This window comes from Triticum urartu, chromosome 7A (genome assembly GCF_056163025.1).
Source record: "Triticum urartu cultivar PI428250 chromosome 7A, HENAU_Tu73, whole genome shotgun sequence".
Taxonomy (NCBI): Eukaryota; Viridiplantae; Streptophyta; class Magnoliopsida; order Poales; family Poaceae; genus Triticum; species Triticum urartu.
The window spans coordinates 28609517-28680666 of record NC_141879.1 but is presented as its reverse complement, the minus strand read 5'-3'; the positions used below and the strand labels follow the sequence as shown (position 1 = coordinate 28680666).

Sequence of the window (71150 nt, the reverse complement as noted above, 5' to 3'; positions counted from 1 at the left end):
ATGAATCACAAAGTAACACATGGTGACATCAAGTTATTATTGATTAATAAACAACTATTAATCATCACACCTCCTAATTTATGCAAACATATATTACTACTATAGTTTCTCAATCCATAGTTGCATTACTGGGTTGCAGCTGGGCGGCAGGAGCCTTTTACTTCGGTTGTGATGACTTCAGAGGTTTGACAGTATGTGTCCTTATCAATGGGTTCACAAAGCCTCAGTGACCATGACGGAGCTTCTGTACAGTACATACATATAGAGAATAGGAAATTGTTGTATGTTGAGCTTGAGCCCTATTTCTATCGGCGCTCCGGTAAATGGAGCCCAACCAGCAGGTACCCTATCGAGTCCATTTTATACCCCATCCGATCCTTTTTACCTATATAAGATTTGTCTAGCTAAAGTCAAACTTGTAAAGTTTGATCATGTTTATATGAATAAATACCAACGTCTGCAACACATCGAATGATTTTGATTTGGTATGGTGATTGTTAATACTTCTTTTCTATAAAGTTGTTCAAATTTAATGATATTTGACTTCAAACAAATCTTATATGCGGAATAAAAAGGATCGGAGAGAGTATTACGTAAAAGAAAATTCAAAATAGCAGCCGACAGCGTGGGGATAGCAGAGCAGAGCCGAGCCATGGTCAGAGCGGAGGAGAAGGAGCGCACTGCCGGATCACTCTACAAGGTCCGAGCCGTTCCCCTGCAACCTCGCCTGCTAGTATATTCCGCTCCCTCTTAGGCCTTGTTCGTTTAATCCTCCTCCCAAGGGGATTGGAGAGGATTGGAGAGGATTTTGGCTTGTAGGGGATCTAATCCCCCTCAAACCCTGCCATTCTCCTTGAAAAACCACCTTAACTGAACAAGGCCTTAATTCATTTTATCCATCCGGAATTGCTCCACACACGACACACTATGGCCGATCTATGCACGACCAGCAATCCAACGGACGTTGCATGGCTATGGACGAGATTCACTGGCTGGATTTCAATGTCGTGCGCCGGTCGTCCAACCTTAGTCGTCCGCCTAGCACTGCTCTTATCCATCATCCTCTGTTTGGTACTCTGCGAGAATTGGCAAGTGTTATATGTTGAGCTCGAGCTCCATTGGTACGAAACAACCCGGTAAATTGAGCCCAAGCAGTATGTACCTCATCCAGAGGCACCATCGCCGGGGCATTATGCTAGTGTTTTTTTAGAGCGTTTTTTGGGGTGCATTGTGCTAGTTACATGCGTACACCTTTTGCTCACGTCGTTGGCTGGACTCTTGTGAGATGTGAGGCATGCATCCAAGCATATCTAGAGCAGGTCGTAGCGGTGGCCGCTGGTTCAGTGTGGTGCTGGAAGCATACGCGACACCGACGGCAAGATGTGGAGCGATTCACGCTAGGTGTCATGCATACGAGCGATGCTCGTGTGTGAGCTAGCGTGCTTCTTTGTTGTGTCATGGCAACCGAACACGATAAATTCTTTGTTGTGTGTGAGCTCAACGGCAATGCAGTATAGCGTCTGCAACTCCACCATGAAAGGCTGGCCAGTGTCGCCGCTTTTTCCGTGCGTTCTTCTCTTCCTGACGTTCTTGTTCGCTTCGTCTGTCGCGGAGCCGGTGGCCATGCGCGCCGATCTTACACACGTGGACAGCGGCCGCGGCTTCACCAAGCACGAGCTCCTCAGCCGGATGGCCGCCCGGTCCAAGGCCCGCATGGCGACCCTACGCTCGTCGGGCAGCGCCCCGGCGGTGACCGTGCCAGTAGCCCGGGGCGGCTTGGACGTGGGTTTTTCCGAGTACCTCGTCCACTTGGGCGTCGGCACGCCGCGCCCGCAGCGCGTGGCGCTGACGCTGGACACCGGCAGCGACCTCGTCTGGACGCAGTGCGCTTGCGCGGCCTGCTTCGACCAGCCGTTCCCGGTCCTCCGCGCCTCCGCCTCCAGCACCTTTCGCCGCGTCCCGTGCTCCGACCCTCTCTGCGGTCACGCCGTGTACCTCCCGGTCTCCGGGTGCGCCGCCAGAGACAGGTCCTGCTTATACGCCTACGGCTACGGCGACAATTCGGTCACCACTGGCAAGGTCGTCGAGGACACTTTCACATTCAATGCTCTCGGGGGCAAGAAGCACGCCGCCGTGGCCGTGCCCAACCTCCGGTTTGGCTGCGGCATGCTCAACGTCGGCCACTTCAAGTCGAACGAGTCCGGCATCGCCGGCTTCGGGCGCGGCCCGTTGTCGCTGCCGTCGCAGCTCAAGGTCGGCAGGTTCTCCTACTGCTTCACGGCCATCATAGAGTCGAGGACCAGCCCGGTGTTCCTTGGCGGCGGGCCGGACAACCTTGAAGCTCATGCCACGGGGCCCATTCAGTCCACCCCGTTCGCCCCAGGCCCTGCGGGTGCGCCTGTGGGTAGCTCGCCATTCTACTACCTTTCCCTCAGAGGAGTCACCGTCGGCAAGACGCGGCTGCCGTTCAACGCGTCGGCGTTCGCGCTCAAGGGCGATGGCTCCGGCGGGACGATCATCGACTCCGGCACGGCCATCACGACCTTCCCGCAGGCCGTGTTCCAGAGCCTCCGTGAAGCGTTCGTGGGGCAAGTACCGCTACCTGTCGCCAACGGCTCCACCGACGCCGACGGCAGGCTGTGCTTCTCCCTCCCGGCGATGAAGAAGGCGCCCGCCGTGCCGAAGCTGATCCTCCACCTGGAGGGTGCAGACTGGGACCTTCCACGGGACAACTACGTGCTGGATAACGACGACGACGGCACCGGCGCGGGCAGGGAGCTGTGCGTGGTGATATCTTCGGCGGGCAAGAGCGACCAGACAACCATCGGCAACTTCCAGCAACAGAACACGCACATCGTCTACGACCTGGAGAGCAACAAGATGGTCTTTGCGCCTGCGCGCTGCGACAAGCTCTGAGTTATACTATAAGTGTGTGACCAGACCATATCGAGCGTGCGCCTGCATGTAATTGTATGCGACCGCAATACATGTATCGTGTTCTGCTGGCGATTCTTCTGGTACTAGCACTAAGTAAAGAACGTGTTCGCTAATCTCAGGTGGGGTCGCTGACAGGGCATTAATTTCTTTTTCCCCGGAAAAACCCGGAGCCCCCGTGCGAGGCGACTAGGGTTTTGAGGGTGGATACGGCGGCGCCCGTTGTGACCGATCAGCGGGGCGAGTGGAAAACTGATCGGAGGATGGCCTCATCCGCCGATCGAGGCAAGGATCAAACGCCTCTGTCGCCGGAGGCGGCTAGGGCGAAGTTAGCGGAAGCCTTGGGAAAATTGGAAATCTCGACAGAGGAGGCCACGCCGCTGGTGCTAGATGATCGGGAAGAGGAAGAGAAGGAGAAGTGGATGGTGGCTGGCAAGGTTCTTCATCGGAATATTATGCACATCCAAACCATCACTAGTGCCCTTCGGCCAGCATGGGGTAACCCAAAAGGTCTCTTTTTCCGACCGGCGGGAGATAATATGTTTGTGGCTGAATTTGCTACAAAGAGAGATAGAGATCGTGTGTGGGAGGGATCCCCATGGCATGTGAGCAAGAACGCTGTGGTTCTGTCTGAGTTTGATGAGTGTATGAAGCCGTCAGAGCTGCGGTTTGATAAGATCCAGATGTGGGTAAGGGTTGTGAACCTTCCTTTTCATCTGAGGGATGACAAGTGGGGAAAAGCAATCGCAGCGCAGATTGATAAGAATGCAAAGTTTGTGCAATTTGATTATGCGGCGGGTTATCTAAGGGCAAGAGTCACCGTTGATGTGGAAAGCCCTTTGAGAAGATGGATTTGGATTGAATCAAAGAGGAGGCAGTGCACAGATAGGTACGACATTGAATATGAAAATGTCCCTCACTTTTGTTTTTCATGTGGCCGCTTAGGCCACTCGGATCTGTATTGCCCAACGCCAGGAACAAGAGATGAGCATGGCGATTTGCCGTTTGGGAAAGGTTTGCGAGCTCCTGAAGAGCGTCGTAAGGCTACATCGTATGACAGTTCGTCGAAGGAGCATCAGGGGACACAAAATAGTAAAAATGATACCCACAACTCGACGACGGCTGCTGATACAGGTGGTGAGGTGAACTCCCCATCCAAGTCGAAGGTCTTCCAGAATAAGAGAAAGGGGGGACCTCAGGGTCCGAAACAGGTTTATCGCAGAGTTGAGCTGCCTCTTCTGACGGACGTCGCACATACAGATGCTATATCAGGCACAAAAGAGGGAGAGGTAGGCGCAGACACAAGTTCAGGACAGGGGGATGAGGAAGTCAGAGAACCTAAGAAGAAGAAACTGACTCCCACGAGCTCAGAAAATTCGGCAGCGGCTGTGAGTCAGCCCTGCCAGGGCAAATGAGTTATCTAAGCTGGAACTGCCGGGGGCTTGGGAACCCCGGGGAAGTTCGAGAGCTTCGCAGTATTGTGAAGCAAGAAGCGCCCGGTCTCCTGTTTGTCATGGAGACAAAGATTGCAGCGGTGAGAGTGGAGAATTTACGGACATCGTTGGGTTTTGAGGGATGTGTTGCTGTTAACAGTGTGGGTCTCAGTGGTGGGATTGGTATGTTCTGGTCTCATGAATTTGACGTAGAGTTAAAGAGTTACAGTGCCGGCCATATTGATGTCATGGTGCGGAGGAAAGGTGATGATGGAAGAAAATGGCGAGTGGCTGGTTTCTATGGAGCTCCAAGGGCTGAAGATAGACATCATAGTTGGAGATTCATGAGAACTTTGTTTGCAATCCAACATGAGGCTTGGATGTGTATTGGTGATTTTAACGAAACTTTGGTAGGATCGGAACACTTTTCACGGTCCTCACGTCCGGAATGGCAAATGCGAGCATTCCGTAAAGTTATGGATGAGTGTTCCCTAGTTGATCTTGGCTACTCTGGAACGACATATACCTGGGATAATAGACAGCCAGGAGGATCAAATGTTAAAGCAAGGCTTGACAAGGCATTTGGGAATGAGGCTTTTATGAACATGTTTGAACATATCAAAGTCCGTCATATTGTTGCTACGGAATCAGACCACTATTTTGTGTGTGCAGAGGTCCGGGAGCGCGCTAGTTCAGGGGGTCCGAGGGGACCTAAGCAATTTCGGTATGAAGATGTCTGGCAAACGCACGTCGACTATGGCAAATTAATTATTGATAACTGGCAGCGAGGTGCAGGTCGTCGGGGTCTTCAAGGTGTTACTCAAGCCCTTACTGCATTGCAAGGCAATCTGGTAGTGTGGGGGGCAAAGGAGTTCGGTTCTCTCACACGCAAAGTTCGCCGGTTGCGCGATAAACTTGCACGGTTGAGGATGTCAGCAGTAGGGAGGGGACCAACAGAAGAGGAGAACACAATTACCAAACAACTGAGGTTGGCTCTCAAACAAGAGGAAATCTGGGTCCGTCAAAGGTCTCGTGTGTCATGGCTTCGGGAGGGGGACAGAAACACGGGCTATTTTCTTGCCCAAGCTGCCCAGCGAAAGCGCATGAATAAGATTGAAGGACTGGAGCGGTCTGATGGCTCTGTGTGTGCAAATGGGGATGAGGATCGGGTAGAAGTTCAGGCCTTCTATCAAGCATTATACACGTCCAAGGGCTTTCACCAGATGGACGAGCTACTACAAGTAGTACCTCCTCAGGTCACGGGTGCGATGAATATTGAGCTACAGAAGCCATACACCGAAGAGGAGGTCCGGCGAGCTCTTTTTCAGATGGCCCCGTCGAAGGCACCGGGTGTGGATGGTTTTACAGCTGGATTCTATCAAAGACACTGGAAAATTTTGAAAGATGATATTGTCCCGGCTGTATTGGACTTTCTAAATGGGGGTGAACTGCCATTGGGTCTAAATGACACTTCCATTACTTTGATTCCCAAGGTGAGGTTCCCTCAAAAGATCTCACAGTATCGTCCGATATCCCTATGTCCAGTTCTATACAAAATTGCCTCTAAAGCCATTGCAAATCGGGCTAGGGAGTGTCTGGATGAAATCATAGGGGAAGAACGAAGTGCTTTTGTCCCTGGACGTTTGATCACTGACAATGTTTTAATTGCGCATGAATGTGTGCATGCCATGAAGAAGAGGAAGAAGGGGGGCAAAGCGGTATGTGCAGTCAAACTTGACATGATGAAGGCATATGACAAAGTGGAATGGCATTATCTTGAGGCGATTATGTTAAGGATTGGTTTTGGGGCAGAATTTGTCCGTTTGGTAATGAAGTGTGTGACTTCAGTACGTTTCTCGGTGCGCGTCAACGGAGAGTTGCTGCCATTCTTCACCCCGTCGTGTGGCTTGCGACAAGGTGATCCAATTTCGCCATATCTCTTCTTGATATGTGCGGAAGGTTTTACATCCCTTTTAAATATGTATGGTGGTGCATATGTTGACAAGGGAATTCGGGTAAGCGCTCGTCCGCCTTGGATAAATCACTTGCTATTCGCAGATGATAGTCTGATCTTTATGCAGTCTAGAGCTCAATCTGCCCATCGATTGAATGAGATTTTGCGAATATATGAAGAATGTTCGGGTCAGACAGTGAACAAGGAAAAGAGCTCTGTTTATTTCAGTCCAAATACAGCAGCTCCACTTCGACATGAGCTTAAACAAACTCTGAATATTAATGTTGAAGCGTTTACTGAATGATATCTTGGTCTACCTACGGCAGTGGGTAGGATTACAAGCGGTACTTTTGATCACATTGGGGAAAGAATCCGTAGCAAACTCCAAGGTGGATCAGAGAGGATGATATCTTGTGCCGGCAGAGAAGTGAGGTTGAAAACAATTGCTATGGCGATTCCAACTTTCAGCACGTCGTGTTTCAAGTTGACCAAGAAAGTGTGCAAAAGTTTGGTCTCATACATGGCCAAGTACTGGTGGAGCAGCTCCCTTGACCGACGCTCTATGCACTGGTTGTCGTGGGAGGCGCTAGCACAGCCGAAGGCAAAGGGAGGGATGGGATTCCGGGATTTGGAGATGTTTAATACTGCTCTTCTTGGCAAGCACGGATGGAGATTAATAACGAATCCCGATACTCTTTGCGCACGGGTACTAAAAGGAAAATATTATCCTTCATGCGAGTTTCTGCAAGCTACTATTCCGAAACATGCTTCTGTCACTTGGCGAGCGATAATGCATGGAAGGAAAGCTTTGAACTCCGGCCTGATCAAACGTATTGAAAATGGCACAACGGTTAATATATGGACGGACAAGTGGATTCCGAATACCATCAGGATGTCTTCTGTTTTGAGGCTTGGAAACGCCCAGATTAACACAATTGGACTTGGAAATCTGAAGTGGTCAGGGAAACTTTCATACCCCCCGATGCGGATGCAATTCTTAATATCCCCTTGAGAAGGGGAGGGGGTGATGATTATATGGCTTGGGCTCTAGAAAGGAACGGGATTTATACTGTAAAATCAGCGTATCGGTCTCTAATGATTCAGAACGAGCAGTCTGCTCTGGAAGAAGGGACGATCACGGAAACTTCAGAGACAGAAAAACAGTTATGGTCTCGGCTCTGGAAGCTGAAAGTCTTGCCCAGAGTACGTGTATTTTGGTGGCGAGTAATGCGAGGAATCCTCCCAGTGGAAAGTACATTGACGTTTCGTCATATCTCAACGACTAGCAAGTGCAAAATCTGTCTTGGTGAGGAGGATCTGATGCATGCCCTGTTAAACTGCAGCCAGGAGTTTCTGGACTGCAGCACGGATTTGTTGGGTGTTAAACGCCCAGATTTACATCCACATACTTGGAGAAAGGATATACTGTGTGATCCTAGATTTTCAGAGGCTGATAAGGCAAGGTTGGTATCTATTATGTGGTCCATTTGGACCTCCAGGAATAATCTTACTCATGACAAGGGTACTCTTGACCCAGTTCAGTCCATGAAAATCATTCGGGAGTCTTTGGCAGTGTTGGAATTGCCAAAGGAGCATGCCCGAACGCTTTCAGGGCATGGCTGGCGTCCACCTGATGATGGGTGGATAAAAATCAACACTGACGGAAGCATTGCTATGGAAGCGCGGCGAGGTGGAGTTGGAGGCGTGGCTAGATCTTCCACGGCCCTGAGAGCTGCCTGGTGTAAACCGTATTCAGGTATTATAGACCCTCTCGTAGCTGAAGCACTTGCAGTTCGTGATGGAGTTATCTTTGCAAAGCTTCGGGGCTACGACAAAGTTGTCATTGAAACAGACTGTATGAAGATAGTTGATCTCTGGAACTCGCGTCAGGCTCATCGAGCAGTGGTGGCGCCTATCTTGTTCAAGATTGGGGAGCATGCTTGTAGTTTTTCTTCTTTCCTTGTTCAACATGTGTGTAGATCAGCAAACTTTTCTGCCCACCTTTGTGCCAAGCAGGCTAGCACTTTGGAGGTTACAGATTGCTGGTTAGACGTTATTCCGAGTTTTCTTGTAACTAGCCTCCCGGCGGATGATGCTGGGGCGGTTGATGTTGAATAAAGCTGCCCAAATTTCCCCGCAAAAAAAAATCTCAGGTGGGGTCCATGTGGCGAGTGATAGCGGCGAGCTTCGACCATGGCAAGGCCGGGCCGACTTCGCAAGAGACGGGGACGGCGCTGTGAGCCCTAGCTCGTGCGACCTGCATGCATCCACTAACAAACCACTACATGCACATCCATATCCCTAGCTCGTGCAGCCCGCTAACAAACCAACGTATGCGGCCGATTTTGTAGCTGCTGGACGTAGCGTCCAAGCGAGCCTCCGCTGCGCACGCATCCCTCGGACTCACGCGCCATCCCCGGCACACACGCACGCATGCATGCGACCCTAGCTCACACGCCATGACATACTCGTGGTTTATCTCCTAACATGGTTTGAGGGGTGTGGGTTCGCCGGATAATCTGTTGGCCGGTGGGGATGTCTAGGTGGTGGGAGCATGACAGCGGGCGGAGTTGAGGGGAGGGCGGGCAGTAAGGCGTGTGTGGGAGTGCTGCTGGCCGAGACTGGTGGTTTCAAACGGCCCGACCGGCATGGTAAGGAGATTGGAGTTGGATCAAGGTTGGATAGTGACTAGAGGAAGGACACCGTTGGGACGAAGAGGAAAGGACATGAGCCATTGGATGCTGATTAGATGGATGAGAAAAAAGAGAGCGACCCCCAAAAAAATATTGAGGCACCTATTGAATATGCACTCCCAATATAGTATTCCAGGGTTGCACCAGCGAGACCTCGATGCAATTTTCTCTGAAATGGACGACTGCTCCCACAGCACAGAGGTCTCCAACTTCAACGATAGGAACGACGAGGGCGACAATGTTATCTTCATTTCCTATGGTAAGCAGGAGTAGGTGGTGCAGCCTCGTCTGGCTCTACTGATGTTGTATTGCAAGAGCCCGGAACCATGGGGAGGAAGGTGCAGCTGCTCGTGTAACTGGCAGCCTTGGACAGTTCTTGAGCTGGGTGATAATGGAGACCCACCCAACACCCATTGGAGGCCGTCTAAGTGTATCCTACCACGCTCTGTGTTGATGGCTAGTGATCGTTGGTGGGAGTGGTACCGAGAACCATAGTTTGCTGCAACACCAGCGCCTGGTAAAAGATACCCCTTGCAATAGAGAGCAGATACCTATGTGTTGCCGTTGTAGCTTGGGTAGGAGATGAGTACTGAATGTTTCAATGTAAGTTTGTCCTTGAGTTCTTAGAACATGGTAAAGCGATGTTTGGCTTCGGCATTTAGCTTTCAAAGTTGTGTTCTTCAATCTTGCTCCTTACTGGGAGTAGAAAAGCCGATCTCTGTTGTGAAAAGGAGCTAGAACGCAATTACCTGTTTGGACCAGAGAAGAAAATGTTTCTGTGGATGTTTAACTTCCATTTTACAATAAAATGAAGCGGGAATGGTCACTGTTTGAACTGTATTTAAGAATCACCAAAAAGCCAGTGAATTGGCATGTCCTTCTTTCCAGGGCTCACTTTGTTCTAAAAGAGCACGAAGAATGTCAGCGTGGTAGGACTGATCAGAAGTGTAGGCAATGGTTGATGCCTGGATTCCTAAGAATCACCTAAAAGAATGTTCCTGAATCACGGTTGGTGGATTCTCAACAAAAAAAAGAGGATCAGAATTGGTTTTAGTAACTGAAAGTGTGGCCTTGCCAATATATGCACATTAGTGTGCTTGGATCTGACAGTCATACATGCAGTATTTAGTGCTAGTGATCAGACAAGTGCAAGTACGTAGGCATTCTTAATTAGCGTATGCATGGTTGTAATACACCATGTGAGGCCGGGGGTCTTCCTCCTTTTCTAAAAAAAAATACACCATGTGAGGGTAAAGCTGGATCTGCAGGCTAGGTTATGATGAGTTATTTTCATTGCCAGGAGAGCTTTGTCTTGAGTCCTGACTGTTCTCTACAGCCTTGAGTGGACAAATAATTGAGAGGATTTGTGGTATGGTCTTGTCGCTAACAAAGATGCTTGTTTCACTACTAAACCAACAGTGGGGTAGTGCCGTGGTGGTGCAGTTGGCTAGCGCATAGATCTCATAGCTGCAACGTGAGTGATCCTGAGGTCGAGAATTCTAGCCTCTCTCACCCCAATTAGGAAGAAACAGACCATTTGTGATGATGAAATGCTCTGTGACAACTTGGGTCGTCACATGTACACCTGAATTATTAGGTGAGCTGAGCTACTCTGAACCCTGATCTCTCTTTACTTTTTTATCGTGGTATTTATTTTGATGAATAATCCATGACAGCATGAATTTGGTATGGCTCCATTGCCATGGTTTGCTAGTAACATTCCCCTTAGGCCTTGTACAATGGGAGGTGCTTAGGGGAGGTGCTTAGAGAAATAAACCAGGCTTTCTTTAAGCATCGGTGCTTATTTGTACAGGATAGACGCTTAACTAAGTGTATCTCCTGTAGAAATAGGCACCGATGCTTCAGAAAAATTCGGTTTATTTTTCTAAGCATCTTTCTAAGCACCTCCCATTATACAAGGCCTTAGGGTTGCTCATATTTAGATGTGCCATGCATGCTACAGACGTCAAGGGCTACACCACTTTCTGTAAAATTAAAGGACCACAACCGTTCCCAAGTGCTGTTTGGTGAAGCAATTATGATATCTTGGCCACACAAAACATTGGTCTCTAGCTGACCTCCTATAAATAGCTCGCATACTTGTCATGTACCAGGCCACACTTCAGTTTGTAGAGGGCTAAAGGAGGATGAAATTGTGCGGAGGAGAGATAACAAGTGATGAGCGAGGTGAACTACCCCGATGGTCACATAGCACGATCTAACGGGGAATGTGATGCATTGGTAATTTGAATCGGGAACAATAGTAGAAACATAGTTCATGTACGGATAATAAAGCTAGTGAGTGTAAAACCAATGACACTTCTTTATTACTTGTAGGAGAATACACCACAACTCTCTGTTGTCCTGTCGGTGTTACTCTACCTAGATTGTCAAGTCGTGTAGTTCATCACTAGAGTGGCATATGGGTAGTTCTAAACAGGGGCGTAGTTCTAGCAGGGCCATGGCCTGCCGCGTGGCTGTATAATCCTTCGTTCGTTGTAGCTTCTTTTACCACTGTACTCCCTCCTTTCCGGTTTATAAGGCTCAATTCAAAAATCTCACCAACTAAGGTAGATGATGAGTGGTGGAATATTTTTTATAGTTTGCAAAAATACCCAATTAATGCTCTTGTTTTCCTCAAAAAATTATGTTTACGAATGCATTAATTGCAATGCATGCATGCATAAAGTGCATGCATTGGTCAGTTTTCTCTTAATACTTGCATGCAATGATTTAATGCATCTTGAAGTCTGAACATGTGATGGGGAACAACCAAATTGAGCCTTATAAAATGGAAAAACTAAAATTTTAAGATAACCCCTATAAATCGGAAAGGAGGGAGTAGCTATTAAAGGTGTTGTAGTTGTGAGAGATGGCCCGGGGCGTAGCCCAGCCTTGGCTACGCCGCAGGATCTAAATATGTCTCGGTCTCCTCCGCCAGTGCGCACATATAATATTTCAACTATTTACACATTAAATGAATGAGGCGGCGGGAGAGGGAGGATGAGGCGGTGGTTGCCTTGAACAAGATGGAGCCCAATCGATAAGGGTCATCCAAGTTTGTGGAGCCCAAGCAGCAAGCGGCCTGTGTACGCCATTTTTTCCCGAAGAGAAGATTAACATTTTTTTTGCGATGGAAATAGGGTGTTTTATTTCAAACTCACAGAATTACAATCCTTAGCAACAAATTCAGAAATAAAAGGAGGGGGTTGGTTAAGCCAGCACGCAGTGCTATCCCCAGATCTACCATAATTTGCTAAGCAATGTGCAACTTTGTTTTGATCACGAGAAACTTTAACACGAACAAACACCCTATTCTCCAGTAAACCTTTGATTTCTGCCAAGAGATGACCATATGCTGATCTGTCCAGTGAATCATTAGATAGTGCTGACAAAGCTGCCAAACAATCAGATTGTAGCTGAACTGGTCGATTCGACCGTTGAATTGTGAGACTTACTCCTTCCATAATCGCATGTAACTCCGCTTCCAGCGCCTCATTACAATGATAAATGCGTCGGTAAGCCGCAAAAATAACACCACTCTTGTCATCACGTAAAACCATACCTGATCCTGCAGCTCCGTCTTCCGCACAATAAGAACCATCAACAGAGAGAGCTACCCAGCCCGGCGGAGGAGCCGGCCAAGGAAGGCATGGCAATGATGACCAAGTTTTTTCAATCACTGGTTCCATCAAGATTGGAGCTTTACCTTTGATCACCTCTTCCACACCCATACAGCCTAATTGTAGCAAAGAGTTAAGATAGCTGCATAGATAATCACAAGACACCTCCGTCGGTGGAATAGGTTTGGCATGCATGACTTCATTACGTAAATGCCAAACCCTCCAGAGCACCATAATGATCATGTCCTGGACATTGCTCTGCTGACCAGCAAGCAAGTGAAGAAACCATTCATCACCCGTACATGCAATATCATACCTGTTTGGCAATGGCCAACGGTCCTTCATTGCGTCCCATAAGCTTGCCGCGTTGGGACAGACTAGTAAAGCATGAAATGACGATTCATCTTCTCGCCCACACATTCCGCATGTTGCCCTTGTACCAATATGATGCCGATTCCTCTCTAAGTTAGTTGCTAGTGTACCAGTAATTACCTTCCATGAAAAAACTTTCATCTTAGGAGGAACCAAGGCACGCCATACAATATTCCACATACCACGTTCACCACCAGGACATGTGCTGCTTGCTCCTTGCGAGAAACGGTCCATGTGCTCACCCATAGCTAAATGATAGGCGCTCCTAACTGTGAAAGATCCCGACTTCTCAAAAGGCCAAGCAATAAAATCTTTCCGCTGTCTTGGCGACGTATGAATTTTCAAAATAACTTCAACATCAACATGACAGAAAAATTGTTCCAATAAATTTACCTTCCATGCACCATTAGCATCCAGAAAATCAGCAACTTTATTTAGACGACAATTTCTTTTAGGGGAAATAGGCGTAAAAGGCATACCCCTAGGAATCCAAGGATCTCGCCAAGTTCGAATAAGATTACCATTGCCGACTCGCCAGATCATACCTTTTTTCACCAAGTTCAATCCATGTTCGATACCCTTCCAAACTGCTGACGGGTTACTCGAAAAAACTGTATCCAGTAGATTCCCATTTGGATAATATTTAGCCCGTAGTAGTCTTGCACAAAGCGATTCAGGTGCAACAAGGAGTCGCCGGGCTTGTTTAGCAAGCAAAGCTTGATTAAACGCCCTCATATCCCGGAACCCCATCCCTCCTTTGGATTTAGGTAGAACCAATTTATCCCATGCCATTCAAGCCATCTTTTTCTTACCATTTTGCACGCCCCACCAGTAATGTCTCATCAACTTGGACAAATCATCACATACCGAGAAAGGAAGTTTGAAAACACTCATTACATAGGTGGGGATGGCCTGGGCTACAGATTTGATCAAAACTTCTTTACTCGCCGAAGATGAGTATCTTTCACTCCAATCCACAAGTCTCTTGCTCATACGTGATTGTAAGAATTCAAACCTCCCTTTATGCATTCGCCCGTCTGGTATAGGGAGACCCAAATATTTTGCATCAAAAATTTCCTGAGTCACACCAAGAAACCTTTTGATCTCCACAGAAACCGTATCAGGACAATCATCATTAAATAAGATGGAACACTTGGATGGGTTAATAAGTTGACCCGTAGCTGTAGCATAAGTGCTCAAAACATCTTTGAAAATTGCCGCTTGATCTGGCTCCGCACGGAAAAATAATAGTGAATCATCCGCAAACAAAAGATGAGAAATTGGAGGAGCTCTTCGACAAATCTTAATAGCTTGTAAACCCTTCTCTTGTACAGCATCATGTAATAAAGCAGATAGAGCATCAGCAACAAAGAGAAATAAGAACGGTGATAAAGGATCACCTTGACGAAGACCCCGGGTAGGAGAAAACTGTTGAAGTAATCTTCCATTAAACTTTACTGAATACTTGACAGAGCGAACACACTCCATTACCCACGAGATCCAAAGATTAGAGAAACCCCACTTAATAAGAGCTCCCTCCAAGAAATCCCAGTCAACATGATCATAAGCTTTAGATAAATCCAACTTATATGCACAAAAGGAATTACCTCCACTATTCCCTTGCTGGATATGATGAATACATTCGAAGGCGATGATAGAATTATCAAAAATAAGCCGTCCGGGAATGAATGCACTTTGATTTTCTAAAATTAAATCCGTAAGTAGCGGCCGCAAACGATTCACCATACACTTCGAGACTATTTTATAAATTACATTACACAAAGATATAGGCCTGAAATCCTTCAAAGATATCGGATGAGCTATTTTTGGGATCAAAACAATAGCTGTATCATTCACCCCACTTGGCATAAATCCTGTCGCAAAAAATAACTTGACACCGTCAATAATCTCGACTTTTAAACAGGACCAATTCCTCTGAGAAAATCTCGATGGAAAACCATCCGGGCCTGGAGCTTTTAGAGGTCCTATTTGAAATAATGCATCTGAAATTTCCTCCGCGGAGAAGGGTGCATTCAGCCTTTCATTCATAGCATCTGTAACCTTCGGAACAATTAGTTCCAGCACATCATTAGCTAACAAGGTTGGGTCTTTAGTATACACTTCCTGGAAATAAGACTGGGTCATCCTCTCCATCTCAGACGGTACATTGCACCAAGACCCATCAACCTTTTGCAGCCTTCTTATATTATTTCTCCGGGCACGCCATACAGCCTGCTTATGGAAATATTGTGTGTTGCGGTCCCCCTCTTTCAACCACATAATTCTACTCCGCTGCAACCACATCATCTCTTCCCTATACAAAAGCTCATCAAGTCTCTCCATCTTCTGGCGAATAAGAAGACGATCACTATTACTTTGATGAAGGTCCTCAAGCTCTTGCCGAAGGGAAGAAATCTCTCGTTCAACATGACCAAAATGCTCTTTGCTCCACTTCCGAAGTTCTGACATAACAGAGTTCAAAGACTTTGCCACGTTACCTAGGTCACCCGTCGGTCGAGAACAGTCCCAAGCCTTACTGATAATTGTTGGAAGTCGCGGATCCCGTTCCCACATGATCTCGTAACGTGGGCTACTCTTTCGTCGCCGATCTTCAGATTCCTCGACATGTAATAGTATAGGACAGTGATCTGACCTTGGCGACACTAGATGTTTCACCCATGCAAACGGAAACAATTCTTTCCATGATTCAACCCCACAGGCTCGATCTAGCCGGACACGTACATTACTTTGGCCTCGGTGGCCATTATCATATGTATAGGGAGCACCGGAGAAGCCTAGATCAACCAACTCACAGTCAATAAGAACATCTCTAAACGCCTCCATCTGACATTCTCCCCTCAAGGACCGAGAAAAATGCTCGTGTTGCCACATTGCTTCATTGAAATCACCACACACCACCCAAGGAAGATCAGAACAACCTTTGAGTCTTGACAGGTGCTCCCACATCCGATAACGGTTCTCAACACGTGGTTCTCCATAAACAAAGGTACTTCTCCAAGACTTATCTGCATCATGATCATACACACTGACATCAATATATCGCTTGCACACATCCATAACTGTGACCTGGAGAGTATCATCCCAGAACAAGGCTAGACCCCCTCCCCGGCCATCACAGTCCACACCACAAAAGCCTTTTAGGCCTAATCTCCACTTCAATCTCTCCATATTAATAGAAGTTTGTCTTGTTTCTGACAGGAAGACAAACTTTGGGGAATTGGCTTTTGTAAGAGCCACAACTTCACGAACTGTCCGGCGGTTCCCCGCCCCCCGGCAGTTCCAAAATAGTAGACTCACTGATCCTGGAGGCGCTCCTGATTGGAGCCCGCCGATTTGTTCTCTGAACTCTCTTCAACATCAGCCAACTTAGCCTTCTTACTACTTAGACTACTCGTTGGTGCGTCATGGTCACCATCACCACCTATAGTTCCATCAGTTATTTGCAAAAGAGGAAGCGAATTGTTTGGTAGAATATCCGCCTGAGCACCTACCGGGACAACATCCACTGACAATCTTTTACGAGCCAATTTTTCAGATCAACCATGACCACGTCCTTGGATTTCTCTAGGATAGTGCCAGGATCCTTAGCGACATCTTCCTTCTCATTTTTCTGTTGTGTGCACGACAATGGAACAACAGCATTAGAGCTGCGGCAAGCATCAAACCCAGGTCGGTTTCCAGAGGGGGAATCAGCATATAGCCAGTCCCCATACTTTAGATCTTTTGGTTGGTGTAGACCAGTACCACACTCCTTATAATCATGCCCAACTCTACCACAGAACTTGCAGAATCTAGCCAGCTTTTCATAACGAACAGCAAATACCTGCCTCTCCTTCCCACGGATGATACTAACAAATTTTGTCAAGGGCTCTCTCACATCATGACATACTCTCACACGTATGTAATCACCACGAGAATTTCCATGGAGCCTTAACTCCAAAATTTTACCAGCGTTCTTAATCAGTTTTTCCACCAACTCCTTCTTGCAATAACCATCCGGGAGTTTATGGATTTGAAGCCATATCGGCATATAAACAATCTCAACTTCTTCAGCTTTAGTAAAACCATCATAAGGACTAAGAAGAACTGTACAATTCCTGAATAACCAAGGTCCTTTTTCCATGATACGCTCCCAATCGCCGAGGCACGAAGCTTGAACCACAAACAGATTAGGGCCAACAGGCCGAAATCGCACCTCTGTGCAGTATTCCAAGCCGCGCGCATGTCCTTAAAGAAGGCAGCCTGGCTGAAGCTTTTCTCAGTATGCACCTTAGCAAGGGCTAGCCAACGCACACTTTCGTTCAGCTCTGGATCATCCACATCAATTTCCACATCATCAAACTCCTCGTCATCCAGTACTAGCTGGTCGAAGTAGTCGCCTAGATCGCCCGGATCACGAACCTTAGCACCGCCGCTAGAAGCGGACAGCCCATCAGAGGACGGCACCATAGGGCTGGGTGCTCGAGGGGTACTGTCTCCCGATGAGAAACAAGAAGGAAGAGACGCAATCCTGAAGCGATCGATCGCCTGATCGAACGGCAAGATATATCGGGAGCCTGGAGGTAGCGCACTCGAAAACGGACCGAGCCGATCGTGAGGATCGATCTGCAGTTAGCGAACTCGAGACGGGAACGGATCGGTAGATCGATCCGGAGTAGCAGACTCGCAGGCGACGGAATCGCCAGCGAGGAGAGAAACCCTAACCTGAACAGAAGATTAACATTAGTTTCGAAGAGAAGCTGAGAGGGAAGCATAGAGTGAATTCATGAGAGGGAGCGTCGCCGGCGGATCTCCGATATCATTAATTAAGGAGTACTAGCACATACACCCGTGCATTGCAACGGAAAATTCTGATGTTTTGTGCAAGCATAATGTCCCACAACACCGGATTCACTATGAAGAACATGCTGCAACACAGCATCCTTCTAAAAAATGAACATAAAAAAATAAGTTGCAATTTAGCCGTGTTCATATTTTCTTTGCCGGGCATAATCTCCCACTGATTCTATTTAACTATAATCCTTTTTAATGATATTTAAGTGTAATTATTTCATTAATTATCATGACGTCCTCACTCGTTTTAGTCAGGAATAAAATCCTTCCTTTTCTAATTTAGCAGCCCCAACAAATTGAAGCCTGCAGATCCTTCCTTTTAATTATCCTACTTTTTTACCTCAAATCCTTCATGTAAAATTTATTAAGACCGTAATCTTTCTTTTAGTTATTTCATCGTTTTACCCATAATCCTTTCTTTAATTAGCCACATTCATTTAAATATTATATTTAAGCCCACAATCCTTCCTTTATTAGCTTATTCGCTTAATAAGCTCGCCCTAAACATGATGGCTGCCACTCATATATTTAGAGCGAGTTGGGATTAGTAAATGTGAAAGGCACATAGGTTGTTGGTTGTTACATTAAAGAGCCACTAGTAGAAAACAGGGCTTTGGTCACAGGGCAATATTCACATTAGTCCCGGTTCAGTCACGAACCGGGACTAATGTGAGCATTGGTCCCGGTTCGTGCGGCTAAGGCATTAGTCCCGGTTCACCTGAGCCCTTTAGTCACGGTTTGAGACACGAACCGGGACTAAAGGGTGCGATGCCCTTTAGTCCCGGTTTGTGTCTCAAACCGGGACTAAAGGTCCCATTTTCAAACTCTACCCCCCTTGGATCGCCTTTTTTGTTTTGAAAAAATCAAAAGAAAATGATAAAAACTTCAAAAAATAAAATCCTTCGAGAGGTAGTTATATTACTACATTTACTACTTAGGAAAATTTAAAAACTTAAATTTGGACATGTTTCGCTTTAGTAACGACCCTTTAGTCCTGGTTCGAAAACCGGGACTAAAGGCCCTTATGAACCGGGACTAATGACCCTTTTTCTACTAGTGAGCTAGACATAAGGTCATGTCTTCAATTCCCACAATGTTAACTTATTTTGACCTAAATATTTTTTTCGCCAAAGCCATTAGAGACCCATCAACATACAAGTACCTGGGCCAGATCGCTTAGCGTGTATAAACCAAACGAAAAGGACTAAACCAAATCAAGAATACCTATTCCTTTTAATAGTAGCTATAGATATAGATTTCTTTCAAAGATCACTCCCACCTTCTTAGGGTGTGACAAGTGACGCGGATATCTCTACAAGGTCTAGGTCGTTTTCCTACAACGTCACTTAAACCTTAATTCTCTCCGCTTTCTCCATTCACCAATAGTTTGCTTCAGGGATTTATTAATATAAAGTCAGGGCCTTGGGCCTTATATCTAAAAACTTCAGCAATATTTTGTTTGGCACCCCATCGTGTGATTGTTTTTGTTGAAAAGTGGTTGTAATCTTTAGTGATTGGATTCTCTTTCACCTTGGTATAAGAAACCCATACTAATTCTTTACTAAAAAAACATACTAATTGTTACGGACGGGTTCTTTCGACGCACCTCCGTCTGTTGATCCCTCGAGATGCTCCAGCTGGTGGACCTTCGCCTCTAAGAGCATCTACAGCCAGGCATTTTAAACCTATCTTGAACGCTCGGGCAGGCGGACCGGTCACTGAGGCGTGCGGCGGCGAAACTTCGGATCTATCGGTTCCCCTAGGGTTTTTGGAATATTTGGGAATTTATAGGGCGAAGAGGTGGTGCGGGAGGCCACCGAAGTGGGCACAACCCACCAGGTCACGCTTGGGCCCCCAGGCGCGCCCAGGTGGGTTGTGCCCCCCTCGGGGCACCCCTCTGGTACTTCTTTGGCCCATGTTGTTTCTTCCGATCCAGAAAAATTCTCCAAAAAGTTTCGTCGCATTTGGACTCCGTTTGTTATAGATTTTCTGCGATGTAAAAAACAAGCAAAAAACATCAACTGGCACTGGGCACTATGTCAATAGGTTAGTATCAAAAAATAATATAAAGTTGCTATAAAATTATTGTAAAACTTCCAAGAGTGATAATATAACAGTATGAATACTTCATAAATTATAGATACGTTCGAGATGTATCAGAGGCGCGCGCGGCCCACCGTGAGAGACAGCGGGCAAGGGAGAGGGACGGGATGGAGCAGTCCGTGCACCGCCACCGCGGGTTGCTGGAGGAGCCCGACGAGACGAGCAGCTCCTTTCTTGTGTCTATCGCCGGTCGCTAACGATAGCGGAGACGGATGCTCGCCGCCTACGTAGGAAGAATGCGAAGGCAGTCCGGCTTGCCATTGAGCACGAGGCAACGGAGGTGGCTCTGGTGGCCAAGCTGAAGCGACAGCAGGATAGGGCCATCCGCTGGATGAAGGGGCTTATCATCGTCTTCGACTCCTCGTCCAACGACGGCAACGACCACAGCTCCACCTCCTCCCCTGATGACCAAGATTCACCAACAGCCACGGACACTTACAGCTGCGCCGACAATCGAAAGAGCAAAGGTCCGGCGAGGAAGTGGTGACCCCGCCCCTCCTTCATTTATATTATTGTTTTTAGTTGTTTAAGTTAAGAACTTGTCCAACCATAAACTTTGGTGATCTTTTGGATGATGTAGTGGGTTTATGTGCATTTCATTGTTCGTTTGATGCGATTTGTTTGTCTGTTGTTTGATCATGTAGAGTAGTTCATAACGCTGCATGCGTACTATGGATATAGGGTGCTAGATATGAGGTACGCGAATGTGGAATTGATTATTTAAGGCGTGATCGGTCACTATCTGCGGCGCACCTGGCTTTTGAGTGCCCGGATTTGTTGTCCGCGGCTGTAAATGCTCTAAGGGCACGCATCGGCTTTGTACATTCTGATACATCCATTTGGCATTATGTTTTTCAACAGTTGTTTATAATGTTTTAGAGTTGTATTTCAATTTGTGATGCAATTCTAATACCTTTTCTCTCTTAAATTGCAAGTTATATCATAAGAGGGAAAAGTACAATATGGACGGATGCCGAAGCATATGTGAGGGGCATTGGAGATGCCCTTAGTAACTTATTATGCGTTAGTACTCATTTGCTCTATGATTATATCTCTGAGGACATCACATATATGATTTGATGATACCGGCCTTGAGCGTTTTTCGAGTAAAACCATCCCCAATAATTACTGTATTCACGTGTCACGATTTGAGGGCCTAAATAGTACGTCGTGGATATAGTTTCAATTTGTCACTTGAGCTCACAAGTTGCATTTGCTTTGCTTGCAATCTTTTTGTCAATCGTTTTTTCTAAAGCACTAAATGTTATATCTACAGTCACCGGTCCGAAAGGTTGAACTTCAAACTGGCAAAGTATGTTAAATATTTTACTTCCCTTGTTTAACATGGCGCAACAATGGTTCACCCACCCTAGACCAAATCACTAGTTATTGATGTGACATTCATCAGGTTTTAGATCAGCATTAAATCGATGGGGATATGTTTGGAGAAGGTCTAAAGCTTCTCGGTGACAGGTAGATAACAATATAATCACTTTCTTGATTATGATGGCTCCATTTGCTTTTGTGGTCCCGTTAAATCTCATTTCAGTTGTTTCAAAATTCTCTTTTGTAGATTGTTTCTTGTTACTTGGTTGAAGAAGGATGGATTTACATATGACCGACATAACTTCAGCGAAGTAATGTTTCTAACCCTGTTTCTGTTTTACTGCAGTTAATCGATCAATCAGATTTTTGTGTTTGAAAACTCTCAGCTAATAATCAAAAACCCCAACCTCCAATTTTTATTGGCAGTTTCTTGTTTTGAATTATGAATTTACAATCATTTAACTTGCATTTTACTGGTCATGCTTCTATTTGTTGCCAGTCATTGTACTTTCAAATAAAATGTGCGAATGTATTTGTTAAGTTTGTCCCTGGTACATGGCACATAGTGTAACTGTGTTCTAGGTCAAAGCTATACACGTGGTGTTTGAATAAACAGGCAAGTTCAAAGCATACTTTGTTAGCAATTGGGTCGCCACACCCTCCTCCTCCTCCCATGTCGCCCCCGCGCGGCGGCCGGGAGGAAACCCTAGCCTGCCGCCACCGGGTTCCCCAGCCCTCCTCCCTCTCGTCCCTCGCCGTCGCCCTGGCCTCGGCCGGGCAAAGCCCGCCCTCAGCCGGTGGCGGCGGGGCGTCCTTGATCTCTTGCAGGACGGGGCCGGCGCGAGGCGGCTTCCTCTAGCTTGGGCATGGTGCGGGCGACGGGCGCCGCGGCGCCGCGACGCGCTTCCGTCGTGGTGGGCTCCATAATGCATCAGGCGGCACAGTGGCGGGTGGTGCGCGCAAAGGTGGCGACGGCGCGGCTGGTCTTCGGCCAGTTCTCACGGGTGGCATCTTTGACGGCGTGGGCCGTGGGCGGCGTGGCTCCGTCCTCTCGCTCGGCTGTGGTGCTCGTGGGGCTGGCTGGTGCTGCCGGCCGCTGCGGGGCTGGCCAGGATCCGCCCGTGCCTGTGGTGGGCGCTCGACGCCAGCGACTTGGTGGCGGTGGTGGTGGAGCGTGCTGGCCGGCTCTGATGCTTTGTTTCCGGCGGGCGGCGCGGGTTGGGGCTTCGGCCCGGCGTGGCTGCTGCTCCGGCTATGGGCTGCGGCGACGAGGTGGCTCAGCCCTCTTTGGCAGCTTCTTTCGCCATGGCGGCATAATGGCAGTTCGGCGGGCCGGGTGCGGCGACGGCTGGTTTTTCAGCGTCGGCTCGTTTGTAGGCGGTTCGTTTCGACTTGCGATCCCTCTCCCTCATCATCCGGATGTTAACTTCGTCGAAGGGCAGGTCCTCCCCCAATTGTGATCCATCGCCCGTCTCGCGCCCGACAGCAGGACCGGCCCCGTCTCGCGCTCGGTGCCGTTGGACGGGTCGATGGAGGCTAGTTTTGGCCGGCCTACTGGGTCTCGCTGATGGGGGCCACCCGGGGGTGCAAAAGGTGGGTCCTTTCCGCTCGTTTCTTCGGTTGGGGTAGCGGCGGGCCTCAGGTGAGGTGGTATCAATGTCTTGGAGGCCGGGGCGGCGGCCCTGGTGGTGGCTCCGCGGTGCTCTTGGGCAGAGCCCATGGATCAGTGCTGCCTGGTGGCCATGGCCGTGTGGGTGGCATGATCACCGTGGGTGTGGCGTTCGGTGGCGGTGAATGTTGGCCGGGGTGAAAACCTGCTCTATCCACGGACGGACCGGCGGCGGCGTAGCTCGTTCCCTGCTTGAAGGCGTCTTCGTGGCTCTCATCGGTCATTGTCTTGCTCCAGGGGAAACTCTGATCGTCAGGTCGGGCGGTGGCGGCGCGTTGGTGTCGCCGCCTTGGAGCACACGGTTCGTCATATGCGGCTTCATCTCTTCACGGTGGTGTGTTCACGATGAAGGACCCCGATTGCTCTGTAGTGTTAGGGGTGGTGTTGCTGCGCTCAGCGCCTATGTATCCCGCCTTGGATGTGTGCGTGTGTTGTGATAGGGTGCGTTTGTACTTTGGTTGTGGTTTATCATTGCTTTATTTATATATAAAACAGGGCGAAAGCCTTTTCCGATAGCAATTGGGTTTCCACCTACCACCAGATCCACAAATTTCCTCCCCAAGCATCACCCTGCCGCTGCCCCGCCGTCGCGGCTGCGGGCGCCACGCTCGCAATGCTCCTCCTCGCCGCAGCAACCGCCGTCTGTCGCCCGGACTACCTCCTTCTGGCGCTCCTCCGCCACCTGGTTCTCGCCGCGCCCGCCGCCGCAAGGTTCTACTCCTTTGACCTGGCCCGCGAGAACCCGCACGAGTGCACGACCCTGATGCCTTCACCCAGGCACGCACGCTGCACTCCTCCCTGATCTGATTGATTTGCTCCTCTTCCATGGGGAGTTCTTTCCTCAGATTGTGTGGCTTCTTTTGACTCCCTTCACAGGGTAATGCAGTGCGAATCCCTTCTTGCTGCAGCCCCAAGTGACACGCAACAGCTAAAAGGCTCGAGCACCTTGTAAGGCTATAAGGACCAAAAGGAGACGTCCGAGAGAGGATGCAGATGGATTTATTTATCAATGTTTTACCGAAATAGCAGGAGCTCTGCCATACAAAATATATTTAGATGTAGTTAATTGCCAACCAGTAGGTGCGAATGATATATAGCAGAAAACAAGCTATCTAGCGAATAAAATGATGTGTTATATACAGTGTCGGATGTAATAATCAGATGAACATTCACGACCAGCAGGCAGGGATGACAATGCTAGTGTGGAGATAATCAAGATTATTAGCAGGTCGCTCAGCTGCTGACAACACCTTGGTTACTTGCTGCATCGTCGGACGGTGCGATGGATCAGGCTCTATGCACCGAACAGCGATGGCGACCACTTGAAATATCTTAGTTGCGACCTCAGCTTCAGGGAGTGGAAGCCGGGTGTCCAGCAATTTCTCAATTGATGTACTTTTTTTGTTGTTGCCCATGGACAAAAGAAAATCACCTGGATGATGTCCCATGAACAGCTCTAGAACAAGTATCCCAAAGCTATAAACATCGCACTTCTCCGTCACCCTTGTCGTGTATGCAAGCTCTGAAACATCAACACTAGAGAGTTAAAACATAGAGGTACTTGAAATAATGATAAGATTATTGATTTAAGCAACATAGATATAATAATTTTACCTGGGTCAAGATATCCTTTTGTCCCTGCGAGACTAGTGCAGTTCGATGCATCCACATCTAGTATTTTCGCTAGACCAAAATCTGAGATGCAGACTCTAAATTCCAGGTCAAGCAAAACGTTGTTGCTTGTTATATCTCGGTGGACTATCGGTGTGAAGCAGTCATGATGCATGTAAGACAAAGCATGAGCAACATCCCAAACAATATTTAACCTCTTCGGCCAATCCAATTCAACTGCAGTTTCTGTACCCTTCAAAGATGCTGATAAGCTTCCTCTATCCATGTATTCATACACAAGAAATCTTCCTTGGGTTGCAGAGCAGTAACCAAATAACTTTGCAATGTTCCGATGTCGAATATACATCAATGCTTGTATTTCACGGTTAAATTGCTCATTATCTTCCATCATATGGATCTTTTTCACTGCAAACAATTCACCTGTTGGTAACTGGACTCTGTAGACTGATCCATTACCTCCAGATCCAATGCAATGAGCGTTGCTGAAATTGTTTGTGGCATCAACAATTTTCTTGTACACATCTTCCCCATCAAAATTCCAAATGGTGAACATCTTGGTTTGTTGTGGTTTATCTATAACTGCTGTCTTGGTTTTCTTCTTTTTGCACTGCCATGTTACCAGTGCAATGACAAACATAAAAGATGCAACCGCGGCTATTATAGAGAGTAAAATAGCACCAGACTTTTTCCCTTGTTCACTACTTTGAGGAAGATCACAAGGGGGCAAACCTCTTACAACACCACACAATTTCTTATTATGCTTAAACCATTTGATTGGAGCCTCTTCAAAGAGCCTAGTATGTGGCACTGACCCTTCTAATTTGTTGTATGACATATCCATGTATAGGAGGCTGTTCATGCTCTGGAAAGATGGTGGAATGCTGCCGTTCAGTGCATTGTGAGAAAGATTCAAGGCTTCGAGCATAGTAAGACCACCTAGTTGACTAGGAATAGCGCCATCAATTGAATTTTCACTTAGATCCAACATATCTTGTAGGTTTACCAACATCCCTAGTTCATTAGGAATTGTACCATTGAAGTGATTATGGCTCAACTTTAGAGAGTGAAGCTTCAAACAATGCTGAATTGATCCTGGTATCTGCCCAGTTAGGTTGTTTGATGATAAATCTAGATATTCCAGATTTTTCAGTGATCCAATTTCTGCGGGCATATTTCCCTGGAGCAAGTTACCAAAAAGGCTCAAACTGAACAACATCGTTATATTGCCGATTTCTGGAGGAATTTGTCCTTCAAGCTTATTTGATGAAATATCAAGTATCCCCAACCAAGATAATTTCCCAATACTTGATGGTATTACTCCGGTTATATTGTTTTTTGATGCACGTAGCACTGTAAGATTGTAGCACTCAGCCCAACGATGAGATAGTTTACCAAATAGTTTATTTGAACTTATATCAATATAGACAAGATTTGGATGAGCTCCCATCTCGGTGATATCTCCTTCGAGGTAATTCCGTTCAAGTCGAATCCTGACTAGGCTTGTACAACTTAGCAAGCTTGATGGCAAGGGTCCAACCAAGTTGTTGTCGTTAACGATCAAAAATTGTAGCTGACCTCCCGCACAAAGACCAGATGGCAAGGAACCAGAGAGGTTGTTAAAAGGGAGTTGCAGTTGAACTAGGCTCATTAACTTGCCAATTCCTTGAGGAATAGACCCAGAGAGTTGGTTTTGTGCAAGGCATAACTTGGTGAGCTTTGTCAAACTTCGTAAGCTGTTTGGGATGGAACCTGATAGTTTGTTAATATTAAGATCCAACTCCTCTAAGTTCACAAGGAAACCCAATTCTCGTGGAATTCGCCCCGAAAGTTGGTTCATAAAAAGGCTTAATATATTGAGTTTTGTCAGATTGCCTATGGTGACTGGGATAGGACCTGAGAGTGTATTAAAAGTAAGATCCAAGTCATTTAATTTCACAAGGTAACCTAATTCTTGTGGAATCTGACCAGAAAATCTATTGTGTGAAAGAATTAAGACAGTGAGCTTGGTCAAATTACATAAATTTCTTGGAATGTTCCCTGAGAGTGTGTTTTCATATAGAGCCAATTCTTTTAAGTTCATCATATAACCTAGCACCCGTGGAATTTGCCCCGAAAGTTGGTTCTGGAAAAGGTATAATCTAGTGAGTTTGGTCAAATTCCCTATAGTGATTGGGATAGAACCTGAGAGTGTGTTTGTATTAAGTTCTAATTCCTCCAAGTTAACTAGGTGACCTAATTCTTGTGGAATTTGACCAGAGAGCCTGTTGCCCCATAGAGATAAGATAGTGAGCTTCGTCGAATTAAACAAATTTATTGGAATGGAACCTGAGAACGTGTTTTGACAAAGATCCAAGACCTTTAAATTCACTAGATAACCTAAATCTTGTGGAATTTGGCCAGAAAGTTGGTTCTGTCCAAAATACAAGGCAGTGAGTTTTGTTAAATTTCTCAAGTTATTTGGGATGGAACCTATCAGCTTGTTTCGGCTAAGGCCCAGGTCCTTTAAATTGACCAAATGACCAAGTTCTCGAGGGATGTGTCCAAAGAGTTGGTTGGCGTCAAGGTACAAGGTAGCAAGTTTTGTCAAGTCACATATATTGCTTGGGATTGAGCCGGAAAGATTGTTATTAGAAAAATCTAATGTAACCAAGTGCTTTAGCTGGCCTATTTCAAAGGGGATTTGACCAACCAAGTGATTGGCCGACAAGGTGAGGTTCACAAGATTACTCATGTTGCCTATGTGCCTTGGTATTCCACCGGAGAGTTCATTTTCATTAAGCATTAAGCAGCGTAATTTTGTGAGATTTGCTAGGCCTAGTGGAATGGAGCCTCTTATCTGGTTGCCTTGTAGAAGCAGAGCACGGAGCTCTCCGAGGGCCTCAATGCCGGCAGGGATGCTCCCGCTGAGGTGGTTGTGCGAGAGGTCGAGGCGCGTCAGGGTCGCCAAGGCTGAGAAGTCGAGTGGCCCCAGCGCCCCTCTAAGCCGCATCCCCCGCAGAGAGATGCCGCTGATCACCGGCCGGCGATGTTGCCCTGTGCACGTGATGCCACGCCAGCTGCAGGGCGCCGACATGTTCTCCCAGGACAGCAGTGTGTGCTGGCTTTGGTCGTCGAGGCTGGCTTTCCAGACGAGGAGCGCCCTCGCCTGTCCTGCAAGCACCGCCCCCTCCGGTACGAGTGCAGCGGCGGTGGCCATCATCATCATCATCGTCGCCATCACGGCGAGCATCTTGGGTGGCTCCGTCTCCATGGCTAGCTAGGCTGGATTGAATTGGCTCTGGTGGTTGTGAGAGCTGATGGCCGCTAGCACGCTGTTTAAATAGTGGATGGACGAACGCACACGTACATCTCTCCATATGTTCACGGTGACCACGGTGCCCATGGAAGTCAAAGTCATTCGTACGTTCTGGGGCCATGTGCATACCGATCTGCGGATGGCTGGGTTCCATTATCTCACACGGCAAATATATGCTGTAGATTCCAATAATTGGATGGATACTGGGGTCATATAAGTCGGCTGCCAAACATCCGATAGATACATAAAGCAAACTAGGCAGCCAAATGATGGGTGGCGTCGCTCTCGTTGCTTGACCGAGAGAATGGGAGCCGCAAATATGGTATGCACACTACACCACGGACATCAATAGAAGGCACTTTAAAATGCCTCGAAAGGGCCATATAATGCCAGCTTAGAGAATAGAAGGCATTTTTAAAATATGCTAGAGATGGTCACGAAGGGAAAGGTCAATGAAGGCACTTTTCTAGAACGCCTCAAAAGATCAACACAGAGGCATTTTTAAAATGCCAGCAAGCTCAATGGGAGGCATTTTTCAATAATGCCTCAAAAGGAACACAAAGGCATTTTTTTTAAATGCCAGCAAGCTCAGTTTGAGGCATCTTTAGGAATGCCTCCAAAGACTATTTGTAGCATTTCTTATACTGCCTCAAAAAATTTTGTGTGGCATAACTCATACTGCCTTCAAAACATTTTTGTGGCATTTCTTAAGATCGCCTCGAAAACCATTTTGTGGCGTCTTTTGACTTGCCTCCAGAATGTTTCTGAGGCACATAAGAATGCCAGAAATTTTACACAGGCATATAAGAATATGAATTAAAAACACTGTTACGGCAAGCTCACTAATTTGCAACCACTGTACAAACACATATATACAATAGTAGAACAAGATTGAGAGGCTTGCATGGACTAGAAGTACCATCGTGCAAGAGAATAATGTAAAGCATTAGAACATCTTCACAAATTCGAAAGCAACATCAAAGTATCAATCAGCAACACAGGGCCAACAATGTAACACAAGTACACTGCCTACTGTTGTGATAACAATGTAACACAGAGGTACACTGCCTACTGTTGTAAAAACAATGTAATTAAAGAGCGTTCCAGCTTGATGCAATCAATTGGAAGTACAGAAACTAATCAGCTGTGTGTCACCTTCAACTTCGACTTTCGGATGGCATCTACAAGAGCAAAGACTGTCCTTAGCACTGTAACAGGGTTAAAGAGACAGGCATGTAAAATGATGTAAATACTAAAACTTAAACATATTTTTGTTTGCGCCATTAAACTTAATCTATCATTCAAACAGCAACAGCATGCACGAGTAGGTAAAAAACAGCACTGTAAAATGTAAAATGGGTAAATTATAAAGATCATTAAGGGGTGTCAGGTATTGCTTTAAATCTGGACAATTGGTCATTGCCTCCATGGATTGAATCACTGAATAGATAATCAACTTGGTACTAGCAAAAAAAGGATAAACTGAAACCTATGCCTGTTGTTCAGTTCTTAAGGGGTGACAGGTCTGATCCTACTTGCGCGTGAACCATATGACTAGATTTGTCATTTTGGAGAAGCACCACTGGCCATTAGAATGTCCAGGTTCCACACGACAATAAGACACCGAGCACTATTTTTAAGAACTGAAACATGGAGCCATCAATTCAAGGTGCAACCACTGTACAGACTTTACACATGTACAATACCTACTGTTGTTGAATATTGTACAGCAATGAAACATATCTTCACAAATTCAGAAATGACCAAAGCTACTATCACAACTTAAATGAGCATCTTAGATCACAATATTGTACTGTCAAGGATTGCAGAGAAGAGGATAGTAGATGAGCTGATTACTAAGTTCAGGTTAGGAAATTATATATCCACAGAAAATCTTGATGCAAGAGCAACAGGAAAAGGCATGTACAACTCACCTATGACCATCTTTCATGTTGTCCTGCCCGAATTCCTAAGTATGTTGTTTCCGGTTGTAGTAGAGATTGCTTGAGTACCTTTTTTCATTCTTGTTGTCTCAGAAACTTTCTTTCTCTTCAGTGTATTCCTCACTGCACCTTCTGAAGTACTGCAACCAGTCTGATGGTTGGTCACCTGAGTTCCAGTAGTTGTTTCGTTGGGATCCACATTCTCACTATTGTTGAAAGACATCTGACTACAAACACTAGAAACCTACAATTGGGTAAAAACAAAAATCATGTATAGTTATACATAATATGAGCACAAAACAACAACTATGAGCTATGATAGTACCTTAGAGTGCAGCACAGTAGTACGGTCTGTTTGCATAATCTGCATAAAAAAGAGTTCAGAATAGTTGCATATACAAGAACAGGGCAAATGAGTTAGCAAAGTGTCATGTATCATACATTTTTGCGTGGCCATGGAATACACCTAGCTTGGGCATTTCCTATCTTGTTTATTTTCCCTTGTGCACGAGGCAGCTCAGTTGTTTCTTTGAGCACGACGTTGACAAGAACTTCAACACAATCAGCTAGTGGTTGGCCATCAGTAGCTTTAGCTTTTCTATCAATTTTCTGAATTGTTCCCATTGCCACCACACTTGCACTGTTTGGCGACGTCAAACTAACTTCCATGCCACACTTTATGGTATCTTCTAATCCGTCCTGTAAGTTGCAATAGTACTAAGTAACCCTTCTAATTTGCTAGTTGGTTAATAAGTTGAGACAAATATAGAAAAATCACCTTTGGCCCCTTTTGGAGCGGTGTTTGAAATATTCCTGGTTTCTTATGTTTAGTTGTCTTTGCCTTCTTTGGTTTTGGCACAGGCGCAAGACTTGGTAGTGCTGATTCTGTTTTCTTTGATTCCAGTTGGGATGCCTTCACCAACTTAGAGTAGCCATTGCCTTGGAGCAGCCTTGGAGCAGCCATTGCCTCAGATGCCTTGGTAGTATATGAAAGTGAAGTTGCTTGTTCTTCTTCATTCATGGTTTCCAAGTCCTAGTATGTGGAAACTCATATTTAGCTAGTAGTAAGTGCTCAAATAATGTGACTGAATATAAGAGATGAAAACAAGAATCACCTTAGATGGTTCTTTATTTGGAAGCTCCTTTTCTAGAATTCCTCCCATTTCAACAGACCCCCTAGAAGCTATGATCAAACTTTTTAGCTCATTGTACTGTTCTGCCATTCTCTCACTCTTGGCCATTATTGAAGTTTGATTTGCCACCAGAGTATGCACCACATGCCGAAGCTCCATGTTCTCTTGTTTAGCAACATGTAGTTCAGCTTCAACTTGAGCAAGGCGCTCCGAAGCGACTCCACCTACTAATAGACCAAGGCCACTTGGCCTTCCTTTCTTTCCTTTTGGGAAAATTGATGAATAAAGATCACCATTACGGGCCTCCTCACCAATCAAAGAAGGATCTTCCCGAATCCTTTTTTTAATTTCATCCTGAAAGGTTCATATAACAGTAGGGTTGCAAGCATGAATTTTATGAAGCACTGAACACAGCAGTATCAAGTGAAAGCTAACTAGGAATATAATAGAACAGAGCACTATGAAGTGAACTACATACCATTTTTACTCCGCTTTGTTGGTTGACTGGATATCCATTGTTTTTTGTATGCGTAACCACGTAAAGCTCGGCACGCCCAATTTCCCTACCCTCTACCATCTCCTGAAGCAGAGATGAAATGTTGATACACTAGTTACACAAGTTAAAAAGGACAAAGACACTAAGGCAACAGATCTAGACAGCAAATCTGTCCACAATTCAGTTGTGTACATATGAGAGGCAGAATAAGTAAGGCCAGCCTTCCTCGACACAGTGGTGTGGGTCCCGTTGACACAAAGAACAGGGCAAATGAATATTATGGGAAAAAATAAAACAAGGAATATTGATTACCATTTGATCAAGGACAACTGCAAAACTTCATGACCCAGCGGTGTGGGTCCTGTTGCATCCCTCGAGTTGCGATGCCCGAGTGGCTTTGTTTCTCTCAGATTTTTCCTAGACACACAAATATGGTGAAGAAACTCATAACAAGCTTATATGTGGAACACATATTTAGCATAGGATACAGAACTACACCATTGAGTACCCACCTTAGCTTTCTCTGTTCTCCAGTGTTTTACTAGCCACTCCCACTGTCCAATTGGAATTCTGTTATCACAACCATTAAGAATATTCCGTGCCCGTGACAAATCAGCTTTGTAGTATTTCCTCTTTAAAACAACCTTGAAGTCTTTCCATTTTTTACTAGCTGATCTCAACACCCATCTTTTGTATGACTCATCAATGTTGAAAAAAGCCTATTAAAAAATACAATTGTGACAACTTGTTCGTTGAAGAAAAAAGTGACTTGTTTGTTGAAGATGCAAATATATATGTTAGATTGCGTTGACATACCTGGATAGAACCCCACAACTTTTCTTTCTCTAACTTTGGTACTTTGCTCCAGTTTTGAGCAGCTAAGGACATTTCTTTTCCTTTCACTAGGGTTCCAATAAAATTTGTCAGCTTGCAAGTCTTCAAACCACATGGCTGACCAAATCTGTTGAACTTCAAATTGATCTTGTTATCAACATCATGTTCTTTCCAGAAGCGCCTCATGTGAGTAGGTCCTCTTCTAGTCTTCTCTACAACTTCTGGTATGTGAACAGATAGGAACTACCATTAGGCCCATGCAAAACAAGCACATATAAATTCTTTTATGCCCTCAGAACTAACCATGTGTTTGCTCCTGTTCTTGTCGAACTTCCTCTTCTTCTTCATGTTCATCTTCTTGTCCAGACTCACCTTCTTCATCTTCCGATTCAGTTTCATCACCATGTTCAGCGCCATCTTCTCCATCTTCTGATTCAGTTTCCTCACCACTTCCCTCATGGCTCCTTAAGTCAACATCTCCTTCAGCTCCGGAATTCTTCAAAATCAATACAAGAAAACAAGATGAGAAATAAAAAACAAGTGTTCAAAGTTATCCATGCTGAGCTCCTCAATACCATCAGAAGTAATAAAAACAAGAGCTCACCAAGTATTTTAAGAGCTTACCATAGTGAAGTGTTTTAATTTATCCCTGTTTGAAGCTTCTGTTTTCATTTGTTTCATAACATTGATGCATTCCATTTGTGGTAGATTAACTTCTCTGACTTTATATTTCAGCTCATTCAGTCTTCGTTCATGGTCAGACACATGGGACTGATTGAATGCATCAGATCTTGATCCCGAAGTCATCATATTTCCTGGCATGTACAATTTGAAACTCGGTTAGAAAAGACAGTATCAAAACTAAGATAAAAACAATCAACGACACTTGAAATTTAGATTATCCTTTGATCTTTTGCTAACATTCAGAAGGGTATGTGCAATATTCTCAAACACATTCTTCTCTATGTGCATAGGATCCAGATTATGACGTAATAGAAGTGTTTCCCAGTATGGCAGCTGAAAGAAGCAACTTCTCTTTCTGAATATTGAAGTGTCTTGCTGCACGCTTGTATCATTCTCATCTACCTGATTACGGTGTCGCTTCCTGCTGCTCTTCTGCTGCAGTTTCCCATATGTAGTTTTCATGTCCTTTGTCAATATTGAAATGTCATGTAATGAAAGGGGAACGGGAGGCTCTCGATGTTCCTCAAAACCATCAAATGACTCAGCATCAAATCGAAACTCGTGATTAGGTTCCAAGAATCTGCGATGTCCCATATAGCATTTCTTGTGTCCATTCTTTAACCAAAGAGAGCATGTCTCTGATAGACAATGGGAGCAAACTGCTATATTTTCTCCAGACAAAGATCCACGCCCAGGCCAATCACTTATTGTCCATAGTAGTGCGGCACGTAAGAGAAACTTCTTAGATCGAGAGGCATCATAAGTCCAAACTCCATCATTCCAAAGCTCCAGAAGATCATCTATGGTTAGCTGCATGTAAACATCCATGTCTTTCCCTGGAGATTTTTTACCAGGAATGATGACAGAGAGGATAGAGTTTGATTGCTTCATACAAATCCATGGAGGAAGTTTGTAGGGGATCAAGACGATAGGCCATATGCTATATGAGAGATTCATATTTCCAAAAGGGTTGAAACCATCAGCTCCCAATCCAAATCTAACATTACAAACTTCTGAACTGAAGTCTTTGTGAATAGCATCAAAGTGTTTCCATGCAGGTGAACCAGCTGGGTGTCGTATCAAGCCGTCCTTTGTGCGGCCTTCGCTGTGCCACCTCATATCTGATGCCGTCTTTGTAGAAGCGAACAACCTTTGGAGTCTCTTCTTTAGCGGGAAATGACGAACCACCTTTTGAGGCACCTTGTGGACACGCCTTCCATCAACTCCAGTATTTACGCTCTTCCATCTACTTGTGCCACACACTGGACATGATATGGCATCAGCATGTTCCTTCCTAAATAGAATGCAATCGTTTTTGCATGCATCTATACTATCATATCCAATACCAATGGCTCTCACAAACTTTTTGGCCCCATGAAAATTTTTGGGCAACGCCTGACCTTCTGGAAGTGCCTCCTTAATTAGCGTCAATACCTCATCAAAGCAAACATTGCTCATTCCCCTCATATTCTTGATATGAAGCAACCTCACCAAAAATTGCAGCTTCAAGAATCTTTTGCAACCTGGGTACAACTCTTGGCGTCCATCATTAACTAATCTATAGTATGCCTCAGCATCATCGTCCAAATCATCTTCAGACTCTTGCTCCTCTCCTAAAGTACGAGTATCATACATCCCAAATCCTTCTAGTAGCATCTCATCCATCTCATCACTATCAGCATATTCTTCAAACTGTGAACTAGGACCAGTAGTTGCTTCGGAGGGCCGCATACTTTCTCCATGGTGAATCCATGTGGTATATCCGGACATGAATCCATCACAAATCAAATGATCATAGACTTCATGCTCACCTAACCAACGAGAGTTTACACATATCTTGCAAGGGCAGAGAATCCTACTATTTTTTGCTGACTCACGAAAAGCAAATTGTATGAAGTTGATAGTTCCTTCAGAATACTCAATGGAAGACCTTGCTGCTCGCATCCAACTCTTATCCATTCTCAACTGAACAAACCCAAGTTCTACGACACGTTAAAGCAGAGACCACATAAAATTCTACAATAAATATTTGAATGCATCAAAGAGAAATTTCTGAAAGCAATATCAGTTTACTATTAGCGGAATCAAAGGGATGTTCAATATAGAAGACCTCATGTGTAGCAAGAAAACAGTTTAGCTGAAACCTGATGCAACAAGATTAGAAGTAACACATTAGGGATGTTCTATATAGAAATGCCAAATGCACCTGCAGTTTGATTATCAGTCTATCTATATAGCTTACTCCTTGTGTGAAGTTTTCTAACATGAACAGAAGGCCACCATGCACACAAGGCAACAACAAACAAGCTCCAATTTCAACAGGACAAGTTGCCATACTCCTAGTATAATTACAAGAAGGACAAGACACACAGTACAAGTTGATTCTAGATGTCATTGCATAATGATTCTTCATCCATAAGTCTAGCACCAACAAAAACTGGAAGAAAAATGAACTACAAAAATGAAGAGGCATTACCTCGAACACCTTGTGCGCAGCAGAGCGTCAGATCAACAGCAACCTGACATGGGCTTCTCTGGCGTGGGTTGGGGGGCGGGGGGGGGGGGGGGGGGGGGGAGGTCACCGCTGATGAGTTCGTGGCCTGGACCACTTGATCTTCCTCCTCCTCTCCGAGCCTGGATCTCCCCTTCTTCTTCACCGCGCACTGCGAATCCCACCCCGAGATTGGGGACGAGAGATGAGGGAAGGCACGGAGTGGGGATGGCGTTGCAGGTCGCGGCGGATGCAGAGGCTCCGGCATGGAGCGCCGGTGGCGGAGCAGGCGCCGGCGGCGAAGACGACGAAGCGCCCAGCGCGGAGAAGCTGCGGTGGCCGTGGTGTTCCTCTGTTTTTTGTTTTTGGAAGACCTCTGTTTTTTTTACCTTGGAACGCAGCGGGGAGGGCTGTTTCACACCAAAACGCTGGCTACGCTCCGCGGCACTTTTGTAGAACGCCTTGTTTTCCCCTGTTTGGAAGGCATTTTCTAAAACTGCCCTTGAAGGCTGCGAGCTTCGGAGGCACTTTTGGAAAGTGCCGTCAATACCATGATTCTGAGGCGTTTAGCAAAAACGCTGGCAAAAAAATGCCTCCTAATGACATACGTGTTGTAGTGGCATTCTTCCGAAAACTTTGAAAGCAAGACGTGCGTTAGACAGCACCACGAGATTGGCCTTCAAAGGTACTGTAGTAATTTGGATGTATGCTACCTCAACCACCACTAGAATTTCCCATTTGATTTACCGTGGAAAATTCTCGAAATAGGCTTTCGTCCCGCTTTATAAATAAAGCCATCAGCACCGTCACCACATCTAAATCACAAGTTTAAGTGCAATCAAATAAAATATCCAACTGGGGCAACAACACAAACACGCCCCAAAAAAGTATAAAATATCTAGCGCCTTAGGAAGTCTGCGGCGAGGCCTGTCAACGAGCAGCAACAATCATCACATCCATCATAAGGCCCAGTTGATCGCGATCATGCTGCCTAGACAGTGGATGCTAGTGCTAGAAAAATGCAAATTCGAAGATCGAGTCAGAGGCCAGCCTAAGAAAGAACCGCTTGATCACTATCTTATTACGTGTCGTTAACAACGTCCAAGCTAGTGCTGCAAACACCAGCTAGAAGGCGTGTTATCTTCACGATTTGGTTGACACGGGTTTGCAGGAACCCGACCAGGTCCAGGGCCTTCTAGTCCGGCCCAAGAACCTCACGGACAAAACTCCAAAGTAGTCTAGCCATCGTGCAAGAGAAGAGGATGTGAGTCCCTATCTCTGGGACATCACATAGAGGGCACAACCCATTCCCCGGGGTGTGTCTCTTGATCACCTACATTCCGAATGGAAGGCGATCCCTCAACAACTGGCAAACAATTTTTTTGATTTTCAATGGTAAAGGCGCTTTCCAGAACGATGATGTCTAGGCCATAGACGGCCTTCGGCACAAAGCATGGTATGCTGAGCCAAGAGAAAAGACTCCTGAAGGGGTGAGCCTCCAGGATACGGTGTCGGGGTTGCTGGATTGGAAAAACGCATTTGAGTCCTACATAATTTGCAGTTGTTTGATTGCATCAAATGCTTTTTTAAGAAGTTGAAGTGGATGTTAGATTTTCTATGAAATGTACTACAATGATACTTTAGAGGAAGTTTCTATTGGATGAAATGACCAATGTAGGAAAATTCCTAAGGATAATAATCCTACCAAAATCCTATGAAAATCCTTCGAATCAAAAGGTCCCCAAGGAATGTTCTTTCTTTTTGCGGGTCCTAAATAATACTCTTAAGGCTGTAAGGAAAAAATTCCATTACTACCTATCATAAGGAACACATGGTTAGAAAAATACCCCCGAGAAAAAAGATGTACCCTGCCATCTTACAATATTCCAAAAATTTATCAAAATTTTCCTGGTGCTTTGATGCCCCATTTTGATCTCCTTGCTCCTTGCACTATTTTCAAATTCCTTTGAAGGGATTTCCCCTTGGTATGTGACTCCTCCATGTATACAGTTAGTTTTTCTTTCTTGAACAATGCTCTACATCATTCTATTTATGCTGCTACTGGTGACTTAGAAAATGAGCTTGCATGTTGTTGATTTTAGTTTTTTGTAAGTAGCTTTGATACATTATATAATCATTATATGCTTAGTAGAGGAGTTTCTCACAATTTTTATGTGCAAATTTCGCTTTCTATGAGAATTTTGAAAATTCAGAATATGAAGAGGATAGAAAGAGCTTTGTGAAGCTTGTTTTTCCTCCCACAACAAGGAAGACAAAGGGCTTCTTCCTCTCGTAAAGAAATAGAAGAGTGAGAATAAGGAAACTACCGCCCCCTAGGTTTGTTTGCTCTCTCTCTCTCTCTCCAACAATTTTTATGAAGCAAAATTTAAAGTTATGGAAAGTGTTTTTTCCGTAGGTGTGCCAACCACATGTCATGGATATATTCTTTCTTTATTGTTGCATTACCGTTACAAAGGAACATTTCAAATGGCGGGGGAAACGGGGATTTCTAGTAGTCATGTCCCAGCTAGCTCTTGACATTGCATTGTTTCAATTTGATATTAATATGCTATCTTTTATCGAAAGAAGTACTAGTGCTCGAGCAGTAAACCTGCATCAGTTTCCATGCATAACTATCACATTTCAATAAAATGTGACATGTTGCGCTCACAATGACAATGGTGTTTGAGTAAGAACAGAAAAGGGCACATGAATGAACTATGCTGTTGGATAAGTAGACTAGATTGTGGCCCCTTATTTGACTACACAATCACACAAGTGTGCACGACGGGGAGAAAATGACTGAGACATGCGAGAGTGGACTTGAAAGTTGGGAAACAAGATATACTTGTGTAAATTGCCAAGTCATTTTGTCGATTTGAGGGAGGGGAGGAATCGGTTGCCCCCTATTTAAAGGGAAGGTAGTGAACTAGCATGAAGACTTTTGCCCCTAGGCAATTTAAGGCTTCGGCCCCAACCACACCATCTCGCTGGTGCAATTTGTTATATTTACTGTCCCACACCTAAGACATATTTCATATGGGAATTCACTCCTTAGCAACACATGAAGGCGGTCAACCCTTTGCCCCTACCTCAGGGTCACCATGGAAGGTATAGTTGTAGAAGGAATTAGACCCGCTGTTAGTAACTTATTATCCGTTAATAGCCATTTGCTCTCTGATTATATCTCCAAGAACAACACATATATGATAGATTTTATTTTGGGTTAATTTAATAAATGCCACTCCAATTTTGGGGATTCCGAGAAATGCCACAGCAATTTCCAAACTTTGGAAAATGCCATTTCATGCCATTTCCAGTGGCATTTTTCGAAGTCTGCAGTGGCGTTTTTCAAAGTTTGCAAAAATTGCAGTGGCATTTTTCGAAGTTTGGAAATTGCAGTGGCATTTCTCGGAATCGCCTTAATTGTAGTGGCATTTATCAAATTAACCCTTTTATTTTCATGGTCTGGTGAACTCTGTTCTGACTATTCTCTACAGCCATGCAGCCTCAATGGCAGCAATATCCCGGAAACATAACTTGCATGTTCTTTTTTTAGCTCAATTGCATAGTTGTGATATTTCACAGTTGTAACTTAGTTGGTGAAATGATCTACTTCCTAGCCCTGTCAACCTAACTATCATCTCTATGAATCACTGAAGAAGACAGCTAATGTCCAAAGTGTACAGGTTCTGAAATGCTTTTTAACAAAGTTATTTTTTGATCAAAGAACATCCAACTATCCAAGTAACTGAATCTGTATGCTGATTTCATTGCTAGGTGAATTGTTTAGCTGTGATGTTCCACAGTTTTAACCGAGTTAGTGAAATGATCTACTTCATGTTCCTGTCAAGACCCCAACCGCGTCTCTCTGAATACCTGTAGAAGGCAGCTACCGTTCCAAAATAGGTTCAATTATTGAACTCATAGAATTTTTGTATAAAAATATTATATGTATAAAAAATAGTTGAGCATATTTGCCGGCCAATTCACTAGAACAATATGTTTTGTTTACAGAGTTAATTTGGAAATGCTAATGCAGATAAGTTTCTATAGAATTTAATTCCTCAATCTTTTACTTAGATAAGTTATGGTTGGGAGACTGTTGAAATGATGTGGTTACTACCTCACATGTTTAAGTTTGCCATATCTCTCTTGATGTATACAAGTCTTGGAGATCAAGGTAATTAAATCACATATTTAAAAAGTAACGAAACAGGATTGAAAAACATTGTATTGAGTAATATATAATAACTCCTACAGGGTTGTATACATGGTTCATCAAACCCAAATCCATCAGTATTTATAATAGTTTGAGTTCAAAACAACTTCATTCCGATGGTTCGCTAGGAACATTCAACTTAGGGTTTCTCATATTTAGATATGCCATGAGTGTTATAAATGTCCGCAGCTACACAACTCATTGTAGAATTAAATGATCACAACAGTTGGCACGTGATGCTTGGTGAAGCAATGAAGATGTCCTGGTCACACTACAACGTTGATCACTCAGTGATCTCCTATATTAATTAGCTTATTCCCCATGTAGAGGGATTACATTTAGTTGGTAGACTGGCAGAGGATGAAAAATCGTAGGAGGAGAACACCAATCACGAGCAGGGTGAATGGCACCACCAGTCAGATAGCACGGTCTGGTGGAGAAATGAGATGTGTTGGGAATTAGAGATAGTAGCACATATAGAAGCATAGTCCTACTATGATGGGTGTAACTAGAAGATACTGAACAATTCACGACTCTTATCACTCTACAAGGAAACAAATCATGACTTTGTGCTATCAAATGTACGTGATTAAAGCCTAACGGACAGCAGTATGTAGATAGCATCAGTCAAGTTGCATAAGAGTGGATCTAATGACGTCCCATTCTTCTACATCCTCGTGCACATGTAATCTCGGATGATGTCCCGTCAAGGTTTGTCAGAATAGTGATTCTGTTGTATGATTCTACGACTTTACGATCCAAAATAACCCATTTGATTCTACGATCCTCGTAGTTAAGATTCTATGATTTTTTATCCTACCATCGGAGCTCCGATCCGATTCAGAATCATGATTCTGACAACCTTGTCTCCCGTGATTCATACATGGATCGGGTATTAGCAGTGACATGATATAATTCAACCACACGAGAGTACAATCCATCTACTCAGTGGCATGAAGTTATTATTTACAAATAAACATATGTTAACCAACACACCTCCTAATTTATAGGACACTACCATATACTACCGGCCGCAGTTCGTCGATCCAGCATGTATCCGATCGAGCTACTTTATCCTATCAGCAAGTGTTTATGTTGAGATCGAACCCGAGTTGTATGGAGCAGCCTGGTAAATGGTGCCCATCCAAACCATTTTTTTCTATTAGAGAAAAAAGAATTCTAAAGTAGCAGCAGAGGGGGAGAGCAGAGCAGCGCGAAGCCGTCATGGACCGCCGCATCAGCCAGCCATCTCTGTCACCATTGCCGTAGACTCGCTCTACTAGGTCCGCACAGTTCCTCTGCACACTCACATGAACTATGGTTTTCCCCTCCCCTCCTCCATCCATACATCCATCTATCCTCTGTATGGTGCCCCATCATGTGGTTATCCTTGGGGCAAAGAGGTCTGAATCGCGTTGCTTGGTTGGATCCTTTCTTGCCTCAATGTAATTGAAGAATCCTAGAATAGGTGGAACTGGCCGACTCATTGATTGGTAGAGTAGGTTTTGCGAAGAAGCAACATTCGCATTCCCTTGACTAGTGTGGCTAGAACCCTAGCATGTGCTATGGTCTCCCCGTGCCACACAAAATGGTACGCGGATCTTGTTGGACACTGTTTTTAGCCCCTCACTGATCGAATTTTGGTTCATCAATAAAACAAGCGGATTTTCTGTAGTTTATATATACTGACAGGCCAAAAAGGAGCGCTAGCATCCTGGCCCTTTTGAATCTCATATTCGCGTTGTTCCTCTACACTCTCACTTGAATGCTAGTTTCCCCCCTTCCCTTACCCCATCAATTGATTCTCTGTTTGGTACTCCGTCGTGTGTTGGTCCTCGTGGGAAAAGAGATCAGAGTCATGTTGCTAGTTCACACCAGAAGGGTTCTCATATTTAGAAATGCCATGAGTGGTATGAATGTCAGCAACGATCAAAATTGTTGGCATGTGATGTTTGGTGAAGCAGTGATGATGTCCTGGCCACACACAGCGTTGATCGATCGGTGACCTCCTATAAATAGCTAGTTTATTCCCCTCGTAGATGGATCACATTTAGGAGACTGCTAGAGGATGGCAAAGCATGGGAGGCCAGCACCAATAAGGAGCAGGATGAATGGCACCGACTGTCACACAACATGATCTAGCAGCGGAATGGGATGTATTGGAAAATTGAGTCAGAAGCTCACCAAGCAGCATAGTGCATATGCATGCATTAGAGCTAGAACTTGCTGAACAAGACACAACTCTTATTACTTTCCTGACAAACAAATTGGGGCTCTATGTTGCTGAGTCTATATGTCATGTACGAGTCTTAGATACAATTGTGCCCATGTAATCTTGAACGGTCTTTGGTACAATTCGTAGAGTACCTGTGAAGACCGTTCCACTACGGTTCCTAGACCCATTGTATGAAGGAACTTTCAGCTCATATTTATTCTAATACAAAGATTTTGTAGAGAAATGTAAAGATATTTTGAATTTTGAAACGGATTGAAACCTATGGCTCACCTTACCAACAACACAAAAGAGAATGGGCCACTCTGGTTCAGGAACACTCGGTCTCTCGTCTTGTTGTGGTTGGTACACAAGTTATGTACAATGTCGAGCATGAGCCCCATTAGTACCGGCCAGCCAGCTAGGTAGATCCCAAGCAGACGGTAGCCCATCCAAAACCGAGTGCAGCATTTTGGAGCACGAGCTCCATGGAACTTGTTTTTTTTTGAAAAATTCCAAAATAATATTTTTAAGTTTTGAAAAATTCTGGAAAAAAATCATACGCATTTGCATGGATGTGTTTTACATGTGTGTAAAGTCTGACAATGAGGTACATTATGGTGAGAGCTACACAAAAAAGACAAATTCATGCATTTTTTATAGTGAAAATTACTTGTACTGTTCACCATTTCAAAATAACAATTTTGACCTTTTTGTGCAGCTCCCACCGTAATGTATATCATCTTCAAATTTCACACACATGTATTAAACATCCATCTGAACGAGTATGATTTTATTTAGATTTTGTTGAAAATTCAAAATGTGATTTTCAAAGTTTTCAAAATAAAGAGCTCCATGGAGCTCAGCCTCCATTTAGCATTTTCGATCGAAAACCCCAAATTTTCCAAATGAAGAAAAAGTCCCGAAGTTGCCGATGATTGGGGAGAACAGAGAGCAGAGTGAAACTATCAATCACCGGGTGGAAAGAGATCACTGCCACCGGCGACCACGTTGTCATCGTCGCCGCCACCACCTCACTCCACAAGGTCCACAATGTGTTTTTAATTTTTTGAACATGTTTCAAAATTATGTGAAGAAATTTTAATAGCACACAAACATTTTTCTAAGATGTAATGAACATATTTTAAATACATGCAATATTTCCTAAATTTTATAAATATTTTTTTAAATGGCACATACATTTTTTACAATTTACCATTTTAAAATTTTGCATTTAATATATTTTAAAATTATGATCATTTTTCTAAATACCAAGGACGTTTGTTAAATGGTCTGAACATTTTTTTGCGCTTGATGAACATTTTTAATCTCCAGTGAACATTATTAGAAATTGCGTAAGTAAACTGTTAAAATTGAAACAAAACTGATTAGAAAAATCAACCCAAGAAACAGAAGTAAAAAAGAAAGAGAGAGAAATCGCCCAGAAATCTACGGGAACCTTCTAAGGAAGAAATAATGTGGACCCCGTGCGAGTAAGCCATTACTTAGCGCTTAAGATTTTCCCTGATAAATGATACTATTATACTTCAAGTTTTCGTTTTTCATATTTTCCAATGTAAATGTGGTTGTTGTCCAATGAAATTTACTCAAATAAGAATGCTATAACATGAACTTCAAAAAAGGAAAGTTAACATAATGCTCTTTGCACCCGCACCTGTCTTATAGGGAATTTGTTCTGGGCGTGTCTTGAAATGTTAGGTAGTTTTCCTTCGAGAGGATTGCGTTGGGTTTCTTCAAGTTGCCCCTCGAAAACGATTGCTACCATTTTGGGTATGCTAAGAGAGTTTTTTGGCTCATGGGTGTCTCTGATTTTGATTCTTTTTTCTTAAATCACATTTTAAAGTTATGGAAAAAATGGAAAACACGCATATATTAGAGATCCACATGCTTGTCTATTCTACCCAGCACTTGTTTTTATTTGCAAAAAGGCCAAAGGCCATACATTAAATAGCATGAACCCCTACAGAAATTAAAATACATCTAAATTCTTTGGGCGTCGAAGTCATCTTCCCCCCACATCCATCAACGACGCACTGTGAGCAAAGCTCGTTGTCGTCTCTCGGCCTCTATGTCAGCGGAGAAAACTTGTTTAAACCTAGAAGTTTGTAGAAGAACTGGCCAGGAAGTCATCGATGAAAATCATAAGATGTCGGCTGGCGCGATCTACGTAGTATATCGCCTCCTTAGAAAAGAGAACACCGGAGAGGGCCTGTTGAACACCCTAGTTCCAGTGAGACGAAGTCAGGGAACACAAAACTTACACACCCCGAGTGAGCCATCTCGTCAACGCTGAATAGGTACAAACCCTCAATTTGTCCTAACTATGCCACCGTTGGACCGAAGCCCTAGGGTCCCCGCCCACTCTTGTCGCCGGAGCGACGGACGAAGGGACAGGGGCCCCTTGCCTTACATGTACATAGTTAAGGCTCAAAGAGTGCAAATGTCATTGTGGTGAAATTTTCAGATTGTTTTGAAACTTTATAAGATCCAAAAATAATAAAATAATAATTGAAGTACAATAGTCTCGGTCCTTTGGCCTATCCAAAGGTAGAAAAGACAAGATCAACACGACGCCGTCCAATAGCCCCTTCCCCTTGACTTACTCGACGACGGCGTCTTCGAGGGGTGGCCATCGATCGAGGAAGAAAGAAGAAGAGGGACCGGAAGGATATGGTTTGCTTACGTTGATTTTGAGAAAGAAAAAAGAAAATCATGACATGTCCAGCCAAAAGGCAGTGGTCCACTGGCCTACCGCATGCTTGGCGCCTTTGCTCGGCACGCTGGCGCACGGTCGGATAGGATAGCGATGAATCTGCCTGGTGCTGGGCAGGGTCGCCTTCGGGATACCAATCTCTTGGGTCTCTCCCGGGAGTAGAAACCAGAGGAGCGCTGCCGATAACCCCTGCTCCGCTCCCTCGCTCGATCGATGGCTGGCTGTCTGTGGGCGCGCGGATCTGGGAGCCGCGGCGGTCGGTTGGCCGGAATGGGACCCGTCGGCAGACCTACCTAGGCGCCGGCTCCGGCGCAGCGGAGATCGGGGGCCAGCAGCAGCCCAGTTCGTCCTCCCTCCACAGTAGGCGGATCTGCCGCTATACTAGTATTTGTTTCCTTGTGGCTCGTTCATGATGTTACTAGCAGCCTACTAGCAGTATTGGTAACACTCACGCCCCACTCAAGAGCTACCTCTTTTTACCCATTACTAGTAGCGTGACTATGACTGACGATCACTCCGACTCCATAGTGGCTTCTGTATTTTGTCGATATTGACAGCGGTAAAACATTTTTTTTTCTGCTCTTAAGAAGAGTCATTCAGTTCTGATCACCTGCAAGTTTTAAAAACTTTATATGTAAGAGCTCATGATTGTAATGTACTCCCTCCGTTCCTGTTCCTAAATATAAGTCTTTTTAGAAATTTCACTATGGACTACGTACGAATGTATATAGACATATTTTACAGTGTAGATTCACTCATTTTCCACCGTATGTAGTCATCTATTGAAATCTCTAAAAAGACTTGTATGTATTTAGGAACGGAGGGAGTATGTAGTATGCTGCTGTACTAGGTTGATATTAATAGTGGTAAATTAGTTTTTTTTCCTGCTCTTAAGAAGAGCCATTCAGTTTTGAAAACCTGCAAGTTTTTACAACAGAATTATATGTAAGAGGTCATGGATGTAATGTAGTATGCTATAAAACGTGTGTCGATTTGTGCAGGTCGCAAATTGCTGTGTTGTGTATGCAAATTTTTCAGGATTATACATTGAACCATACACTATACAGATGTTCTTTCAATTAAAAAATGCAAAAACTTCAGGGTGCCTTAATTATTTTTGTATGTTCTAATGTAACATGTTTCTATGCTTACAGCCAGCACCCCAGGAACCATATGTGCACCTGTCATGTTTCCTGGTCACCATTCAGTCTATCTCATGTTCTTAGCACCTCGTTCAGTATTCATCTAATGTTTGTCTTTGGGTTCATGATTTGTTGCAGAGAAGCCGCAACCTGCAAAACCAAGGGCCTTTGTGTTTGTGTCTCTGCCATGTCTAGACATCAAGGTTGGGCAGACCTACTGTTAGATGTAATCTTGATTAGTTTCCATGTATTAGGTGAGTTCCTGCGCTACGTGTCCAAGTAGCGTACTAGTCAAGTCCTTCACGTTGGCTGAGTCCTTCTAGGACGTGGCCGTTTGTTGGCTGGTTGAGTCTGTGTAGGTATAGGACTAGAGTTGTTAGGACGGTTGCTTGACGCATATATATATATGCAAGGTCTGGTCTGGGTTTTGTATCGACAGAGAACAAGAAAAAAAATAAAGAGGAAGAGAGGCACGACACGTGCCTTTGGCTATCAAAGTTTTTTGTGCGCGCCTCTGTTGTGATTTCATGTGATCGATCCTGTGGGCGGAATTCCAACAATTAGTATCAGAGCAAGGTTTAGGATTTGAAGCCGCGCTTGCCCCGGGATAGCGACCCGACTAGCGCCTCGGGGCGGGCGATATGGTCGCTGGGTGCTGTAGCGTTGAGGAGGATCGGAAGATTGTCTTTCGGCGGAGCGACATGGAGGAAGACGGCGGGATGTCGTTGGCAAGGCGGTGGATGGAGATTGTTGACGGGGGCGGTGGTGCGGTGATGCGGTGCCAGCAAGTCGTCAAGATCGTCATCCGGGAGTTAGAGTTAAGGAGTCGTGCGGGTTAGCATGGTCGTGTCAGTGAGTCGTTGTCATTGTCGTCATGTCCAAGTGCTTGTTTCTGTGAGAAGGCGTTGAAGATGAAGCGCATCCAGATCGTCTATGTGTCTCGATGAGAGGATCAAGTTCAACTATGTGGGGACGGTAAACCAGTGAAGGTGAGTCTCTTCAATGAGGCCATGTCTCTACATGAGGCTGGAGTGGGCGGTGTAGTCCACAGGATGGTGTGATCCACAAGGAGCCGGCATGTATCTTGCTAGGGTGGATGGTGAAGTTCACCGGATGGTGTTTTCCACGGGTTACTAGTAAATCTGGGTAGTTCAAGGCATATTTGAGGTGGTCCGTAAATTCGTCAAGTCAAAATTGAAAAGAGAATGTTGGCAACAATCTAACCGGCAATTTGACTTGTCGTGATGCGAGCAGATGAATCAACAAGGGGCGAATCTACAACCAGCCAAGATCGAACAAGCATAGATGACAAGATCAAGATCAGGAAGAGATTGTTAGATGTAATCTTGATTAGTTTCCATGTATTAGGTGAGTTCCTGCGCTACGTGTCCAAGTAGCGTACTAGTCAAGTCCTTCACGTTGGCTGAGTCCTTCTAGGACGTGGCCTTGTGTTGGCTGGTTGAGTCCGTGTAGGTATAGGACTAGAGTTGTTAGGTCGGTTGCTTGACGCATATATATATGCACAGGTCTGGTCTGGGTTTTGTATCGACAGAGAACAAGAAAAGAAATAAAAAGGAACAGAGGCACGACATGTGCCTTTGGCTATCAAAGTTTCTTGTGCGCGTCTCTGTCGTGATTTCATGTGATTGATCCTGTGGGCGGAATTCCAACACCTACCAGATGTGCTGCTTCATTCCATCATTGCTCTGGCAAGCTCCTTCTCCGACCTCCTTGCCTTCGCTCGCACCTGCCGCTCTTGGCGTCATGCCTTCTTCTCGTATCCATCGAAGTCTGGTTTCTTGATGATCTTCCCGCCTATGCTCCTGCAACCTGATGTCGTCCCCGTGCACTCTCCATGTCATCGCCCCCTTGGCGATAAGCGTACATGTCATGTCATTGATCCAGTCAGCAAACACTCACGCATTGGCTACCAGATTCCCCTAGTTAATCTTTCTCGAGCAAATAATGATCCCCAAATTTCTCTGGGTAGTTTTTGCTTCCTGGGTGCTTCTTATGGCCATCTCATCTTCTCCACAAACAAATCATGTCTCATTGTTGATGTGTTTACAGGTGTTAGTTTGTCACCACCACAGATACCGGGCGACGAATCCACCGAGGTCTACTACGGTGCCGTCACGGCTCCTGTAGAGTCACCCAACCCACATCTCATTGTCACCAACGAATCTCATAGTTACTTTTTGCGTGTTGGCAGACGCTCTTGGTTGAGAGCATGTCCTTGTGATGGAACTATCCAGCAGATTGTGACCTTCAAAGGCCAGGTCTTCGGCTTGGACTCTGGTGGCATGCTCTTTGTTGTGCACTTGGCACCTTGGATTCGTGTACGGATGATGGGAGTCAGTTGGGAGGAAATCCCCCTAGGTCGTCTTGCGAACCTATATCTGGTGGCGTGTGGCGATATGCTTCGGGTGTCAGGGGTCATTTCCGGCAAGAGGGGATACCTTCGAAGTCTTCCGCCTCGACCAGTCGACTGAACATGCAATGTGGGTGAAGGTACAGGAGTTGGAGAATTGGGCAATCTTCATCAGCACTGACAAAAGAAGCTAGCCATTATCCTTCATGAACCCGGAAAGGTGGGAAGGAGGAGCAATTGACAAGAGAAGCCAACCAATATCCTTCATGAACCCGGAAAGGTGGGAGGGAGGAGCAATTGCGTGTACTACTATTCCCATGATTCCGAACACTAGGCTGCATTTGAGCTGGGGAAACCTGCCTCCAGCCGGAACAGCTTTGTTTTCATAAGCTCTGGCAATTTATAATGCAACCTATGTGGGTTGTCCCTAGCATGTTCTCACAGTCTCAGTGATGGCTTGATGGGAACCTTGCGTTCCTGGATCATCCCCACAAGAGAATCATACTCGGCATCGAGACCTTGGAGGACATACGTAGTAAACTCCGTGTCACGAAGGGGCTCACTGATAGAGGCGAGCTGATCAGCGAGGCGCTTGATTTTGTTGAAGAAAACGGTGACGGAGTGATGGTCCTTGCGGGTCTCATTGAGCTGAGTACGAAGAGCCATATGCTGAGACGGGGATTGGGCGAAGAAGCTAGACTCCAGCGCACTCCACACCTCATGAGATGTAGTAGCAAAAAGCACCAAGCCGGCAACGCCCTCGGTGAGAGAGGACTGAATCGCCGAAAGAAATCGCTTGATCTTGAGCAATCCACGGCCGGTACATATGATGATCCGGCGAGGGGCATGGCAAAGTTACATCCACAAAACCCTCCAGGTAGTGACTACGGAGGAGGGGAAGAATTTGCGCACGCCAGAACAAATAGTTGTCCATCTTCAGTTTAACCGGGAGAAGGTTGCTGAAGTAGAACGGCGGAGTCGTGATGACGTCGAGGGCAAAGTCGTAGGGCGGCACAGCAGCAGCACCAGAAGAGGCGACATCCACCGCGAGCGAAGACTGCGGTGCAGCCGGGGGAACCGATGGTGGAGGAGACGGTGACGCACCGTAAGGAGCAGGCCTCGGGAACGCCGTGTAGCCGGAGCCGTACGGAGCACCATAACCAGCACCAGGAGGGGCACCTTGTCCAACACCATAGTAGACGCCGTAGGGGGCGCCGTAGAAAGCACCGTAGGCAGCAGGATCGTACGCGTACGGCAGTGGCGCGTACGGCGCCAGCACGCCGTAGTTGGGTCGCAACACCGGCGATCAGGGAGGAGCCGAAGAGGTCGACCCGGAGAACAAGGCCCCCGTCGATCTAGTCATCAGGGGGGAGATGCAGGTCCTCCTTGGAGGAGAGTGGACAGGAACGGCGGCACATGGGCCGTCGGACCGACAACAGGCGTGCCCGATCCAATGGGATCGGCGAGCGAGAGAGAAGCCGAGAACTCGATGGAAGCAGAGAACTCGGTGGCGGCGGCAGGCATAGTTGCCGCGCCGGTGAGAGCAGCAATGGTGGCTGCGCCGGAGAGGGCAGCGGCGGCGGCCGCCGAGGAGTTAGCGGAAGACGACATGGGGTTGGCGTGGCGGCTAGGTCAGGATCGCGAGATCGCGTCTGATACCATGTTATGCAAAGGGTTTCGGGTATTGTGGGCTTCGACACTTCTAGGGTCGGCCACGACAATATATATATATAGAGGGGAAACCTCGTTGAGTACAAGTACAATTGTATAAGAGTTACAATACATATTTACGTATAGCTACAAGTCTAACAAAGAGACAGAGAGATAGAGAGGAGCAAGGGAGATCAATCACTGGAGCGCTGCTATAACGCGCGATTTCCGACAGGCTGCACTTTGCTTTTTTAGCAAGTCTGGAATGTCATTTAAGGTAAATCGAGGCCCCACCCATTGAAATCAGGGGGGCGAAGATTAAGAGTTCACGGGAGAGAGAGAGAGTAGGGAAGGTCGAGCAATGTACACGCGCATGTGGGCTGATGCATTAACGTTGGTGGGCCCATCTGTTCTTTGGCTTCCGATAGCGTGAGGATACGAGATCGCTCGTTGGAACGCTCGCTCGCGAAGGAGCGTTTCCGCAATCACTGTGCTTCATCACATGCTGTCGTTCCTGTCCATTTGGTGCACTCTGATTTGATCTTCCTCAACCTCGCAACTCAGGGTGGACGCGGTCCGGGCCGGTCCGGTCCCTGACCGAGCCTTGCTTTGGACCGGCCGTGGCCGGTCCGGACCGGACCGGACCGAGATGTCCAGCGAGCCGTTTTTTCTGGACCGGACCGTGTGAGCGTCAGCTCGGTTAGGCCCGAGAGGACCGAATGGACCGGCTGGTCTTGTTGCCTGGGAGTCTGTTTTTGTTGTGTTTAGCTGCTGTGTAGGCACCTTTTGATTCTGGAAAGCAAATGAAGCAAACAGAGGACAGAAGAGGAGATCGTCATGCAAAATGATCAGTTTACGGCTCCAACTGACAAAACTGTATTGTCTGACGAAACTGAAGAAAACTTTATTGTCTGACGAAACTGAATTCTAACAACTTACGGCTATATCTGACGAAACTGTATTGTACGCGAGACCTGCTGCAGCTGCTCCTTCATCTCCATAGCGTCCACGGCGGGGGAGATGGCGACAGTCGACGACGACGGGCAGGTGCAGCGCTCCCTGCTGTACTCCTCAACTACTCCTTTCCTCGCGTGCAGGTGCAGACGAGGAGGTGTTGGTCGACGAGACTAAGGGGAGAGACAAGATGGCGGAAAGTGGAGGAGGTGCAGGTGGTCAACGACGGCAACGGCGGGTCGGCGGCCGGCGGAGGCGTCGCTCCCTCCCTCCTGCAGCTGTATGGTGGGCAGCGGCGGCGCGGCGGCGCCGGGACGGGATGCGGAGGCGGCGTCGGGATTGAGCGACCGAACGAACAGAGTGCGACTGCGTGCGTTGGGCTGTGCCTTTTCTCGGTCCGACCGAGGGGACCGGTCAAAGCCCGGACCGGACCGACGTTTTCTCGGGCCTAATTTGACGGCCCGGACCGGCTGATTTCTTTACCGGGCCAGGACCGAGCGGGCCAAGACCGAGCGGGCCGAAAAGCCCGCTCGGTACGTCCACCCTGACTCGCAACCATGTTCGCTCATCGTCGTTCTCGTTGCCCTGCAGTAGCTGGCCATCCGCGACACACACTGCCTAAGAGTTAATTCCCCATCGAACATAGCATCCGTAGGTCTTGTTTGAGTGAAGACTTTAAGGAACATGTCCAAATTTGCATCTTCTATTGGAGATGCTCTTATCACGAGTCATCCGCACCGGCATTGCTGCGCCGGGGGCGGTAAATTAATAGGCCAGGGCCAGCCACGCACCGCTCATCTTCTTCGAGATGCAGTGGAAAGAAGAAGAACTCGATCTCAGCCTCAGCTCAGAGTGGATAAGTTTGCACTGCTCGTGCTCTGCTCTCTCTGTTTGCCTTGCGATCTTCTGTACTGAGCTCATGAGGAGGAAAGGAGCCCCGCTGCTGCATCCATCTCGACCATGGTTGTGCGAGCACTGACTAATGCCGGCCGCCGGGTGGCCAGATGGGCTGGGCCGAATCTGCTTGCCTCGTGCAGGTAATTAGGCAGCGCTTGCTGTCTGTTGCCTAGCTTAGCTGGGACTGCCACTATTAGTAATTCAGGACGGCATCCTCGTGTGTCTCTGAAACGGAGCCAGCATGAATCACTCCTCGGCGAGCGTGCGGCGGAGGATGAGCCGAACACAAGATGGTGTGGCCGAGGGTCGAGGGAAGGGAGAGATGGGGCAGCCATGGCGACATGATGAAGATGACATAGATGTGCTGGAAGAGTTTGGCTTTGTATACCATGCTAAATTGAGGCAGGAAGCATGTGCAACTAATTAGCAGGGACGCGTGCCTGTTGATATAGGCAAGAGATTTACATGAAGGTTAGACTTTGGATTGATCCTCAAGTTAGCTAACAGATGGGATCATACCACAACAGACTAGCTAGATTACAATAGAAGATAAACACAACACCCATACACCTACACACTAATACGGTTTATACAAACACCGTATATACACATTGTTTAACATGGTACTGAGCCTGATAAATTATTTTCCTGCAAATATAGGTGAGTCAACTTGGATAAATTCCCGAGGGAGGCTGGAATTTCACCAGTAAGTTGATTAAATCCAAGATCTAGGTAGGAGAGTTTCTGCAGTAGTCCTAATTCCGATGGAATTTGTCCGTCAAAGTAGCAGTTATAGAGGACTAGCGTAGTGAGAACAGTGAGATTGCCAAGTGTGGCTGGGATCGAACCAGCAAGATTGTTGTCACCCAAGTCAAGCACTTCGAGGTATTGAAGTTCACCTAACCACGATGGCACAACATCCACAAAATAATTGCTACGCAAAATCAGATCTTCTAGGTACTGACATGATACAAGCCCGGATGGAATCCTGCCACTGAACATGTTGCCATCGAGTCCAAGAGAGTACAACAAGGGGAGGCTAAAACTACCGTTGTCTGGAATGGTACCAGTAAGGTTGTTGTTGTATAATAGCATCAAACCTAGCATGGATATGTTGTATATGGCTTGTGGCACTAGGCCGGAGAACTGGTTGTCGTTCAATTGCAAGTATTCAAGTTTGGATAGGGAGGCAATGCCGTGTGGTATGGGACCTGATAGGTTATTGGTTGCTGAGTTGATGAACGTCAAGGAGGGAGTGCTATTGAACAAATAGGGTGGTATATGGCCGCTCAAGTAATTATTAGTCAGACCAAACTCCTCCAGGTTGTGCACGTGCAACAACATCTCAGCAGGAATCTTGCCCGAGAGACTGTTGTTGTCCAAGTAGATTATCCTCAACGAAGGAGTGCTATTGAATAGATGTGGTGGTATTTGGCCACTCAAACCATTTTCGTTGAGCCAAAATTCTCTAAGGTTGTGCACGCTTAGTAGCATCTCGGGAGGGATCTGGCCAGAGAGTCTGTTGTCATCAAAGTAGATGTATTTCAAGGAAGGCGTGTTATTGAATAAATCCGGTGGTATTTGACCACTCAAGCCATTTTCGGTCAGAGAAATGGTCTCAAGTTTCGGCAAACGAACAAACACCTTAGGGGGGATCTGACCCGATAGTTTGTTAAAACTCAGACTAAGGGCCTCGAGCCTTGTGAGGTTCCCTAGGGCAATAGGAATGGCATCTGATAGGCTATTTTCGTGAAGAGAAAGATATCTAAGACGGCGTAGCCTGCCAAGCTCGGGAGGGATGGAACCCGTAAGGCTGGTGCCGGTGAGATTAAGGATGGAAAGGAAAGAGAGATTACCAAGGTGAGGTGCCAGAGGTCCAGCAAGAGGTGTGTCCGACAACGATAGAGCAGCGACGCGCTGCCTGCGGCGGCTGCACAAGACGCCGATCCAGTGGCAGAAAGACGTGCCGGTCCAGTTGCGGGCAAGGACACCATGAGGGTCGGCGAGCAGGGCTTTGAAAGCCAGCAACGCCCCAAGGTCTGTGTCGCTGCCGTTGGCTGGACTCGGAGAGAATGAAGAAGCAGAGATGGCCGAGAGTGCTAGAAGTAGGACGATGACGATGATGGGAATGCGGGCATATATGATGGTGTTGCTGCCATTTTTGAGTACTTGAGTTGGAGGTATATCTGTTCTCTTGCGATAAGGAACGAGAACCCTTGGGAATTTATATGGGTTTTCTCCAGAATCTCATCCTGTTTTGGGCCACAGGTGTAGCGATCATCTGATCATAGTCGCCTGACTCACCTTACGGGACGGCACTGTGACGCACCCCAGCCCATATGGCCATATACATACACGTCCGGCCTGACTGGGAGTGGTGACTCCGACAGGAGCTCGGACATGCACCAGTGGACGTGGATGAAAGGAGACAAACATCTCCACGCCAGGAAAGACTTGACTAATCAAACATCAAAATATGGTCAGGAATTAATCCAGGAAATACGTTGCCCAACCAGTGGTGATAAGAGTGTTTCTTCGATGGAATGCCAGAGCCACATATGTACCACCCTCTCCAGTGCACACATGAACCTGCGAAATGCAAATTCTCTAATGTAAAATATTTGCAGAGATTGGCAAAATTATGATAGGTACATACTACAAGGAGGCGGACGAATGGCTCCCGGAGGCGCAGCACCCTGATATCTGCGTCAGTGAGTTCCTGCATCAAGATGGCTGCATTAAAAGCTTAATGAATTTGCCGTTTACAAATACATATTCAATACACGATGATACACAGTGGTCTACTGGTCTGGGCACACAGAGTCAACATTCTCAATTAATGTCATCTGCCTTTGCATGCCGAAAGGTGCATGTGTCAGTTATAAATGTTGCAATTAATATCACACCAGTGTTGAATGGAAATGACTCATTTTAATTTCTTTCCAAAGAACACGTTTGGTGAGAAGCCGGTACTAGTACTAGTTGAAGCTATCAAAAACATGAGTTAGGTTCCTTTGAACTGGTTTGTCTCCCAGATAAACCAAACACTAACCATGTTATCTATTTCTAAGGCATATCAATCTAAGTATTGTTCTTTTTATATTGAACCCAGTTATCTATTTGTTAGGCACATCGAACCAAGTGTTGTTCTGTTAGATTACTATGTATATAATCTCTTATGGGGCATATAGGTTGTTCAGTGTTAATTCATCATTAGTAGAAAGATTTAACGATAGACTGCTAATGGATGATGGAGGACAAGAGTTTAGTGTGCTTAGAAAGAAACGTTATGGCGGAGAAAAACGTGAGTAGTAAATAGAGTGTAAGACCATTTATGGTTGGCAGTAGAGCTCGTACAGAACACAAGACAGTACCACGCCTATACCTGAACATAATTCTGACCAAAAGTCATAATACAAACTGCCCAATATAGTGACGCAAATCCCTATGCATGTGCATGGCTTCTATGACAACACAAATTTCTAGCGGGACTTCGAGGATGCACAAAGCAAAATCATTCATGGTTTTCCCATTTTTAGGTACCTGAAATTTTTCATTCCGTCAGTCACTTTTTCTAGTTCATCTTGAACTCGTCCAAGAAGGAGCAACCTCGCCGGAGAAGAGGTAGCCCTACTATCTAAGAATCTATCTTAGAGGGGGGGGGGGGGGGAGCAACAACCTCATTGTCTATCTCAGAGGGAAGCAGCTGCTAGCCTCATTATCTATCTTAGGAGTGGGGGGGTGCCCGCGGGGGGAGGGGGGGGTGTCACCGGAGTTGTTTGGGGCTTAGAGGGATGACCGGGGCGCGGCAGCCGGCATGACGGTAGGGGGAGGTCGAGGGGAGCGCGGGGTGGCGAGGCAGTGATAGCCACCGGCCGCGGGGCTTGGAGGCAGGCGGTTAGGTCTGGGTTTGCCTGCGGCTTCGTGAGGAAGAAGCTCGAGGTCAAAGATGGCAACATAGATCTATTTTCAACCGTTGGATGAAGATCTAATGGCCTTGGATGAAAGTGACATGTTTTTTCAGGCACCTGAGATACACACTACCAATTATTTAGAAACAAAAGGCAATAATATGGCAACCCATTATCCTGTGCAGCGAGATCGGCACATAACAACGATTTTAGCAAAGTTTCAGTCGATTCAGTTACCACTTGATGTGGTGAGAGAACTTCCTCCATGCCTACCGTGGGGGGAGCAACAACCTCATTGTCTATCTCAGAGGGAAGCAGCTGCTAGCCTCATTATCTATCTTAGGAGTGGGGGGTGCCCGCGGGGGGAGGGGGGGGGTGTCACCGGAGTTGTTTGGGGCTTAGAGGGATGACCGGGGCGCGGCAGCCGGCATGACGGTAGGGGGAGGTCGAGGGGAGCGCGGGGTGGCGAGGCAGTGATAGCCACCGGCCGCGGGGCTTGGAGGCAGGCGGTTAGGTCTGGGTTTGCCTGCGGCTTCGTGAGGAAGAAGCTCGAGGTCAAAGATGGCAACATAGATCTATTTTCAACCGTTGGATGAAGATCTAATGGCCTTGGATGAAAGTGACATGTTTTTTCAGGCACCTGAGATACACACTACCAATTATTTAGAAACAAAAGGCAATAATATGGCAACCCATTATCCTGTGCAGCGAGATCGGCACATAACAACGATTTTAGCAAAGTTTCAGTCGATTCAGTTACCACTTGATGTGGTGAGAGAACTTCCTCCATGCCTACCGTGCTTTCATACTTGTAAAGGTTTTCATAAAAAATCTGTAGTCATTTGCCCAACTTCACTTTCATTACTACACATAGACCCGTCATCACGTGTAAGTTGTTCGCTCCTATTCTTTCTCCTTCTCATACTTGCCTTTTGGTGGAATTCTTTTGTACTACCATCTCCTACAGCTAACCATTGCACACGTGACCACTTCACATGATCTCTTCCGTGTAGTTTAGTTCAATAACTCTCGCCACTACCCTTCTCTCTTCCTTTGATGGGCCTTGCCTGCCTCGGACTAACCGAAACTGTTCAAGTCGCCTTTTAAGGTCCCTCAATGTTAGATAATAATGAGAATAAAACGAGATAAAGAGACACGGATTTTTACGTGGAAATTCTTGCGGGAGAAAATCACGGACGCACGAAGGCGCAATCACTATGAGGAGGAGTATTACAAGCACGAGACGACAGACCGTCTGAGGTGCGACTACATGGGGTATATAAGAGGGCAATACATGAGAGTCCTTGGAGGAAAAGTAAACGAGTTGTACTTGTACGCGTTGACGTCAACGCAAAGGCCCACACCGGTTGTACTACGTCTAGTCCAATACAGTATAATTTGGATCACAATTTAACAATCTCCACCTTGATCCAAATTTCCTCCAGTGGTCGAAGAAAGTGAATAACTCCACCCAAATCAGCATAAACACCTTGTGCGTCAAAGTCCATAGACTAGTGAGAAATACCAACTAAGCCTGAGCAAAGCTCAAACTTATTGGTCGGAACTGGCTTTGTCATCATATCAGCAGGATTATCATGAGTACTTATCTTCAATACCTTCAAAACGCCTTCAGCAACAACATCTCGAATATAATGAAATCTAACATCAATGTGCTTCGTCCTCTCATGATACATTGGATTCTTTGTAAGATATATAGCACTTTGACTGTCATTAAATACGGTAGGGCAAGATGAATCTCCACAAAGCTCAGAATACAAACCTTTCAACCAGATAGCTTCTTTGCATGCCTCAGAAATAGCCATATACTCGGCATCAGTAGTAGAACAAGCCACAATAGACTGTAAAGTTGCTCTCCAACTCACAGCACAACCACCAATGGTGAAAACATAACCTGTGAGCAATCTTCTCTTATCCAAATCACCAGCAAAATCAGAATCAACAAAACCAACAAGTCCATCTCTACTTTTCCCAAACTGTAAATAAGCATTAGAAGTACCACGCAGGTATCTGAAAATTCACTGAACTGCTTTCCAATGCTCTTTTCCAGGATTAGCCATATATCTACTGACAACACTCAATGCATATGATAAGTCAGGACGAGAACAAACCATGGCATACATAAGTGAACCAACTGCACTCGAATAGGGAACTCTAGACATGTACTCAATATCTGCATCTGACTTAGGACATAGAGCTGATGATAATTTGAAGTGTGCAGCTAACGGAGTACTCACCGGCTTGGCATTATGCATATTAAAACGGCAAAGAACTTTATCAATATATCCCTTCTGACTGAGATACACTTTTCCAGATGGTCTATCTGTGGATATTTCCATGCCAAGTATTTTCTTTGCTGCACCCAAATCCTTCATCTCAAATTCATTACTCAATTGCTTCTTTAGTTCATTAATATCTGACATACTCTTTGCAGCAATAAGCATATCATCAACATAAAGGAGCAAATAAATAGTTGAACATTTGATAGTTTTCAAATAAAAACAACTATCATAATTAGACCTTTTGAAACCTTGAGAGAGCATAAAGGTGTCAAATCTTTTGTACCACTGTCTAGGGGATTGCTTCAATCCATACAGAGATTTCTTTAACTTACAGACAAGCTTTTCTTTTCTAGGAATAACAAAACCTTCAGGTTGTTCCATATAAATATCCTCTTCTAATTCTCCATGTAAGAATGCAGTTTTAACATCCAATTGTTCAAGCTCAAGATCATGCATGGCAACAATACTGAGTAAAGTGCGAATAGAGCTATGCTTCACAACAGGAGAAAAGACTTTGTTATAGTCAATACTTGGAATCTGGCTATAACCTTTAGCAACTAACCTTGCTTTATATCTTGTCTCATCATTAGGAGAAACACATTCTTTCCTCTTGAAAACCCACTTGCAACGAATATGTTTCTTCTCTCTAGGTAATTTTACTAAATCTCAAGTGCCATTCTTTTCAAGTGATTACATCTCATCATGCATAGCAGTCATCCACTTATTACTATCATCAGAAATAATAGCCTCAGAATATGAAGAAGGCTCAGAATTACCTTCAATTTCTTCTGCAACAGATAAAGCAAAAGAAACAATATTGCACTCTTCAATTAACCTGTCAGGTTTATTAATACCCCGTCTAACTCTGTCACGTGCGAGATTCCAACTGGGTGGAACAATAGGCTGATTTGGAGTGGGAGTGACATGATCATCATTAACGGTGGGTTCATCATGTGCATCAACAATTTCATTATCAGATGAAACATCTGAATCAATAACATGCTCCACCTGAACAGTATGCTGCTGAATAGTAGGCTGCTGTTCACTCTCAACGGGAATATTAGTAGATGAAACATCATGTAACATACCAGATTCATTAAAGATAACATTTCTGCTAATAACAACCTTCTGGGTTTCAGGATTCCATAATTTAAAACCTTTAACACCAGACTTATAATCAAGAAAGATGCACTTAACAGCCCTAGGCTCCAATTTTCCATTATCAACATGAGCATAAGCAGTGCAACCAAAAACTCTCAACTGTGAATAATCAGCAGGTGAACCAGACCATACCTTAATTGGAGTTTTCTTATTAAGAGCAATAGATGGTGAACGATTAATGAGATAACAAGCAGTGGAAGCGGCCTCAGCCCAAAAACGCCTATGCAAACCTGCATTGGACAACATGCAACGGGCTTTGGAAATAATGGTCCTGTTCATACGCTCAGCAACACCGTTTTGTTGAGGAGTATAAGGAACGGTGTAGTGTCTGACAATGCCTTCAGACTTGCAATAATTCTTAAATTGCTTAGAACAGAATTCCATACCATTATCAGTGCGAAGTATTTTTACCTTCTTTTCAGTCTGCCTTTCAATCATAACCTTCCACTCCTTAAAAGCTAAGAATGCTTCATATTTATGCTTCAAGAAATAAGGCCATACTTTTCTCGAATAATCATCAATAATAGTCAGCATGTAAATAGCACCACCTAGTGACTTCTTGCGAGATGGTCCCCATAAATCAGAATGGACATAATCAAGAATACCTTCAGTTGTATGAGTCGAAGTGTTGAACTTCACCCTCTTGTGCTTGCCGAAGATACAATGCTCACAAAATTTCAATTTACCAGGTTCATATCCATCAAGAAGACCTCTCTTATTTAACTCTGCTAAACCAAGTTCACTCATATGTCCAAGACGCATATGCCAAAGTTTAGCAGCATCACAATCAGAATTCTCTGAAATAACTGGAGTAGCGTTACCTGAAACGGTAGAACCTCGAAGGTAATAAAGACCATTGGTCGAACTTAAGTCACCTTTCATCACAACAAGGGAGCCTTTGGTGACCTTCAAAACACTATCTCCACCTGAATACTTGTACCCCTTTGCACCAAGGGCACTAACAGATATAAGATTTCTCTTCATCTTCAGAATATACCGAACATCTGTCAAAGTTCTGATTATGCCATCAAACATCTTGATTCGAATAGAACCTATGCCTTCAATCTTGCATGGTGAATTATCAAAACCCAAAACAGAACCAGCAGAACTAGTGGAATCAAAAGTATTAAACCAATCTCTATGTGAACACATATGAAAAGTGCATGCGGTGTCAAGTACCCACTCATCATTGGTCTCAACACATCCAGCAATAACGACAAGAGCATCATCGAAACTATCATCACGGGCAACGTTAGCAGAATTTTCACCTTGTTTGTTACCTTTCCTCTTTTCCTTATTCTGCAACTTGAAACACTCTGAGATGTCATGCCCGTCTCTCTTGCAATATCTGCAATATTTCTTGTCTCTGAATTGCGACCGGCCCCTGTAGCCGTTCTTACTTTTGCCTCTGTTTCCATTATTGGAGTTCTTCTCCTTTGTCCTGCCACGAACAGATAATCCCTCGGCTTGGGATGAACTCGAACCATCATGAGGCACCATTAATTTCATCTTCTCCTTAGAGTTCAAAGCTTCATAAACTTCATTAAGTGTGAGAGTATCACGACTGTATAATATGGTGTCTGGAAAATTGGTATAAGAACTTGGCAGTGAACAAAGTAACATTAGAGCAGTATCTTCCTGTTCATACTTAACCTCCATTGCAGCTAGATTAGATATGATATCTTTAAATTCTGAAATATGATTCAAAACATTACCTCCCTCGGGTAACCTGTGCAGGAATAATTTTTGTTTTAGATGCATCTTGCTGGTGAGATCTTTAGTCATGCAAATCCCTTCGAGCTTTAACCATAGAGCGGCGGCAGTTTTCTCGCTCAAAACTTCCTGCAAAATATTATTATGCAAATGGAGTTGAATTTGTGACAAAGCCTTACAGTCAATTCTTTTCTCCTCAGCAGTCCAGTCCTCAATTCGGTTCTTCCCAAAACTATCCAGTGCTACATCATAGTCGGCCTGTGCCAACAACGCCCGCATCTTGACTTGCCATAGGGTAAACCTTGTGTCACGATCCAGTAGCGGAAAGTCGTACTTCATGGATGCCATGAGTAGATAAATCTATGTACACAAGGTAGTACAAGCCCGTAGAAAAATTCTTGATTGAATTAATATGCAGACAAAGAACTAAAACAAATAGCACCTGGTAGCTTTTGAAGTGGCCGTAGCAATTGGAGACCAAAACAGTAGCTTCACGTAATGAATACTAGTAGGTGGCTGATTTACTAGTAAAATATCCCTGGAACTTGAGCCTTCACGCGTAGATGCAGCAGCAGCGTCTCGTCGCAAGCCTGTACGCACAGCTGCTGCTTCCGCGTGGAGTAGTAGCAGATCAGGCACGCGTGTGACGCTGCGTATATTCGCGAGGATAAGCGGCGGCTCAGCAGCGGCAACTCGGTGGAACTTGTGGTCGGACGGATCGCCTGCGAATCCTTTTAAGCTCCTGTCGGTCTCGGCTTTGTACAGCGCTGCAGCGGAAATCAACCCGAAGTCGGATCGCCTTGTCACGCGGCGGCTGCGGCGCGTGCAACCCTAATTCTTGATCTCGAATCTCGTATCTGTAATCTTAGCTTTGTATACCACTTGTTAAATAATAACGAGAATAAAACGAGACAAAGAGACACGGATTTTTACATGAAAACCCTTGCAGGAGAAAACCACGGACGCACGAAGGCGCAATCACTATGAGGAGTATTATAAGCACAAGACGACAGACCGTCTAAGTTGCGACTACATAGGGTATATAAGAGGACAATACATGAGAGTCCTTAGAGGACAAATAAACGAGTTGTACTCGTACGCGTCGACGTCAACGCAAAAGCCCACACCAGTTATACTATGTCTAGTCTAACACGGTATAATTTGAATCACAATTTAACACTCAATTCCTTCCTGACTTGGCTGAAACTGCAGGCTCCCCACGTCACTAGCGAACCCGCCAGTCTGGTCAGCTTATCATGCATATCTTGAACCGAGCCACAATGGGTACCGTCCTTCCAGACCTTCTCTATCATAAGGAAGAAATCCGCATGAGTTTCGGACACGGCTTCAAATCTGAAAGGTCGATCCACCGCAAGACTTCAGTTTCCGGATCCCTTTCCGTGCAAAGGACATGGGACTGTGATCCTACTTTGTGGCCACCAGGTACCGAACTGACACAAAAGGTTGTGCCGCACTCCAGCTCGTTGTTACTAAGGCCTTGTCCAGCCTAAACCTGCAAAACTGGCCTCCAGCAACACATTTTTCAAAGGTCCAGTCCACACTAATGTAGCCCAAGTTATCAAGACCACAAAGATCGATGCCCTATGTGAACCCACTCATTTGGCACACATCTCGCAAATTTGGTCTCATCTGTTCTTCCCCGCGCGAGAACTCCGTTAAAATCACCTATGCATAACCATGGGAGGGTGGATTCCCCTCTCAAATGAGCCATGGTATCCCAAGTTTGTTGTCTCAAACTTTTGTTAGCTTCACCGTAGAAACTTGTGAGTGGCCGGTGATCTATTCACTGTTCAGACACCCATGCATCAGTGTGATATTTCGAGTAGTTCTTAACACGAAGACTTACTCTATTCCACCAAAACACACCCAGGCCCCCACTTCTTCGTGAACTGGCCACTGCAAAACCCTTAACAAAACCTAGCAAAAGGTGTTGGGCCTTCCACTTGCTTTTTCGTTTGCCAACTACGTTTCCACAATGCAAACCACCGATGGCTCCTGGAGCTTTCTCACCGTTGCGGCGGTGCCAATCCCGCGACAGTTTCAGCACAAAACTCTCATTGGATCTCGCGGTCCTCCTCCTGGCCACATCATTGATCATGTCCACATCATCTCCTATTTCCCTGTTACCTTGCCTCCTCTTCACTATAGGCCCTTTCCCCGGTGTAGCTTTTGCAGGAGCTGCATCCCTAGAGTTGCACGCTTAGGCACCCTCAAGCAAATGAAAGGTGCCTGCAAGGCTGCAACTCTTCCATTGAGATTACGAACTGGCTAGCCATTTATATTTATCGAGCTATCTGGAGAAATAAGCCTTTTTGCGCACACCCCTCTCCTTTTCAGGATCATCACCATAGTTTGCATTACCATTTGATATGTGTGTTATGATTCGTGCGTGTTAGCTTTCTTTCTGAGGAATCATGCCATCGGGAATGAAGCAGACACTTAGGGGAATTAAAATGGCCATTTTCTCAAGACACTTAGTGGAATTAAAATGTTCATTTTCTACCGAGAATTTGTTCCTCGTCACCAAACTGCAACAGGTACTCTTGCATATTCTAGTAATAATTCCTTTGTTGTCCTTGTAGAATCATCACCCCGCTGCATTCTCCAAAGAAGAAAAATAGTTATGTTCAAATATTTCCAAAGCTGACGAAGGCTTTTCATTTATTTTTCTTCGAAAAGGAAGATGTCACCCGGCCTCTGTATCTGGGAGACGCATGCAGCCATTTTATTAATTATTCATAAAGACCTTACAAAGTAGTACATCAGGTAGTCTGAAGCCATGATCTTAGCAACATTTGTCGCTACTCCTATCCATTTGATGAAGAGGTATCAATAGTCCGAGCCTAATACCAAAGAGACATCGCACCAATGGCTGACATCTAATGCCCCAACCAAGCCACATACTAGGTTTGGGGCGCAAACCGGTCCGACATGCTCTGATAGGTCGTCGCCGCCGTCTTCCACCGATCCATCTTCAGAGCAGGTACTGATGCATTAACATTGCCAGGCCTGCCGTCGACGCCCCCATGGCGCTAGACAATGCCTCCTTCCTGCATGCGTAAATCATCACACATTTGTCGCCAAGGCCTTGCCCTGCCATGCCGCCGAGACTCCACGTCGTCGATGTGTCACATGGAAAGCCGCTCCACCGCTGGAACTGTCCACGGGTCCCTCAAGCCAATGCACGCCTCCAAGAATGACGCCCCAAGGAGGAAACGACACAAGTGTGCCACCGTCATCCGATCGACTGATCTTGGGTTTCCCCCGGAGGTATCGGAAGGAGTTGGGAGCTTCACCTCGATAACACCTTCAATAAGGATACGACGCTGACGGCGACACCATCACTGGCTCCGACCACCGGTCGGAGACCAGGTTTTCACCCAGATCTGTCCCATGAGCATCCAATCGACAACATGTGCACCATCCAGACCACCTTCAAAGCCCCATGTCTGGCCACTCAGATCCGACGACCATCCACAACAACACTGCCACCATGGGAGCCCTGGCACACCGGCCACTGCCTGCATGTGCCACCACTGGAGCCTGGGAGGAGGGTCGCGACCCACCTCGCCAAACCGTGAGAATGGTCGAGAGGAATCCTACGCACTCATCACCGTCGCTGATTCGATCCAATCTGGAGCCAAAATCACATATCCGCCTTGAATAGAAACATTGCCACGCCAGCATGGCAAGAGGCCTAGACTTCACCTGCCACCACTGAGGGAGTCCTGGATTAGGGGGTGTTCGGATAGCCGAACTATACCTTCAGCCGGACTCCTGGACTATGAAGGTACAAGATTGAAGACTCCGTCCTGTGTCCGGAAGGGATTTTCCTTGGCGTGGAAGGCAAGCTTGGCGATACGGATGTTCAGATCTCCTACCATTGTAACCGACTCTATGTAACCCTAACCCTATCCGGTGTCTATATAAACCAGAGGGTTCTAGTCCGTAGGACAGCATACACATCAACAATCATACCATAGGCTAGCTTCTAGGGTTTAGCCTCTTTGATCTCGTGGTAGATCAACTCTTGTATTACCCATATCATCAATATTAATCAAGTAGGACGTAGGGTTTTACCTCCATCGAGAGGGCCCGAACCTAGGTAAAACTTCGTGTCCCCTGCCTCCTGTTACCATCCGTCTTTAAAGACGGCACCGTTGCTAAGGGAGCTTTGGCTGTCGGCCAAACCCTCCGGCTAGGTGGTTTTCTTATGACCACCTGTTCGGCTTCTACGCCGACGATGACCTCTTGAGCCATCGAAAACAATCTTCATGTCAACTCGGAACTTGCCGAGCAGTTAAATCCAATAGAGCTTTCCTCCATAAACGAGCTCGTGGATCGCTTCGCCACCCTGGGAGTCGCTACGGATTACGACCAGATTGGGCCTAAAACCGATCTGAGAGAGATTAACTCTCCCCAAGCCACCCATCACGTTGCTGTGGTAGAAGGACGGTGCGGCGACCCTTCATCTATCCTAAGGACTCGCTACGTCCGGATTCCCAATCCCTCCAAGCCGGATGTCCGCGGAGGGGAGGATATCACTCAAGACCTGAACCGAGAATCAAGCGACGGACTGGATTCATTGGACGACACCCAGGAATCCAAATTTTCGAGTTCAGAAATTCCTCGGCCTCTGAGCCTCAGAAGGGGTAAGGCTTCGGATTCAATTCCACCCACCCACCCGAACATTAGCGATCTATCCCAAATCAGGCAAGAGCCCAAAGAAACAGTACATCATTACTGGGCCAGATTCCTCCTGGTTATGCACAGGATAAAGGGCTACCACGAGGAAGACGCAATTTCATCCTTTTGCAATAATTGCACGGACAAGGGAATACTCAACGCCATAAGTCGCCGTGATATTACACGCTTCGTTGACTTAGCGTCCATAGTACGAAAGTACTATGCGATGGAAAGCGCCCGGAAAACTGAAACAAAATTTTGGGACAATCCGGCCCTTAATGCAAGCCCAGTCCGAAATAAAAGGGTGCATCATCGCCAGACACCCGGGTCAAACACCAAAAGGCAAAAACCCTCTTCAGGGCATGGAACCGTACTGGAAGGATGGCTTAATGGACCCTGTAAAATTCATAGTACAGAGGACGCCACACCAACTCACAACCTTAGAGCATGTTGGATACTCCGGCAGGTGGCCAAAATTGGCGAAAACCTCCTAATCCCGGAGGCCACAGAAAGCCACCCCAGAGACACCAATACGGTATTAACAGTCTTCGAGACCTTCGCATCAAATAACATGCGAAAAAGGACACTCCGCAGCCTTGCTGAAGTATACCAAGTAGCAACAATAAACCCATGGAGTGACACGGTCATTACATTCAACGCCAGTGATGAACCTAAATTCCGAACAGCCCGAGCACCAGCCACATTGGTCCTCAGTCCAATAGTGGACGGCTTTCGTCTCACCAAGGTACTCATGGACGGCGGCAGCGGATTGAACCTCATCTATGAGGAAACTCTCCAAAAAATGGATATAGACTGGAACCGCATCACGCGAAGTAGCACAACCTTTAGAGGAATAATCCCTAGTCGGGAAGCGCGCTGTACAGGAAAAATCACACTAGATGTGGTGTTCGGCACGCCGGACAATTACAGGTCCGAAGAAGTCACGTTCCACGTGGCCCCGTTCAGCAGTGGTTATCACGCTTTGCTAGGGCGGGAAGCATTCACAATCTTCCAAGCAATACCCCATTACGGGTACATGAAACTCAAGATGCCCGGGCCCAACGGGATCATCACTCTCGCTAGTGATCCGGACATAGCACTCTGCGCCGAAAACAAGATAGCCGCACTGGCCCTCGAGGCACTATCCGAAGCCCTAGCGGCTGAGGAGCTGACTACGCTGCGCTCTACGGTGAATAGGGATGATGTGGTACTCGACAAAAGATCCAAATCCACCTCCTTTAAACCAACGGACGAAATAGTCAAATTCCAAGTCCATCCAACGGACCCCAATAAAACAGCTTCCATCGGGGCACAGTTAAACCCTGATGTAGACGCCGCATTGCGAGAGTTCCTATGAGAGAACTGGGACATTTTCGCCTGGCACCCTTCACACATGCCAGGAATCCCACGCAGGCTGGCCAAGCACAGCTTAAATATCCAAATAGGATTCAAACCTGTCAAACAGGCTCTCCGGTGTTTTTCCGAACCTAAGAGACAGGCTATGGGAGAGGAGCTAGCAAAGCTATTAGAGGCCGGATTCATCAGAGATATAAAACATCCGGACTGGCTAGCAAACCTGGTGATGGTACCAAAGAAGGAAAAATCCTGGCGCCTATGTGTTGATTTTAAAGACCTTAACAAGGCTTGCCCAAAGGATCCCTTCCCCCTCCCCCGCATCGATCAAATTATCGATGCAACCGCAGGACACGATTCGTTGTGTTTCCTCGACGCATATTCTGGCTACCATCAAATCAAGATGGCAGAACCAGACCAAGCCGCAACGGCATTTATCACACCATGCGGGCCATTCTGGTTCAACACGATGCCCTTCGGGCTCAAAAACGCCGGCGCAACATATCAGCGCATGATTCAGACATGTTTGGCAAGCCAGATCGGTAAAACAGTGGACGTGGTCGTCAAAGCAAGACATGTTGAATCTCTAGTAGACGACTTGAGACTCACATTTGACAATCTCTGAACATACGACATCAAGCTCAACCCGGAAAAATGCGTTTTCGGCGTTCCAGCCGGAAAGCTCTTGGGCTTCATTGTATCCAGCAGAGGAATTGAAGCAAATCCAGCCAAGATCCGAGCTCTGTCGCAACTGGATATCCCAAAGGACCTCAAACAAATACAAAAGTTAACCGGATGTGTGGCGGCTCTAAGCCGCTTTATCTCCCGCTTAGGAGAAAAGGCCCATCCCCTTTACCGCCTCCTTTGGTGCACCGAACACTTCAAATGGACGGACGCAGCTACGGCCGGACTCGACGAAATAAAAGCCATAGTGGCAACAAACCCAGTCCTGGCCGCGCCAAACACTGGCGAACCAATGCTATTGTACATCGCAGCAACACATCAGGTGGTAAGCGTAGTGCTCGTCGTCGAACGAGAAGCGGACGGACACAAATTCCCCCTTTAAAGGCTGGTCTATTATGTGTCCACTGTCCTCACTCCCTGCAAATCACGGTACCCGCATTATCAAAAGATTGCGTACGCGGTATTCATGGCATCCCGGAAGCTACGACACTACTTTCAAGAGTGTTCAATAACAGTAGCCTCAGAAGTACCACTTAACGACATTATAAACAATCGTGACGCAACGGACCGGATTGCGAAATGGGTCATCGAGCTCCTCCCATTCGACATAACTTATAAGCCACGACGAGCCATCAAGTCACAAGTTTTGACCGACTTCGTCGCAGAATGGACGGAGGCCGAACTCCCTAGAGAGTACGGCACATATTCAAATTGGATCATGGATTTCGACGGCTCCAAAATGTTGGCTGGACTGGGGGCACTACACCATGACACTGCATTCCCCACAACCAAGTTAGATGGGAAAATAGCTTCTGTCGACTGCTAGTCGGTCAGGAAAAACTATTGCCGACCGATCATGTCTGTTGGGGTAAGTCCAGACGGGAAAACCCTTTCCCGACCGACATACTTTTCCCGACCGACTGCTTGTCGGCTATGGAGCATCTTTCATCTTTCCCAACCAACAATTCATCAGGGTTGCCATGGGCCTTTCCCAATGGACTATCAGATAGGGTAATCTTTTCCGACCAACATTCAGTTGGGCCATCCAAACAACCACAACGGCATGGTGCACTCACTACATCAACATTCTACATGCTATATAAGATGTACATTTAAATCCATAAATTACCAACATGCATAATCTTAAATCCAGAAGGACACAGCGGAAAAAATGATAGCATCATACATTAGATCATCACACATACAAATAGTTCATTCGTTCTAATGAGTCACTACACCTAGATTGCTACAAAAACAAAGATAATTAAGTGCATTACACATGTTGGTTGAGTGTCAAAAGACACGACATAGATCCAGTTTTACAAAATGAAAGCTAAAGATGCAGCATCTCCAAATAGCAAGGAATGTCCTCCGTTACAAAATCATCCAGTTGATGCGGACAACCGAATACTAGGTTCTTTATGCATTTCCTTCCCAACAGGATGTTGACAAGAACTTCTGCAATGGCATAGGGTCATTACACAAATTATCAAGGTATTCGGAGTAATATACTGAATACATGGTTGGTGTTTACCTTGCTAGATGGCCATGCAATGGACCTTGCACAGCCTCGCCAACATATCATAAACCATCATACTGATAAGGCAGTGTAGCATCCCTTGTAATCAGACCATTCACAACAACCTCATAAGTCTAGAAATTAGAGAGACAGCAGCAGCGGGAGGATTACAAACAAATCTAGAAAACAAATAGAAACTTCAAATACAGATGGCATAGTCATTGCTTGTTAGAAATTCCCACGTGAAAAATCACCAACTATCTTCAAGAGCGCAAGGCAATAGCGGCTCGTGCCAAGTTGCCAAGTTGTAAGTATTTCACGAGAAAAAAATAAAGATTCAGGACTGATATCCCGAGTCAGGCTCAATTGTCGAAACCATCTGAAGAGAGCTCTAGCATTAGGCTGAGATCCGAGATTACCAAGCCTAGAGGATAATAAGGGTATATTACAGGAAACGTTTAGCAGCTATGGAAACCAGCGCACTGTAAAGGTATGTCAAACGGAATTTGGAAACAAGCACAACATAAAATAGTAAGCTTCAGCAGAAAAGAAAACAAATCAAGAGCATTCGATCAAGCAGGGTTTTCTGCTATACGCCACAAGTATCTTTTATCCAACCCAAGCAAAAGCACTAGGTTATCGAAGGTTGTTTACAAAACAGATATTATGATATCAAAACTACAACAGTCTGCATTGACTTAAAATACAACAAAAAAATGTTCTCGTCCAACCACAATATTTGTAGTCCACGACATGAGAGCTAAATAATCCAGAACTAAAAATCCCTACAACTCTACATTTGTGTTTTTAATCAAAATGTAGGACCTATAATTGAAATCTAAGACCTATATATAAAATAAAGATCTGAAACTCAGTTTGTGTGCTTGTAAAACAATTATATTACAAGAACACATTAGAGAAACATACAATGCATATGAACAATACATGTATATATGCAGTTATACCACCAGTACATTTTGCTACTTCCAAATATGTATCCGATATGCGTGCGAGATAAGAATACCATGATATGACAATATGTGCGCGATACAGGAATACCATGATATGTGAATTCCACCTGAGAAATACCTTTTCAAAAAACAGGCACCAGAAATCAGTCTTTGCTTTCAGCAAAAAAAAGGCAACATGCACTACATGCATACCCGCAGCCCGTAGCCATCAAAGTCATACCCATCACGACCATAAATTAAATCATCGGCATCACAAGGATCCTCAGACTAAAAAGATCATTAGTTATATCAACCCAAAAAATATACACATAGTTAAGAGACTATTTTGAATCCCAAATAATAACAATAAGACTTCTATTACAAATTCTAAGTATAAGCCTCACATTACAGTGAAAATTCTACATGACCATGACAAAATACTAACCTCAAGAAAAGCATAACCAGGAGGTCATGGAGGAATCTTCAAGTCAATATCCACAATATGTCTATGCTGCATAATGATAAATAAAATTAAGGCATGAATAAATCGATTTTAATTCCTTACAATGCCTTGTAAATGAGCTGCAACCTATAGCATAGTTTCCTTACTATGTACAACTTACAGTGAAAACTTGGTCAAAAACTTCATTAGTTTGTGATATAGTCAATTATCTTTACATAATTGCCAAAGCCACAAGGAAAGCTAATGCCAAAATCATTACACAAAATTGAATATGGACCGTGTAAAAGATATCCTCAACCTCCCTCTTAAGAATGTCTGCAGGGAGGTTGCCTACATAAATGGTGCAGCTGTTGCACCTGCCAATTGGTTCTGCCTTTAATAAACAAAATAAAGGCCATACGCCTATAGATGAATATTTGATGAAAAAACACTGTGCACTTTAATTTCTTGGTGCAAAACATGCTAGCTCGAATGGTGCAGACCACTGGCGGAGCGTCGTGAGGGCAAAAGTGTGCCATGGCCCGCCCAGCCGCTGAGGTAAAAATATAGCTATATACGTGCAGGCCAGCCCACGACTGCCTCACTCGCATGCTGTCTTGCCTCGTCAGGCTTCTCTCCTTGCATCCAGCCTCAGTCGCCCTCCATGCTAGGGCACGAGCCACACGTACAGCTGCACAGAGGGACAGAGAGAGGTGGGGCGGAGCCGCAAATTAAGGTCCAGCTGATGGCCGCAGCGAG

General features: G+C 45.6%; 4 protein-coding genes, 1 long non-coding RNA gene and 3 pseudogenes across 6 annotated transcripts in view; 3 read left to right on the top strand and 5 right to left on the bottom strand.

Annotated features, from left to right (window-relative positions):
• Positions 1 to 1482: 1482 nt before the first annotated feature.
• On the top strand, positions 1483 to 3050 carry LOC147957250 (aspartic proteinase nepenthesin-1 pseudogene; annotated as a pseudogene).
• Positions 3051 to 3145: 95 nt separating this feature from the next.
• On the top strand, positions 3146 to 4349 carry LOC147957249 (uncharacterized). Its single transcript, XM_087531621.1, has one exon. The coding sequence runs from the start codon at positions 3198 to 3200 to the stop codon at positions 4347 to 4349; it is 1152 nt and encodes a 383-aa protein (XP_087387747.1). The 5' UTR covers positions 3146 to 3197.
• Positions 4350 to 23435: 19086 nt separating this feature from the next.
• LOC125518791 (uncharacterized) lies at positions 23436 to 27845 on the bottom strand. Its single transcript, XM_048683659.2, has 2 exons — positions 24576 to 27845; positions 23436 to 24483 (listed from the first exon to the last, which is right to left on the bottom strand). The coding sequence occupies exons 1-2, from the start codon at positions 27841 to 27843 to the stop codon at positions 24131 to 24133; spliced, it is 3621 nt and encodes a 1206-aa protein (XP_048539616.1). The 5' UTR covers positions 27844 to 27845; the 3' UTR covers positions 23436 to 24130.
• A 982-nt stretch (positions 27846 to 28827) lies between these two features.
• Positions 28828 to 32431, bottom strand: LOC125518792 (uncharacterized). Its single transcript, XM_087535280.1, has 10 exons — positions 32277 to 32431; positions 31973 to 32179; positions 31773 to 31877; positions 31443 to 31544; positions 30947 to 31318; positions 30610 to 30864; positions 30273 to 30530; positions 30157 to 30195; positions 29823 to 30075; positions 28828 to 29069 (listed from the first exon to the last, which is right to left on the bottom strand). Exons 3-9 carry the CDS (start codon positions 31773 to 31775, stop codon positions 29836 to 29838), a joined length of 1269 nt encoding a protein of 422 aa, XP_087391406.1. The 5' UTR covers positions 31776 to 31877; positions 31973 to 32179; positions 32277 to 32431; the 3' UTR covers positions 28828 to 29069; positions 29823 to 29835.
• A 112-nt stretch (positions 32432 to 32543) lies between these two features.
• LOC147957248 (uncharacterized) lies at positions 32544 to 36033 on the bottom strand. 2 transcript variants are annotated; one of them, XM_087535279.1, is made up of 3 exons: positions 35455 to 36033; positions 33237 to 34960; positions 32544 to 32699 (listed from the first exon to the last, which is right to left on the bottom strand). In XM_087535279.1, exons 1-3 carry the CDS (start codon positions 35735 to 35737, stop codon positions 32544 to 32546), a joined length of 2163 nt encoding a protein of 720 aa, XP_087391405.1. In that variant the 5' UTR covers positions 35738 to 36033. The 2 variants fall into 2 exon arrangements, with proteins under 2 accessions (XP_087391405.1, XP_087391404.1); XM_087535278.1 differs by lacking the exon at positions 32544 to 32699 and adding an exon at positions 32974 to 33109 and having other exon boundaries at positions 33381 to 34943; positions 35455 to 35589.
• Positions 36034 to 46063: 10030 nt separating this feature from the next.
• Positions 46064 to 51221, top strand: LOC147957247 (uncharacterized; annotated as a pseudogene).
• An 890-nt stretch (positions 51222 to 52111) lies between these two features.
• On the bottom strand, positions 52112 to 53825 carry LOC147957246 (uncharacterized; annotated as a pseudogene).
• A 14836-nt stretch (positions 53826 to 68661) lies between these two features.
• The window catches only part of LOC125523093 (uncharacterized), a 3812-nt gene continuing 1323 nt past the window's right edge, over positions 68662 to 71150 (bottom strand). The window contains exons 4-5 of the long non-coding RNA XR_007290101.2: positions 69015 to 70460; positions 68662 to 68938 (exon numbers count right to left, since the gene is read on the bottom strand). This is a non-coding gene — a long non-coding RNA (uncharacterized LOC125523093). The remainder of the gene's footprint in view (positions 68939 to 69014; positions 70461 to 71150) is intronic.

Coding starts and splice junctions, on each gene's coding strand:
- LOC147957248 (XM_087535279.1), bottom strand. CDS start 35,737: ATGCCGGAGCCTCTGCATCCGCCGCGACCTGCAACGCCATCCCCACTC. Junction 34,961..35,454: donor CTGCGCACAAGGTGTTCGAG/GTAATGCCTCTT, acceptor AACGTGTCGTAG/AACTTGGGTTTGTTCAGTTG. Junction 32,700..33,236: donor AGAAGAATGTGTTTGAGAAT/ATTGCACATACC, acceptor ATGGCGCTGAAC/ATGGTGATGAAACTGAATCG.
- LOC125518791 (XM_048683659.2), bottom strand. CDS start 27,843: ATGGAGACGGAGCCACCCAAGATGCTCGCCGTGATGGCGACGATGATG. Junction 24,484..24,575: donor AAAAGGATATCTTGACCCAG/GTAAAATTATTA, acceptor TTGATGTTTCAG/AGCTTGCATACACGACAAGG.
- LOC125518792 (XM_087535280.1), bottom strand. Junction 31,319..31,442: donor AACAAAGCGGAGTAAAAATG/GTATGTAGTTCA, acceptor TGAACCTTTCAG/GATGAAATTAAAAAAAGGAT. Junction 30,531..30,609: donor CGCTCCAAAAGGGGCCAAAG/GTGATTTTTCTA, acceptor TGCAACTTACAG/GACGGATTAGAAGATACCAT.
- LOC147957249 (XM_087531621.1), top strand. CDS start 3,198: ATGGCCTCATCCGCCGATCGAGGCAAGGATCAAACGCCTCTGTCGCCG.